The sequence below is a fragment of the Bombina bombina genome, chromosome 6 (assembly GCF_027579735.1).
Source record: "Bombina bombina isolate aBomBom1 chromosome 6, aBomBom1.pri, whole genome shotgun sequence".
Classification (NCBI taxonomy): domain Eukaryota; kingdom Metazoa; phylum Chordata; class Amphibia; order Anura; family Bombinatoridae; genus Bombina; species Bombina bombina.
Genome location: NC_069504.1, coordinates 87083469 through 87155557, shown reverse-complemented (window position 1 = coordinate 87155557; position 72089 = coordinate 87083469).

Genomic DNA, 72089 nt, shown 5'->3' with positions numbered 1-72089 from the left:
TTATATGATATTCCTTTAACTCGCTAGAATCACTTACTTCCAAATGGCTATTTAAGCCTCGCTATCAGGCTAATCATTGCTTGGTATTGTTTCCATTCAGTCTAAGCTTCTACTCTGCATTCCAGTTTATCGATTCTGTGATTTGATATTTGATCTTTTCATTATTATTTGATTCCCTCCTAACTTCTGCTCAAGTCAAGTGTGCTTAAGCTGTTATCCTAATTTCTGTGTACATCGAAGAGGGACTTACATCTTTACCCTGAGTTCCGTGGATCATCAGTATTCATCGCTCCATCCTGCAGAAGCCGGGTGTGACGTCACTTCCGCTCGGCTCGTGTTCAGCGTTTCATACAGTTTACCTTCAGTAAGAGAGACTTGACAGATGATAAAGTATAAAGTGCACATATTTTTATATTCACTAACTTGATATCAATACCCCCTGGGGGGAAGCAAGTACATTCTATAACTTATGTTACCTTCAATGAGGCAACTCGTAAAATAACCCAGGGAAAGCAAAAGGCTTATACATTTGTTTTGTTATTCTGAAGTAAGTGTTAATGAAACATTGTATCCACATCACAGTGTGTTCATTCATCACTGGTAAAGCAACAAATCTTATAGTTACCAAAGGTTACCCTTTATATAGGATTATATTATACTTTCATCTAAAATTCAAATCAGCACTTGTAATGCCTCCTTTTGTTTCACTAACAGATTTATGCAAAAAGTGATCAAGTTAGAACAGTTCCTGTGTATTACCTGACTGTCTGACGTCCCTCCTTGTTCCTGACTCAGCTCCTCTGACTACTCGCTTTGGCTCCTGACTTGGCTCATCTGACTACAAGCTCTGGCTTTGACTCCTAGCTTGTTATTTGACTTGTGGACTTTTAATTATTTTTTGTTATTATTAAAGGTGTGATTATTTTTGCACTTCTCGTCTCAGTCTGATTTCTGGCACCCTGACATTACGCAAGGGCCATGAATCCTGATGGTGCTAATAATCCATATTTAAGTACCATAATTTCCAGGATGGATGAACAGGATCACCGCTTGGATCAATTTGCACTGTCCCTGCAAACCCTGCTGAATCGCACTGCAGATTTGGACCAAAGTGTCCCACAAGTTATGGCTGCTCCTGTTTCCGCTGCTGCACCTAGTCCTACGAGGAGCATGTCTGGTTCTGCACCTCTACCTCAGCGATATGGAGGTGATCCTATTCAGTGCAGAGGGTTTTTGAACCAGGTTGGCATTTACTTTGAGATGTTTCCTCAGGTTTCCCTCTGACAGAGCTTAGGTGGGATTTCTCATCTTGCTACTCTCTGACACAGCTCTTGCCTGGGCTTATCCCTTGTGGGAGACTAATAAACCTGTGATTTCAAATTAACCTGAATTTGTGGCCTCCTTTGTGAAGGGTATTTGATGTTCTGGCTCACTCCTCCTCTGCTGCTAAACGACTCATGTCCATTCAGCAAGGTACGAGATCTGTTGCTCAGTATGCCATTATGTTCCGTACACTTGCCGCAGAGGTAGGTTGGAACAATGAAGCCCTTGTTGCCACCTTCTTTCAGGGGCTCTTTGATGTGATTAAAGACAAAGTTGCTGCCAGAGATTTACCAGAGGATCTCGAGGCATTGGTGTCTTTTTTTATCCTAATTGACATCAGACTCAGAGAGAGGCCCTCTTTCAAGGAGCGTTTGCGGAAGCCTCCTGTTCCGTTGTCTCCTACATGTTCGTTCCCAAAACAAAGGTATGGGCCAGCACTACTGCGGTGCTCGTGAAACTGGGGTAAACTGCCTGACCCCTCCAAAATGTAGATAATGATAGAATGTCCACAGCACCTTGTGAATTAAACTTTCTTTATTCAGACATAATAAAAAATAAGTGACATTTCGGGGATTATCCCCTTAGTCATGATACATGTTCATTCCCACCCATGCCTCCCTCTCCTCCCACCCATGTCTCCCTTTAGGAGGAGGGAGGGGCTCTGCCTCTATTGTGGGTTACAGGGTCACATTTTAAAGTCTTGTCCTACACAGCCGGAAAACGCTCGCACATAAGGTCCTTTCGGGGGCAGACCTTGGGTGGTTTATCCTTGTCCCGGGAACCACTAAAGGAGAAACCTTTGGTCACGGTTGTCCTTTCCTGGGTGGACTCCTCCATAGTCACCCAGGCTCTTGTTGACTCTGGCACTGCAGGCTATTTCATTGACACTCCATTCCTGTATTGCCTCTGTCCGTTCCGCTTGCTATTGAGGCCCCTTCAGCCCGCAAACCGCTCCATTATCCATAGCTGTTGGGGCTCTCCATTTTGAAACCCTCCAGTACCAGGTGATTAGCGCTCCACATTTTCTGTCTGTTCTGGGTTATCCCTGGCTCCAAAAGCACAATCCCAGTCTCGACTGGGCAGGTCCGAAATTTTGTCATGGTCTCCGCAATGTATCTCCACTTGTCTTTGGAAACCAGTCAAAGTCTTGTGCACTTCTTTGGTATCTCAATTGCCAGAGAAGAACCGAGAGTTCCTAGACATTTTTGACAATGTTCGTGCTTGCACGTTGCCTCATCACCGGTCTTACAATTGTGCCATATACCTGCAACCCGGAGACATTCCTCTTCAGGCCGGGTTTACCCTCTGTCTGTTGCAGAGAATTATGCTATGAAGAAGTATGTTGCCGATGCTCTGTCCCGGGGCTGGCTTCTTCTTTGTGAAGAAAAAGGGTGGCGAGTTAAGACCATGCATCGATTATAGGGGTCTTAATCGTCTTACCATTAAGAATGCTTACCCTATTCCGCTCATTACGGAACTCTTTGACCACCTCAACAGAGCTACAGTCTTTTCTAAACTTGATTTGAGAGGAGCGTATAATCTCATTAGGTTTAAGGAGGGCCATGAATGGAAAACAGCATTTAACACTAGGAGTTGGCATTATGAATATCTTGTAATGCCCTCTAGCCTATGTAATGCTCCTGCTGTTTTTCAGGAATTTATTAATGATGTCCTATGAGATATGTTGCAACAGTGTGTTGTGGTGTAATTAGACAACATCCTCATACACTCACCCACACGTGAGGCTCATCGTTCTGATGTAACATGGGAACTTCAGAGACTACGTGAGAATGGCCTATTTTGTAAACTCGAGAAATGTGAATTCCATCAGACTCAAGTAACCTTCCTAGGTTATGTGATCTCCTTTGCAGGGTTCTCCATGGATCCTGATAAGATGTCTGCAGTTCTTCAGTGGCCTCGCCCAGTTGGTCTTCTCTATTCAACGTTTTTTGGGCTTCGCCAATTATTATAGAAAGTTTATTAAAAACTTTTCTTCCTTGGTCAAACCTATCACAAACATGACCCGCAAAGAGAATGATCCACTCCATTGGTCACCTACTGCCATTAAGGCCTTTGATAGTCTTAAAGGGACACTGAACCCAAATTTTTTCTTTTGTGATTCAGATAGAGCAGGCAATTTTAAGCAACTAATTTACTCCTATTATCAATTTTTCTTCGTTCTCTTGCTATCTTTATCAACGTCTTCCTGTGGGTCTTCTTCAACCTATTGCTAATGGTGAGCGTCCTTGGACACACCTTTCCATGGACTTCATTTTCAAGCTCCCTGTTTCCAATGGCAATACTGTATAAAAAAGAACAAGGGTAACTCCTCTTGATCAAAATCCCAATTTTTATTTGAACAGGATCAGACACAGAAAACCACAATGTTTCGGGGTCAGTACCCCTTAGTCATGTGATGACAAACACACACACCACACCTGTTTAAATAGGCTGGGCCAGGTAATTGCTTCATTATATTAACTCTTTCAATACTTTGTAATGACATTGGCCCATTGATATCACTACTATATTGACCTCTACTGGTCAAGGGTGGCATGACGTGCAAAATAAAAACAAAAATTAAAATGTAAGGAGGCCTCAAGAGAATATTTCCATACTTACATCATCCAATCAGGATGATATTATATACAGACATAGAGAAAATTCAATCATATTCTAAAATACATATTCGCATTATAGTTCACTCTGCAAATGCTGGAAAATAATTCACAACAAACATCAACATCTTCCAACTATACTTTAAATCCATAGTTAGATGACTATAAGAGCCCCCCTTATTTTTTAGTAGCTCTTCTCTAAGTTGAAAAAAAGTATATATATATGGGGGGGGACAGAGAGTGATAACTCATTGTACCCCAAAAAAATACATATATATACACATAGATACACAGCATATATACATATACACACATATGTATACATATATACAGAGAGAGCTAGCAGGGCATCAATAGAAAATAGACCAGTCAATTTCTCGGTTCATCCCCTTCGGTTCCAAGGTATCCAACTTAAAAATCCAATAGGATTCATGTTGTTTCAGTAACAGAGTCCTGTTACCGCCCCGCCTAGGGGTCTTAACATGATCGATAACTTGAAAGCGAAGTTGGCTCACATGATGCCCTGCTTGCAAAAAATGATATGCTACTGGGGCAGTCAATACCTTGCACCTAATATTGCTTTTATGTTCTGTGATGCGGTCCCCTACCCGTCTGGTGGACTCGCCCACATAGGCACGCCCACACGGACACTTTATCAGGTAGATTACAAAGTTGGTATTACAGGTGTAATAATCCTTCAATTTGAATTTATACACAGTTTGAGGATGTACAAAGTGTGGGCTTCTAATGATGGAACCACAGTTTACACAACCCAAACAGGGAAAACAGCCCAAATTCTTTTTTGTAATGTATCCCTGTTGAGGTGGTCTGCCAGGGCCCACATCAGCCTTAACAAGTGAATCCTTCAGACTCCTATTACGTTTATATGCTGGCATTGGGTAATGGCAGAACTCCTCAACATTAGGCATACAGTTTTGTAGAATAGCCCAATGTTTACGAATAATTCGAGTGATTTGCTGACTTTGTCTGCAATAGCTAGAGACAAAAACCAACCTCTTTTCCTTATCATGAGAGGATTTGGTTTTAAATAGCGTGTCTCTATCAATAGCAGCCACTGTCTGTATGGTATCTTGTACCAGTTTCGCTGGATAGCCTCTTTGAATAAATTTTTCTCCCATCTCAGACAGTCTAGTCATAGATTTATCAGGATCATCCACAATCCTTTTAACCCGAAGCATTTGGCTTTGTGGGAGAGATTTTACAAGGGGTAGTGGATGAGCACTATCATAGTGAAGAAGGCTATTTCTATCAGTTGCCTTTCTGAACAGGTCCGTTTTAAAACCCATACCATGTTTGATCACAGTGACATCTAGAAAATCAATACTGAACTCACTCCACACAAGCTTAAACTGTATATTATTGGTAGAGTGATTTAAGTCAGCTACAAATGATTCCAGGGCCCCAACGTCGCCCAGCCAAACCCCAAAAATATCATCGATGTAGCGCCACCAAGTGGCACCACACCAACGATATTCCGAGTGTTCAAAAACAAATCTCTCCTCAAAGAGGTTCATAAAAATGTTGGCATAATTAGGGGCGACGTTGGAGCCCATGGCGGTTCCCTGTTGTTGCATGTAAAACTGATCCTCAAATAGGAAGTAATTGTTGTACAAGATAATTTCCAGCAATTGCAGAATGAAAGAAATCTCAAGGATAGAGTATAAACCACTTGAGTGTAAAGTACTACTTACAGCCCCGATACCACCAGCATGTGATATAGATGTGTAAAGGCTGGTGACGTCGAGGCTGAAGAGTATCACCTTGTCTGTGGGCAATATCAGATTATGAATTTTAGTCAAAAAATCGTTAGTATCCTTTATGAAAGTGCATGACTGCTCCACCATTGGTCTCAAAATTTTATCCAAGTAGATAGCTATATTAGAAAAAATTGAATTGGTACCTGCCACGATGGGGCGACCAGGTGGAGCAGTCATGGACTTATGGATCTTGTGGAGTACATACATCACAGGAGTGACAGGATCCTTCACCTGCAAGAATTGACTAGTTTTCTTATCAATGATATTCAACCTCAGTGCAGCATCAATTGTAACCTGTATCTCTTGTTTTAGTTTAAAAACTGGATTATATGAGATAGCGCTGTATACAGATTGATCACTGAGCTGACGGTAAATTTCCTGCTTATATTCAGACTTATTAAGAACAACAGTACTATCGCCCTTATCGGCCGGCTTCAAAATGATACTGTTGTTCTTCCTAAGGCTGCCCAAAGCTTGATAATCTGTTTTAGAAAAATTGCCCCCTTTGTGCATGTCCCTTTAATTTCTGTTTATGCATATGTTGCTGCAATTTGTTAAGATCTGATAAAACCAATTGCTCAAACGTTTCTATGCCATGGTGTGTGTGTTGTGGATAAAACACACTTTTATTTCTCAAGCATAAATCACCTATTTTCAGTGAGTGGTTAAAGACAGGATTAACAATCTTTTGAACTGCTACTGGACTTACAATACTATTGTTACCATTAGATGGCAATACTGTTATCCTAATGGTGGTTGACCATTTTTCTAAAATGTCACATTGCATTCCCTTGATGAAACTGCCTACCCCTCAGGAGCTTGCTTAAATTTTTGCCCGGGAGGTCTTCCATTTACATGGGTTACCCAAGGAGATAGTCTCGGACTGGGGTAGCCAGTTTATCTCCAGATTTTGGCATTCCTTTTGTGCTCAAATGGGGATCCAGCTTTCTTTCTCCTTTGCATATCACCCTCAATCCAATGGGGCTGCGGAACGGTCTAATCAAGCTCTGGAACAGATCGTCCATTGCTATGTCTTAGATCACCACAATAATTGGTCTGAACTGTTACCATGGGCAGAGTTCGCTCGTAATAGTGCTATTAATGCTTCCTCCCAGTTATCCCCGTTCATGGTGAATTATGGGTTTCAACCATCCTTGTTGCCCGATTCATTCATGACTCAGGGTATCCCGGCTTGGGAGGAGCTTCTCCGGCAACTCCGTTCAACGTGGATGCAAATTCAGGATTGCCTTCATCGTTCTATGCAGCGCCAAAAGTTCCAGGCTGATTGTAGGCATCTGCCCACACCTTCCTACCAGGTTGGTGAGAGGGTTTGGCTGTCCTCTCGAAACTGAAACCTTTATGTGCCTTCCAATAAACTGGCTCCTCATTATGTTGATCCTTTTCAAATACTCAGATGGGTCAATCCTGTGGCTTACGCTCTTGACCTTCCTCCTGCACATCTCCAATGTTTTTCATGTCTCCCTCTTGAAACCATTGATTTGTAATCGTTTTAACACTGTGTTGACTTGTCCCCGTCCTATCTCTGTTGATAACCATGAAGAATATGAGGTCAGCAACATTATTGACTCTTGAATATCCAGGGGCTGCGTACAGTATTTGGTACACTGGAGGGGCTACGGTCCAGAGAAGCGTTCATGGGTTCCCTCCTCTGATGTTCATGCTCCCGCCCTCCTCTGTGCCTTCCATTCCCATTTCCCCAATAAGCCTTTTGTCCTCCAGTGGGGAGGGGTCATTGAAGGGAGGGTACTGTCAGGGTTTTTTCCCTGCTTTGTTTGCCATGTGCTGCTGGCAGCAATTTTGCTTACCTTTTCTTGCTGAATCTGGTGCAGAGTGTGTGATGCTTCTCATTTCCTGCATGCCCTCTTATGGCCAGACTCTTGTACATCATCTGTGAGAGACAGGTTGCAGTCTCAGAATTGTGATGTCATCACTTATTATTTAAAGGACCTCTGTTCAGTTTGCTTTGCCCTTGCATTTTCTCAGACCTGTTTATGAGTTCCTGTGTATTACCTGGCTGTCTGACGTCCCTCCTGGTTCCTGACTTGGCTCGTCTGACAACTGGCTTTGGCTCCTGACTTGGCTCGTCTGACTACCAGTTCTGGCTTTGACTCCTGGCTTGTTATTTGACTTGTGGACTTTTTATTATTTTTTGTTATTAATAAAGGTATGATTATTTTTGCACTTCTCATCTCAGTCTGATTCCTGGCACCCTGACAAATTGTTTAAAACAACATGCCCTATCTGAATCATGAAAGTTTAATTTTGACCAGACTGTCCCTTTAAGAAAGAGAAAACAGAGAAAACACAGAAGTGAAGAGGATCAAAAAGAGATGGCGGAGAGAAGAAAGAGAAAAAAGAGAAAAAAGTAGGAGAGAGGACATAATAAAAGAGAAGAAAGGAGGAGAGGAAAGATAAGAGATTGAGGAGATGAGAATGAAGAACAGAGGAGAGAAACAGAATGAATAAAGAATAGAGATGGAAGAGTAAAAATTAGGGAAAGAGAACGAGTAGAGATGGGATGGGAGAAGGATAGAGAAGAGAGGATGAGAAAGACAAGAAAGGTAAAAGAGAAAATAAAGAGGGATTAGACTGGACAGGTAAGTGAATGACTGGAAGAGAACAGAAGATGAGAGATAGACAAGAAAGAGAATGAAAAAATAGATGGAATAGAGAAAATACAGAAGGAGAGAAGTACTGATAAAAGAAGGAGCAGAGAAAACACAGAGGGAAAGAGTTGGATAAATGAGATAGAGATAGAGTAGAGAGGAGGAGCAGAGACAAAAGAGAGGAGGAGAGAGAAAACAGGGTAAGGAAAGAGACAGAATAAAGGAAGCAGAGAGCAGAGAGAAAATGGAGATGGAGGAAATGAGAGAGAGAGAGAGAGTAGAGAAAGAAGAGAAGAGGACAGTGAGAGATAAAAAGAAATGAGAGAGAAGGAACAGAAAGGAAAGAGAGACAATGAAGAAAGAGATGATAGATGGTAGAGGTAGAGAGAAAAAGGAGAGAGGGGCTAGAGAGAGAGAGAGAGAGAGAGAGAGAGAGAGAGAGAGAGAGACAGAGAAAGAAAGAGTTTCTGGGTGCTAACATATTGGCTGAGCCACCAAAAAGGGACATATATGTGCAGCTACCAATCAGCAGCTAGCTCCCACTACTGCAATGCTGCTCCTGAGCCTAATTAGGTAGCTTCCATCAAAGGATATCAAAAGATCAAAGCAAATTTGATAATAGTAAATCGGAAATGTTTTTTTTTTTTTTAAATTATCAGAATCACGAGGGTTCCATACTTACTTTACTGTCTTTAAAGGGACAGTCTACACCAGAATATTTATTTTTTACAAAGATAGATAATCGCTTTATTACCCATTCCCTAGTTTTGCATAACCAACACAGTTATATTAATACACATTTTACCTCTGTGATTACCTTGTATCTAAGCCTCTGCAACTGCCCCTTTATTTCAGTTCTTTTGACAAACATCCATTTTAGCCAATCAGAGCCGGCTCACTGGAACTCCACATGCGTGAGCACAGTGTTATCTATATAACACACATGAAATATTGCCCTGAGAGAAGAGGCGGCCTTCAAGGGTTTTGAAATTAGCATATGAACCTCCTAGGTTTAGCTTTCAATTAAGAATACCAAGACCACAAAGCAAAATTGGTGATAAAAGTAAAATGGAAAATTGATTAAAATTACATTCTCTATCTTAATCATAAAAGTTTATTTTGGACTAGACTGTCCCTTTAAATATAAACATCAGGGGGGGGGGGGGGTATTTCAATATGCTATATGATGCAGCAAACAAATATACCAGAGACTAGGCACTTGTTTTCATTAATTTATAAAATTCTTATATTAACAAGATTTTAATAAATACATGCAGAAATAACTACTGTATATGCACTAACCTAGTAATGGTTTCTCAGCTTTAGTAACAGGGAAAGGATAAAACTTCTGTTTAGTAAATTCCTATATTGTCAATATTGCAGCTTTAGGGGCATATTTATTATGGTGCGATATCGGATCAGGTCCGCTGAACATCGATAAATGCCGACAGCATGCGCTCTCGGAATTTATCATTGCACCAGCAGTTCTTGCCGATTCGCAACTAATCCACCGCTAACAGGGGGTGTCAATCAACCCAATTGTATTTGATCTGGTGGATTTCTATTGATTTCTGTCTACTGGCTCAGAGCAGGCGAACAGGTTATGGAGCAGGCGGTCTTTAGACCACTGCTTCATAACTTCTGTTTCCGGTGAGCCTGAAGGCTCGCCGGAAACATGGGGCATTAAGCTCCATATGGAGTTTGATAAATATGCTCTTTAATGTGCACTAAATTCTGATCATCACTTCTCCCCAGCACATTTTCAGTAATTCTTACCAGGAGTTGTGCACAATGTAAGGCATCTTAAATGCAGTGGGAAAAGACCAGTGCCAGAGTGGGGAGGATGGGCAATCCTCTTCTACAAGTCAGTCTGCTATAATCAGACAGTGGAGTCCTATCATAATCTGTAACACAATCTCTGTTCCTCTTCCCACCTCTCCTCTACAGCAGCCTGAAATACAGAACTCCACCCTGAGCTGCCACTAGGTGGTATTTTTCAGTCCCCAGGTGTATAGATTATAGATTATAGATGTACTGGCAATGCTTGGGCCAGTCCCTGAGCTATACTGGCCCAAGCATTGCCGGTACGTCTTTAATTCCAGCACAAGCTGGGGACTGCAAAATACCACCCAGTTTTGGAATCCCAGTCACAGCTTACATTTTTGTATATAGCTAATGGAACAAAAGTACAACTGTGTACAGTGGACGTGCAAACTAAAAATTAAGTTGAGTAAATGTGTGTGGCGTGCCTTTGAGGAAAAAGTGGTACACACACTGGATTGCTGCAGTTAAGAAAAAAATAATCTAGTGGGTGGACGGCCTGGGCCTCCCTGATCCACTTGGCCCCTGACTCCAGTAACCCCTTGCACCCCCTGATGGTGGCCTGCTAACAAACAGCTTTAAAGCTGACAGCAACTAAGGCAGTTGACCGGGCCCTGACCAGCCTTCGTGCAAAGCCCATAGGGAAAATTACAGAAAAAAATAATAATCAACACAACACACAGAAGATCTGTTACTTTCTCAAACATACAGCAAATTCAAACCAAAAATGTACATGTATGCATACAGACACACATATACACACACACTTACACATTTAGGCCCCAAGTTATCAAGGTCTGTCGGACCTGATCCAACAGTGCGGATCAGGTCCGACAGACCTCGCTGAATACGGCGAGCAATACACTCGCCGTATTCAGCATTGCACCAGAAGCTCACAAGAGCTGCTAGTGCAATGCTGCCCCCTGCAGACTCGTGGCCAATAGGCCGCCAGCAGAGGGGTGTCAATCAACCCGATCGTACTCGATCGGGTTGATTTCCGGCGATGTCTGTCCGCCTGCTCATAGCAGGCGGACAGGTTATGGAGCAGTGGTCTTTGTGAACGCTGCTTCATAACTGCTGTTTCTGACGAGCCTGCAGGCTCGCCAGAAACACAGGGCATCAAGCTCCATTCGGAGCTTGATAAATATGCCCCTATATATTGTACATCCCTCACCCTTTTCTCACTACTGCCCCTTGTTATATACCTTATCCCCTTAACCCTTTCACAAAACCTTTTTTCTTTTATTTACCATTTATTTCACTTTTTTTCAGGTTTTATTCATTTCTATAACATTTTAATGTGTCTTTTAAGGCACATTAACAAGTATTAATAATTGTTTTTCCAAAAGGTTAAATGCCAAAGTGGTAATTCAGATTGCACAGCAGTGCAAGTAGAAGAGACTCCCTGGTTTTATATATAGGGAGTGCAGAATTATTAGGCAAGTTGTATTTTTGAGGATTAATTTTATTATTGAACAACAACCATGTTCTCAATGAACCCAAAAAACTCATTAATATCAAAGCTGAATAGTTTTGGAAGTAGTTTTTAGTTTGTTTTTAGTTATAGCTATTTTAGGGGGATATCTGTGTGTGCAGGTGACTATTACTGTGCATAATTATTAGGCAACTTAACAAAAAACAAATATATACCCATTTCAATTATTTATTTTTACCAGTGAAACCAATATAACATCTCAACATTCACAAATATACATTTCTGACTTTCAAAAACAAAACAAAAACAAATCAGTGAACAATATAGCCACCTTTCTTTGCAAGGACACTCAAAAGCCTGCCATCCATTGATTCTGTCAGTGTTTTGATCTGTTCACCATCAACATTGCGTACAGTAGCAACCACAGCCTCTCAGACACTGTTCAGAGAGGTGTACTGTTTTCCCTCCTTGTAAATCTCACATTTGATGATGGACCACAGGTTCTCAATGGGGTTCAGATCAGGTGAACAAGGAGGCCATGTCATTAGATTTTCTTCTTTTATACCCTTTCTTGCCAGCCACGCTGTGGAGTACTTGGACGCGTGTGATGGAGCATTGTCCTGCATGAAAATCATGTTTTTCTTGAAGGATGCAGACTTCTTCCTGTACCACTGCTTGAAGAAGGTGTCTTCCAGAAACTGGCAGTAGGACTGGGAGTTAAGCTTGACTCCATCCTCAACCCGAAAAGGCCCCAAAAGCTCATCTTTGATGATACCAGCCCAAACCAGTACTCCACCTCCACCTTGCTGGCGTCTGAGTCGGACTGGAGCTCTCTGCCCTTTACCAATCCAGCCACGGGCCCATCCATCTGGCCCATCAAGACTCACTCTCATTTCATCAGTCCATAAAACCTTAGAAAAATCAGTCTTGAGATATTTCTTGGCCCAGTCTTGACGTTTCAGCTTGTGTGTCTTGTTCAGTGGTGGTCATCTTTCAGCCTTTCTTACCTTGGCCATGTCTATGAGTATTGCACACCTTGTGCTTTTGGGCACTCCAGTGATGTTGCAGCTCTGAAATATGGCCAAACTGGTGGCAAGTGGCATCTTGGCAGCTGCACGCTTGACTTTTCTCAGTTCATGGGCAGTTATTTTGCGCCTTGTTTTTTCCACACGCTTCTTGCGACCCTGTTGACTATTTTGAATGAAACGCTTGATTGTTCGATGATCACGCTTCAGAAGCTTTGCAATTGTAAGAGTGCTGCATCCCTCTGCAAGATATCTCACTATTTTTGACTTTTCTGAGCCTGTCAAGTCCTTCTTTTGACCCATTTTGCCAAAGGAAAGGAAGTTGCCTAATAATTATGCACACCTGATATAGGGTGTTGATGTCATTAGACCACACCCCTTCTCATTACAGAGATGCATATCACCTAATATGCTTAATTGGTAGTAGGCTTTCGAGCCTATACAGCTTGGATTAAGACAACATGCATAAAGAGGATGATGTGGTCAAAATACTCATTTGCCTAATAATTCTGCACTCCCTGTATTGCACATGTGAACGACAAAATGTTCGGTTCAGCCAAATCTTTCATTCCAAATATTTAAAATACTTTATAGCAAACAAAGAAGGGCTCATGTTCGTATCAATCTGTCTTATGAGTTGTAACAAAAACTGGTAAAACAGGGTACTCACAGATCGCCGCACCACCCGAATGTGATTTTAGAAGTGTGCTGGAAATTTCAGGGTACCAGCTCACTGGCCCAAGGGTACTAGAATGTCCACAATTGCTTCAAAGCAAATTTACAATGAAAAGTAATAGGCTGGCTGCTGTATAAACTGTCATACACTTATGTTTAAAGTTAAAGGGACATTATACTCAAATGATGAAAATTGTGAAAGTGATGCAGCATAGCTGTAAAAAGCTGACTAGACAATATCACCTGGATTATCAGCCAATCAGTCAATTCTTATTAAGTGGTGATGATTATGAGGGGTCCATTTATCATTGTGCGGACGGACATGATCCGCTATAGCAAACCATGTCCGCTGCACATCGATAAATGCCAACAGCATACGCTTTCCATTCAGAGTTTGATAAATAGACCCCTGAGACTCAACCTATTGAGTTTTTCTTCAAGTTTAAGTTTAAGGATAGATAGTATCTACAGTTTATTGGCATGGCGAGAGCATCCAATATTGCCCCATCTTATGCCAATCTATTCACGGAATGGTTTGAATAAAGGTATGTGTTCTAAGAAATGTAAAGAATAAGGTAAACTTTTTAATTATTTTACAGTCATTCAAATCCGAATGCACAGCCTATATAAATATTCTGTATATGCTGTATATAATAGCAACTTTATCTATTTTTATACATTTGCAATAAAATATTTTCTAATATTATTTACAATATCAGTTTAGCAATCCAGTTAACTGTATAGTACTATGATTTTTCTATTTCGCTTATTCTAAACAATATATTTTAAAATAATTTCAAGGCAGCTAAAAGAAAGTCATGAACTTAGTATCTCATTACTTAAATCGTTTTATATTGATCTTATTATTACAGTCTTGTTATATATTTGAAATAGCTGTGAGTAAAAACAACATAAAACCTATGTGGTTAGAACAGACTATTTAATATTTACCAGATGGCAACTTTGAGCACTTAAAAAAAAAAGGGAACTTGAGCCTAAATTTAAAAAATATATATAATATACTGTATATAAATGAAGACAGCTCAAATAAATACTGAGTTAAATAGACAAATATAATGGACAATTTAATAATAAAATGCACATGTGCAAATGTATTTGTTTATTGAGCTACAAATTTAACATGTACAATGCTCCCAATAAAGAACTAGATTACAAGTGGAGTGAATTAGTATTGTTTATGAGCGCTAACTGTGCTCAAGGTAAATCAGTAATGCTCTCATGTTAGTGCTGGTGTTAAAAGTTGAAAGTAAAACATTAGCCCATAAAAGAAAGACTCAGATGTGCTAACGTATTGAATTTGTATTTCGCAATCACGCTAAATCCCTTTCCCCTTAGATTTCTATAGGGCATGCTAAAAAGTTTACAACTGTGTCCACTATTAGTTAAAGCAACAAGTCCTCCAGCAATTCCAATAATAAAAGCCATTCCACATGCATCATCCATGAGCTAGGCCCGAAACGTTGCAGATATTTGTTGACCCATGTTGTAATATTAATAAAGGTCTTTTATTGTTGGAAGTGCTGGAGGACTTGTTGCTTTACATAAGATTGGAGACTTGGTAAGTCTCCTCCGGGCACTCCGTTTAACAAGTGCTGTTCCCATTCCTGGATTGTTTCCACTATTAGCTATTAAAGGTATCACTTGTACATCACTTGTTTTATTTTCTTACACAGGGATTTTTACTTTCTTTGACTACACTGGCTAACACAGTACTGACCTTTTTCTATATATAAAAAAAAGATTACAATTGTTAAAAAAAACAGGTATTTGGCTTGGAATGGCACAAAATGAATATAATATATATATATATATATATATATATATATATATATATATATATATATATATATATACAGGGAGTGCAGAATTATTAGGCAAGTTGTATTTTTGAGGATTAATTTTATTATTGAACAACAACCATGTTCTCAATGAACCCAAAAAACTCATTAATATCAAAGCTGAATAGTTTTGGAAGTAGTTTTTAGTTTGTTTTTAGTTATAGCTATTTTAGGGGGATATCTGTGTGTGCAGGTGACTATTACTGTGCATAATTATTAGGCAACTTAACAAAAAACAAATATATACCCATTTCAATTATTTATTTTTACCAGTGAAACCAATATAACATCTCAACATTCACAAATATACATTTCTGACATTCAAAAACAAAACAAAAACAAATCAGTGACAATATAGCCACCTTTCTTTGCAAGGACACTCAAAAGCCTGCCATCCATGGATTCTGTCAGTGTTTTGATCTGTTCACCATCAACATTGCGTGCAGCAGCAACCACAGCCTCCCAGACACTGTTCAGAGAGGTGTACTGTTTTCCCTCCTTGTAAATCTCACATTTGATGATGGACCACAGGTTCTCAATGGGGTTCAGATCAGGTGAACAAGGAGGCCATGTCATTAGATTTTCTTCTTTTATACCCTTTCTTGCCAGTGGAGTACTTCTTCTGTGGAGTACTTGGACGCGTGTGATGGAGCATTGTCCTGCATGAAAATCATGTTTTTCTTGAAGGATGCAGACTTCTTCCTGTACCACTGCTTGAAGAAGGTGTCTTCCAGAAACTGGCAGTAGGACTGGGAGTTGAGCTTGACTCCATCCTCAACCCAAAAAGGCCCCACAAGCTCATCTTTGATTATACAAGCCCAAACCAGTACTCCACCTCCACCTTGCTGGCGTCTGAGTCGGACTGGAGCTCTCTGCCCTTTACCAATCCAGCCACGGGCCCATCCATCTGGCCCATCAAGACTCACTCTCATTTCATCAGTCTATAAAACCTTAGAAAAATCAGTCTTGAGATATTTCTTGGCCCAGTCTTGACGTTTCAGCTTGTGTGTCTTGTTCAGTGGTGGTCGTCTTTCAGCCTTTCTTACCTTGGCCATGTCTCTGAGTATTGCACACCTTGTGCTTTTGGGCACTCCAGTGATGTTGCAGCTCTGAAATATGGCCAAACTGGTGGCAAGTGGCATCTTGGCAGCTGCACGCTTGACTTTTCTCAGTTCATGGGCAGTTATTTTGCGCCTTGTTTTTTCCACACGCTTCTTGCGACCCTGTTGACTATTTTGAATGAAACGCTTGATTGTTCGATGATCACGCTTCAGAAGCTTTGTAATTTTAAGAGTTCTGCATCCCTCTGCAAGATATCTCACTATTTTTTACTTTTCTGAGCCTGTCAAGTCCTTCTTTTGACCCATTTTGCCAAAGGAAAGGAAGTTGCCTAATAATTATGCACACCTGATATAGGGTGTTGATGTCATTAGACCACACCCCTTCTCATTACAGAGATGCACATCACCTAATATGCTTAATTGGTAGCAGGCTTTCGAGCCTATACAGCTTGGAGTAAGACAACATGCATAAAGAGGATGATGTGGTAAAAATACTCATTTGCCTAATAATTCTGCACACAGTTTATATATATATATATACAGTTGCAAGAAAAAGTATGTGAACCCTTTGGAATGATATGGATTTCTGCACAAATTGGTCATAAAATTTGATCTGATCATCATCAAAGTCACAACAATAGACAATCACAGTCTGCTTAAACTAATAACACACAAAGAATGAAATGTTGCCATGTTTTTATTGAACACACCATGTAAACATTCACAGTGCAGGTGGAAAAAGTATGTGAACCCTTGGATTTAATAACTGATTGAACCTCCTTTGGCAGCAATAACTTCAACCAAACGTTTCCTGTAGTTGCAGATCAGACGTGCACAACGGTCAGGAGTAATTCTTGACCATTCCTCTTTACAGAACTGTTTCAGTTCAGCATTATTCTTGGGATGTCTGGTGTGAATCGCTTGATTGAAGTCATGCCACAGCATCTCAATCGGGTTGAGGTCAAGACTCTGACTGGGCCACTTCAGAAGGCGTATTTTCTTCTGTTTAAGCCATTCTGTTGTTGATTTACTTCTATGCTTTGGGTCATTGTCATGTTGCAACACCCATCTTCTGTTGAGCTTCAGCTGGTAGACAGATGGCCTTAAGTTCTCCTGCAAAATATCTTGATAAACTTGGGAATTCATTTTTCCTTTGATGATAGCAATCCGTCCAGGCCCTGACGCAGCAAAGCAGCCCCAAACCATGATGCCCCCACCACCATACTTCACAGTTGGGATGAGGTTTTGATGTTGGTGTGCTGTGCCTCTTTTTCGCCACACATAGTGTTGTGTGTTTCTTCCAAACAACTCAACTTTGGTTTCATCTGTCCACAGAATCTTTTGCCAGTACTGCTGTGGAACATCCAGGTGCTCTTGTGCAAACTGTAAACGTGCAGCAATGTTTTGTTTGGACAGCAGTGGCTTCCTCTGTGGTATCCTCCCATGAAATCCATTCTTGTTTAGTGTTTTACGTATTGTAGATTCTCTAACAGGGATGTTAGCATTTGCCAGTGACTTTTGTAAGTCTTTAGCTGACACTCTAGGATTCTTCATCACCTCATTGAGCAGTCTGCGCTGTGCTCTTGCAGTCATTTTTACAGGACGGCCACTTCTAGGGAGAGTAGCAGCAGTGCTGAACTTTCTCCATTTATAGACAATGTGTCTTACGTTGAATGATGAACAGCAAGGCTTTTGGAGATACTTTTATAATCCTTTCCAGCTTTATGCAAGTCAACAATTCTTAATCGTAGGTCTTCTGAGAGCTCTTTTGTGCAAGGCATCATTCACATCAGGCAATGCTTCTTGTGAACAGCAAACCCAGAACTGGTGTGTGTTTTTTATAGGGCAGGGCAGCTGTAACCAACACCTCCAATCTAATCTCATTGATTGGACACCAGTTGGCTGACATCTCACTCCAATTAGCTCTTGGAGATGTCATTAGTCTAGGGGTTCAAATACTTTTTCCACCTGCACTGTGAATGTTTACATGGTGTGTTCAATAAAAACATGGCAACATTTCATTCTTTGTGTGTTATTAGTTTAAGCAGATTGTCTATTGTTGTGACTTAGATGATGATCAGATCACATTTTATGACCAATTTGTGCAGAAATCCATATAATTCCAAAGGGTTCACATACTTTTTCTTGCAACTGTGTATATATATATATATATATATATATATATATATATATATATATATATATATATATATATATATATATATATACATATATATACTGTATGTGTGTGTGTAAATGTATGTACTGTATGTGTACATATTTATACATATAAATACATAAATTCACATATATACTCACACATACAAAGTTTTAGACTTACCTGTATATATATATATATATATATATATATATATATATATATATATATATATATACAGTTTGAGCCCTTCCCAGTCAAACACTTGGGGTAGATTTATTAATATGCGGGCAGACATGATCCGCTGTAGCAGATCATGTCCACCGCACATCAATAAATGCCAACAACATATGCTGTCATCATTTATCATTGCACAAGCATTTCTTGTGAAATGCTTGTGCAATGTGTGTTTGTGTGTGCAAATGTATGTACTGTATGTGTACATATTTACACATATAAAGACATACATACACATATATACACACACATCCAAAGTTTTAGACATATATATACAGTTTTGAGCCCTTCCGAGTCAAACACTTGGGGTCGATTTATCAATATGCAGGCGGACATCAATAAATGCCGACAGCATACACTGTCATCATTTATCATTGCACAAGCATTTCTTGTGAAATGCTTGTGCAATGCCGGCCGCTAGCAGGGAGTGTCAATAAACCCGATCGTATGTGATCGGGCAGATTGCTGTCTGCCGCCTCAGAGGTGGCGGACGAGTTAAGGAGCAGCGGTCTTAAGACTGCTGCTTCTTAACTCCTGTTTCTGGTGAGCCTGAAGTAACACATAACTCTGGCAATCTAGGTTAATCATATATCACTTATATTGCCTTTTGCAACTACTGATAACAATATGGGTTGACCACAACTATGTTGCCTGTGCAACTACTGATAGCAAAGTTTATTTGTTCTTAGCAGTCTATGTATACTATTCTTCTAGCTAGCTTAAGACAATAATTAATGCATCACAGTTCCACTGTAATTCATCATCTTGCTGTGGCGACTGTAGGAGACACATCTGGGCAATCGGGCAGGAGAGTTGGTCTCAGGAAACAACCCTGTTGATGCGTCCACCAGCAGGTGAGATCTCCTAACATATTGCTCAGAGTTGCGCCTATATAAACTGTTAGTTTATATAACAGTTCTGCCATTAATCCACAGACCACTGAGACACTCCCTGCCAGTTGGAATGAAGCCCACAATAGCTGGCCAGACCACTGTAGCTTCCCCCAAGTTATCAGGGGCATTCAGGCTCTATCCTTGACATCAATTGTAGGTTGATTGCCTACTCTGTCTAGAATGTTTCTGATCACTGCAACTGATCTGCGTTTACCACTTCTGCATGACTTACAGTTACTCCTATAATTAATTTTGCTAAAGGCAAAGTGCGGCATGAGCAATATATAGGGGGGTAGTTATCAAGCCGTCAACCTCAAATACTCTGGAATTCCGCAGCGTATTTGTGGCGAGGCTGATTCACCTTAGTTATCAAAGGCTAGAGACCGGCAAAAGTAGAATTTTGTGACGTAAGCTTCGATCCACCGGACTCAGTCCAACACAGATCGATGCTTACGTCACTACAGATGTTCTGCACACAAGTGCGGCACAATCTGACTACTTTTGCTAGTTATCAAAAAACTAACAGGTACGCTCGGCACTTTTCCGGCCCAGCGTACCTGGTTTTCAATCTGCCGCCCTGGAGGCGGCGGATCCCATAGGAATCAATGGGAGTCTGACCATAGCGAAAGTTCATGTTCGCTGCTGCCCGACATCCCATTGATTCCTATGGAAGATGTCTGCACTTAACACCCTAATATGTACCCCGAGTCTAAACACCCCTAATCTGCCCCCCCTACACAGCCGCAACTAAATAAAATTATTACCCCCTAAACCGCCGCTCCCTGACCCCGCCGCAACTATAATATATGTATTAACCCCTAAACCGCCGCTCCCTGACCCTGCTGCAACTATAATATATGTATTAACCCCTAAACCACCGCTCCCAGACCCAACCGCCACCTACATGATACCTATTAACCCCTATCCTGCCCCCCTATACCACCGCCCTCTATAATAAAGTTATTAACCCCTATCCTGCCCCCCCTACACCGCCGCCACTGTAATAAAATTATTAACCCCTAAACCTAAGTCTAACACTAACCCTAACACCCCCCAACTTAAATATTAATTAAATAAATCTAAATAATATTTCTATTATTAACTAAATTAATCCTATTTAAAACTAAATACTTACCTTTAAAATAAACACTAATATAGCTACAATATAAATAATAATTATATTGTAGCTATCTTAGCATTTATATTTATTTTACAGGCAAATTTCAATTTATTTTAACTAGGTACAATAGCTATTAAATAGTTATTAACTATTTAATAGCTACCTAGCTAAAATAAAGAGAAAATTACCTGTAAAATAAAAACTAACCTAAGTTACAATTACACCTAACACTACACTATACTTTAATAAATTATTTCTATTTAAAACTAAATACTTACCTGTAAAATAAACCCTAAGATAGCTACAATATAATTAATAATTACATTGTAGCTATTTTAGGATTTATATTTATTTTACAGGTAACTTTGTATTTATTTTAGCTAGTTAGAATAGTTATTAAATAGTTATGTAAAATAAATCCTAACCTAAGTTACAATTAAACCTAACACTACACTATCATTACATTAATAAAATAAATTAACTACAAATAACTACAATTAAATACAATTACATAAACTAACTAAAGTACAAAAAATAAAAAAAGCTAAGTTACAAAAAATAAAAAAAATAAGTTACAAACATTTAAAAAATATTACAACAATTTTAAGCTAATTACACCTAATCTAAGCCCCCTAATAAAATAACAAAGCCCCCCAAAATAAAAAAATTCCCTACCCTATTCTAAATTTAAAAAGTTCAAAGCTCTTTTACCTTACCAGCCCTTAAAAGGGCCTTTTGCGGGGCATGCCCCAAAGAATTCAGCTCCTTTGCCTGTAAAAGAAAAATATAACCCCCCCAACATTAAAACCCACCACCCACATACCCCTAATCTAACCCAAACCCCCTTAAATAAACCTAACACTACCCCCCTGAAGATCATCCTACCTTGAGTTGTCTTCAGCCAGCCGACCCACCGATGGAACCGAAGAGGAGATCTGGAGCGGCAGAAGTGATCCTCCAAGGGGCGCTGAAGAAGTCTTCCATCCGATGAAGTCATCATCCAGGCGGCGCTGAAGAAGTCTTCCATCCAGGCGATGTCATCTTCCAAGCGGCGCTGAAGAAGTCTTCCATCCGGGCGATGTCATCTTCCAAGCGGAGTCTTCAATCTTCTTTCTTCAGGATCCATCTTCATCCCGCCGACGCGGAACATCCTTCTTCCCCGACGGACTAACGACGAATGAAGGCTCCTTTAAGGGACGTCATCCAAGATGGCGTCCCTTCAATTCCGATTGGCTGATAGGATTCTAGAAGCCAATCGGAATTAAGGTAGGAAAAATCTGATTGGCTGATTGAATCAGCCAATCAGATTGAAGTTCAATCCGATTGTCTGATCCAATCAACCAATCAGATTGAGCTCACATTCTATAGAATAGCTCTTCTAGAGCTATTTTGGCTTTCTCTCGAGCGCAACCAAGAACTTTCAACTTGTAATGTGAGAGTTATTTAACACGGTTGTATTGATCTCCATTGAACATATAGAGCACATTAAAGGGATGTCAACTGCACAAAACCTTCTCTGGTAAAACTGTTTTACCATGGAGTTGTAATATCAATTTGTGCTCTAATTTTAGCGGGGTCCAGCAATATTAATATTGCAGTCTGCACTATCGTTAGTGCTCCACTTAAATATGGGCCAGAGATGTTAATGACAAATACTTTAAGGAAATATCTGTTATATGCATAAGCTAGCCTAAGAATTAAAGGGACAATCAAGTCCAAAAAATATTTCATGATTTAAATAGGGAATGTAATTATAAAAAAACTTTCCAATTTACTTTTATCACACATTTTGCTTTGTTCTATTGGTATTCTTAGTTGAAAGCTAAACCTAGGAGGTTCATATGCTAATTTCTTAGACCTTGAAGACTGCCTCTAATCTGAATGCATTTTGACCACTAGGGGGCAATAGTTCATGTGTTTCATATAGATAACATTGAGCTCATGCATGTGAAGTTACCCTGGAAAAAGTACTGATTGGCTGAAATGCAAGTCTGTTCAAAAGAACTGAAATAAGGGGGCAGTTTGCAGAGGGTTTGGATACAAGGTAATCACAGAGGTAAAAAGTGTATTTCTATAACATTGTTAGTTATGCAAAACTGGGGAATGGGTAATAAAGGGATTATCTTTCTTTTTAAACAACAAAAATTCTGGTGTTAACTGTCCCTTTAATTAATTAAACATACTGTAAAAATCTTGAGATCTTAATATAAATGCTTTAGTTATGCATAGTGAAACAACATTCCAGTATACTTTCATTATTTATTTGGCCCCTTTTATGTAATTTAGCTCTGAAAATTGTGTTTTTTCAAAGTTTCAGAATTGAAAAAGCAAATTGCTGGCTTATCCTGCTACGTATATTTAATTAGTTTGCTTTAAAAGGTAACAAACTGCAAAACAAGGCACTTTAGGCTACCAAATTGACCCTGTCTAGCCTTGTCAGCTGCAGACTCAAGCCCCGATTGGCTCCTCCGAATGAGGCAAGTGAACAATTGTAGCAATTAAGATGTTAATTTATTTTTAAAATGTTTAGACTTGGCTGATATGTTATTTTATTGCAAGACAATAGAGGTGCCTTGTAGTTACAATGCGTTAACTTTAAATATGGGCATCAAGTTTTTATGTTTCTCTGTTTTATTGTTTCCTATAAAACGTTCTTGCCTTAAACTTGAAAACCCATACATTTTTACAGCTATGGATGTCATATGACAAATATGTCGTTGGTATAATGATATTTTCAGGAACAACATCATTCTCTTCTGCAAAGAGTTGTGTTTTGCAGGTTGTGCCTAATAACTGGGAGTCTTCTGATATGTCTACCATTGCTGTAACTTAAATGTTTTTATAGTGCATAAAAATAAACACATTTTAATCATTTTTAGCTTGAAAAAATATTGAATTAAAATTGATTAAATTGTGTTAAAAAAAAAAAAAAAAAACCTATAAAGTATTTTAACCCCTTTGTGTCGGCATTAAAATGTTAACCATTGCAATGTAAACACATGCTGTAAAAATGAGATCACGCAATCGTCGATGCAATCACATATTTTTAAGGTTGGAATCAGATCATGGGGGAATACTAAGGATGCCAGGCATGCCCCCAGTTTGATTATTGCTTGTGTTAAAAGGGGAGGTTGCAGGACCCCATATAGGGAAAGATTACAAGTCGCGTGGCAAATCAGTTGAGAAAATACAGCATGCGTTATGGCTTTTTCGTATTTGGGGTTGCTCAGCTATTACAATTTGCAAAATGAGTTAAGCCGCATAATCTAAACAGCCAAATCGCTTCCGTGTTCATTTATTCCCCATAGAAGTCAATGGAGAAGACAATTAGAAAAAAAAACACACAAAAACCCTAATCTGTTGCACAAAGCCCATGACGTATTCTCCTTGAAAAGTGTACATGAAAATGCAAATATTTCATATTGCAAAAATGTTTTCTGAATGGAATATGTTCGATTTATTTCTAAATAAATATTTCTCTATATATGTGATGATTTGTGGACTGTTATATCTATTATAGTGACATATGTATAGGATTATATATATATGTCTAGATATCTCAAGATCTATGGAAGCCCTAAAAGCTGAAAAGGGTTATATAACCTCTTTTAGATAGAGCAAATAAAAAATTACTTTTACTGCAAAAACTCCCGTAACCTAATCAGTTGATTATTTCACCTGTGCTTTAGATCAGATGCCATGAAAATGAACCCAGTTGGTCTACCTTGAGGACCGGAGTTGAAAAACACAGTCCTCAATAATAAATGATGTCTTTTGTTTATATTATTATATATTATTTAACTTTTTTGTACAAATGATCATATAATTTTAGCATTTATTTATTTTAAGAAGTTGTAAGCTTTCATCAGGTCTAAATTAAATGATTATACATAATGCATCACATATTTGGCCATGATGAAATTATTATTATTTTTTTTTAACCAATAGAAATTTGGGTTCCTTAAAGGAAAGTCTACACAAGAATTGTAATTGTTTAAAAAGATAGATAATCCCTTTATTACCCACTAGTCCTAAAGCCCATTCACACTGGCTATTTTTTGCAGGGTACAGCGGTCCCACCCCTTGCGCTCTCTCCCTCACCCTCTCTTTTGCTCTCTCTCCCCCCTCTCTTTTGCGCTTTCTCTCCCCCTCTCTTTTGAGCTCTCTCTCCCCCCTCTTTTGCGCTCTCTCTCTCCCCCTCTTTTGTGCTCTCTCTCTCCCCCTCTCTTTTGCTCTCTCTCCCCCTCTCTTTTCTGCTTTCTTTCCCCATCTCTTTTGAGCTCTCTCTCTCCACCTCTCTTTTGAGCTCTCTCTCTCTCCCCCTCTCTTTTGAGCTCTCTATCTCCCCCCTCACTTTTGCGCTCTCTCTCCCCCCTCTTTTGCGCTCTCTCTCTACCCCCCTCTCTTTTGCTCTCTCTCTCCCCTCTTTTGCGCTCTCTCTCTCCCCCCTCTTTTGCGCTCTCTCTCTCCCCCCCTATTTTGTACTCTCTCTCTCCCCCCCTCTTTTGTGCACTCTCTCTCCCCCCTCTTTTGCGCTCTCTCTCTCCCCCCCTCTTTTGCGCTCTCTCTCTCTCCCCCCTCTTTTGCGCTCTCTCTCTCCCCCTCTCTTTTGCGCTCTCTCTCCCCCTCTCTTTTGTGCTCTCTCTCACCCCTCTCTTTTACGCTCTCTCTCCCCCTCTCTTCTGCGCTCTCTCTCTCACCCCTCTCTTTTATGCTCTCTCTCCCCCCTCTCTTTTGCGCTCTCTCTCTCTCTCATCCCCTCTCTTTTGCGCTCTCTCCCCCTCTCTCTCTCCCCCTCTCTCTCTCCCCCCTCTCTCCCCCCCATCTCTTTCCCCCTCCCCTCTCTCCCCCCCCCTCTCCTCTCTCTCTCTCCCCCACCTCCCCCTCTCTCTCCCCCTCCCCTCTCTCTCTCCCCCCTCCCCTCTCTCTCTCCCCCCCTCCCCTCTCTATCTCCCCCCTCCCCTCTCTCTCTCCCCCTCCCCTCTCTCTCCCCTATCTCTCTCCCTCCCCTCTCTCTCTCCCTCCCCTCTCTCTCTCCCCCCCTCTCTCTCCCCCCTCTCTCTCTCTCCCCCCCCCTCTTTCTCTCCCTCCCCCCTCTTTCTCTCCCTCTCCCCCCTCTCTCTCTCCCCCTCTCCCCGCTCTCTCTCTCCCCCCTCTCTCTCCCCTCTCTCTCTCCCCCCCCCTCTCTCTCTTCCCCCCTCTCTCTCTCCCCCTCTCTCTTTTTATCTCTCTCTCCCCTTTCTTTTGCTCTCCCTCCCCTTCTCTTTTGCTGTCTCTCTCCCTCTCTTTTGCTCCCTCTCTTGTGCTCTCTTTATCTCCCCTCTTGATCACTCTCTCCCCTCTTGATCTCTCTCTCACCTTTCTTATCTTTTCCCTACCCCCTCTCTCCCCTCTTTTGAGCTGCTTTGAGCTCTCAGAGTCTCAGTCTGCATGGCCTTTCACGGGCCTGCCTGGCCCCGCCCCCTTCACGCTCGGCCACACCCCCTTCACGCGCCTCCACGCTCGGCCCCACCCCCCACCCACGCTCGGCCACGCCCCGCCCACGCTCGGCCATGCTCACTTCTGCTCGCACTGCAAAGACTTAGGGACTGTAAGGCCAGGTGTGTTTGTCCTCCTGCTGTCTCTACTGCGCATGACAGCTTCGGACAAACACACTTGGCCTTTTATAGTATAGGATTCCCCAGTTTTTCACAACCAACACTGTTATATTATTATACTTTTTACCTCTGTGATTACCTTGAGTCTAAGCATCTGGAGACTGCCTCCTTATTCCAGTTCTTTTGACAGAGTTGCATTTGCATTAGACTGTCCCTTTCACAGTCAATAAGCTTCTGTTTCAAAAACCAGTTTGATATTTCCTATTAATGTTAATTTTTTTAAATACTTATTAACTCAACAGTTTTTTTTTCTGCTTAAATATTTAAACAAAAATAATTGGGCTTTTTCATATTTATGAATAATTCAAAGCTGTTACTTTAAGATTGAAGTTGCAATACACACCACTTCTTTGTCTCAAAATTATATTATATTTATAATCAAGTTAAAAATATGGAGAATATAACTTTGCCTTATTTTTTTTAAGAGACAGGTGTAAAAAGTAGCACCTGGGCTGATATGTCATACTTCTTCCTCATTAACACTCTTTTACTCCAGTTTTTCACATCTGTGCTATTTTTTTTTTATTAAAATCTGGTTCAAATTGTTCAATGTACAAACGTAATGAAAAACAGATCTCATTGCATTGTACCTATAATGCAGTATTACATTTTTTATTTTATTTTTTGTTATAACTGTTTCAATTAAAATACCAGAAATATATCAAATGAACATGTTCCTGTGGATACCTAAAGTAATTGAAAATAATTCTGGAAAATATATTACATTCACAATATAAAGAAAGAAACATGCATATGTTTGTTAAACGCTAGCGAAGTACAAACAAGTCGTACAGCAGATGGAAAGGGCAAAGAATTACAATGGAGGACAAAAATCCGATTTTGCAATTCAGCAATTTCAACTTCTATTAGTTTGGATATTGTACATTGAGTGGTACAAATCAGCAATTTCTTAAGCTTAATGAGGCATAGAAAATAGGATGACTGCTTAGAGCATTGGCTTAAACTTTCATTACTCTAGCTAGACAGATCATTACTTTTTTTGCATGGTCTGATGATCATATTGCTTATACAATGTGCTTCTTTCTTTGAACCATTTCCAAATGAGGACAATCAACCACATAGTCCTGTAGTTCTGTATCTTGCTAGTTAGTATAAACTTTTTTTTATCTGACTTTATTGTTTGTTGTTTTTTTTTTATCAGCAATACTTTAAGAAAAAGAGACCAAGTTATTATTAATCTTATTATTATTAGTAGTAGTATAATAATAATAATTATTATTATTAATAGTAGCAGTATTAGTATTATTATTCATAATATTAAAAAAAAAAAAAGTATAGTCCCTTAGAATAGCAGCTTTAAAAGACCTAATATAAATCATATTAAATTAATTAGGATGTGGTTTAATAACTTGTTATCTATAAATACAAACAAAAAGATTTCTGATATTATACTTTTTCTAATTTTAACTGTAAGTCACAGACATATTATTTTACATATGGTAAAAAGTAAGCTTTGTTCAACCACTTTTTTTCTGTCCTTTTGAATGCTCAGAAAAACTGACTGAAGTGGAAATATCATCAAATATCGTCATTTTATTCTATCCAATGACAGAAGACCTTTCTTGAGACATGAGAGAAGTGTTACCAACCATGCATGTATGCACATTTAAAGGGACACTAAACCTAAAAAAATCTTATCTTCAATTTAAAATTGTTAGAAAAGAATGTAAATCTTAATTCACTTGCCGCTTTTAAAGTGCACCGTTTCACTGCAAAATCACTCAATTTCCAAACCCCCATTGTGGGTCTTGTTACCCCAGTCCTATCAGTTTCGTCTATCCAGGTAGGAATATGGTGGACTTTGGATGCTATGCACATGCGTTAGGCTTGCAACTTACCCGATGACATCACCGACACTGGCTAACTAGAGCAGCAGACCCGCTCTTAGAGCTCGACCCATTGCGCATGCGCCAGAAGTCGATATCGGGAGATCATTTTATGTGTAAATAACTCATTCGATTGGATGATGACTATGTCAGTTGTACAGCCCATAATAGTGGGTGGTATGGGGTATTGTAGTTTGAAGAAATAAAATATAGATTTTTATATGTTAAGAAGCAGTTTTTGGGATTAAAAGTAAGGGGCGTTTGTTTATATACTTATGTGAAGTGTGGTATATTCGGATAGGGTTCAAAAAAGTAATATTTTGTGATCCTTTACATTTTTATTATGATGTATCTTTAAAGGACCGTTAAGTACAGGAAAATTGTATAACCAACAAGTGCATAATAAAAATGCAATGCAACAGAAATTACTCTGAATTTTCAATAAGCAGTATATTTTTTTGACATTTAAATATTTACTTTAATTTGCTGCCCACCCCCTCCCGTCTTAAAACTGCATAATCTATCTGAATCATGAAAGTTTAATTTTCACTTTATTGCCCCTTTAACATTTTTTTTTTGTTTCTGGCCAATGGAACCATGTATGTATCTATGAGTGAGAACTTAAAGGAACATAGAGGTTTAAATTAAGCTTTAAAAGGATTGGAAAGTAAAACTTAAACATGATTCAGATAGATCATGTGATTTTAAAACACTTTTAAATTCACAGTTATTTTCATTTTTGCTTTGTCCTCTCAGTATCCATTGTTGAAAAATAATATGTACAGTAAATTTCCTACACTACTGGGAACTAGCTGCTGATTGGTGGCTGCACCTAAATGTCTTGTTATTGGCTCATTGGATGTGGTCAGCCTTTTCTAAATAGTACATTGCTGCTCCTTTAGCAACAGATACCAAGAGAATTAAGCAAATTTGATAATATAAGTAAATTGTAAAGTTGTTCAACCCCTTTGTTGCTGGGAACTTGCCCAAAATGCTGGGGAGAATATTTAGCATTTTTACAATCACTCCATTTTAACAGTAATAGAGCTTTTTTTATGTATTCAAGCAAAAAACGAAGTGGGAAGTAGACATGTGCATGGCGAAAAAATTTGGTTCGGTTTGGATCGATTCAGATTTTTTCTAATTTCGGTTCGGAGCGATTTGAATTCGGAAAAATTTGAATCAATTCGGTTCGGATTTGTTTCGGATTCATTCGGATTAGAATCAATTCGGTTCGGATTTGTTTTGGATTAATTCGGATTCAAATAAATTCGTCTGGATTCGGTTCGATTCTGTTCAGTTCGGAAATTCGGAATTTCGGTAAGTGTTAGGTGGAATTAGACTAGTATTATGTACTGTATATTAGGTGTAACCCATAGCAGAGTGATATAACCTAATATACTGTACAATACTAGTGTAATCCATGGCCATCCGAATCTACCGAATAAATCCGAATAAATCCGAAGTAATTCGGATTTATTCGGTAGATTCCGCACTATTTTAATTCGGAAATTCGGTTCGATCCGAATCTCCGAATTTTCTGAATTTTCCGAATTTCCGAATCGAACCAAACCGAATCGCACATGTCTAGTGGGAAGCAATTGCTAGAAATATGAGCTGTACGGGTGAAGGAATTACATATGTACACACCCGAGACAAAGCCAATAAAGTTAATGGTGCAGACCCTTTTATAAATTATGTCAAGAAAGAAACAAGAAAATACTTGTAAACTGTAATTGAATAATTTCAGTGAGAAACCCAAAGTTTGTGAAATACTTAATGATTTTCTTTATATGATTTGACTGGGAAATTAAGTATACTAAAATGGGCCTAGATCATCACCTTCGGTTGTTTATAGTTTTGACAGATAAATAAAAAAAAAATATGTCAAGAATTACTTAAGAGAGAAAGAAACAAGAAAATACTTGTTTCAATAAAGACAGAGATTTCAGCACTCTTTTTAAAAAAAGATACACAGCTCTATCTTTCAAACCGCTCATTTTCAGTTTCCTTTAACAACATATCTTGTGATCCTATGCCTCTCTCAGTTGGAGTACCGCAAGGCTCTATCTTGGGTCCCTTGCTTTTCTCTCTTTATACATCCTGCCTTGGAAAACTTATAGCCTCCTTTGGATTCCAGTACCACCTATATGCTGATGATACTCAAATCTATCTTTCCTCTCCTGATATCTCTCCCTCTTTACTCAACCAGATTTCTGACTGCCTCTCTGCAATTTTCTCTTGGATGTCTTCACACTACCTCCAACTCAATCTGTCCAAAACTGAGCTGCTTCTTATTCCCCCCTCTTCGAGACATCCGACACCTGACATTTCTCTGATGGTTGGAGACTCTATTCTCAACACCTCACCCCAGGTCCGCTGCCTTGGGGTCACACTAGACTCAGAACTCACATTCAATTCACATATACAAACGCTTACCAAATCCTGCCGTTCCCACCTACGCAACATTTCCAGAATTCGTCCCTTCCTTACTCAAAATACTACAAAAATACTTAATTTAAAGTATTAGCCCTAACCTACAAAGCACTCAACAGTCTAACTCCCAACTATATTTCCTCTCTCATCATGAAATACTCCCCATCCCGTCCTCTTCGATCAACCTCTGACCTACGTCTCTACACTCCTGTTATTTCTACATCCCACTCCCGCCTCCAAGACTTCGCACGTGCTGCTCCTGTCCTCTGGAACTCTCTACCCCGCTCCATCAGACTGTCTCCAACCTTGTATAGCTTCAGAAGATCCTTGAAAACCCACCTATTCAAAGAGGCTTACCATCTCTCCTCCATCCCGCATCCGAACCAAGCTAATACATGTACATGAACTGCCTGACTCACTGCTGCAAATACAACCGATGTAACAAGCTACCCCAACCTTATGTCTCTGCACCCTAAACCTATAGACTGTGAGCTCTCCGGAGCAGGGCCCTCTTCCTCCTGTGCTAGATTTGTTTAGTCTTGTTATGTTTTGTATTGTATCACAAATCTTTGTCATTGTATACCCCTATCATTGTACCCAGCGCTACGGAATTTGGCGGCGCTATACAAATAAATGATAATAATAATAATAATAATAAAGTTAAAGTGAACAAAGTAACAATTTATTGGCATAGGCAATTGAATATTTTGACACACTGCATCCCTAACCAATATTTAGATTCAAAACAATTCGCTAAAATTAGCTAAATCAATAATGTGAACAATATACAATGTTCCTGACTGGCCAGGGTGAACCAAGGTACCTATTAAGACATATATATGCAAAACAATAATACGTTGCTGGAAAATATATTCTGGATAACTACACCCAACTGCACACAGAACCTTCACCCTCAATTGTGGAGGTATGACCTGGGCAGATTATCAACACGGGATCTAAGTTATCAGAAATATACTCTTATTAGAGCAAGATATAGACATCCAAAGTACATATGTAACATATGAGAAACATCATAGATGTATCAAGCAAATAGTAGATGCATTGCAATTAGCAGCAAGAATATGGTAGAGTGACGATTCAAACAACTACACCCTGCTGCACACAGAACCCCCCAAAAAAGTTAAGAGGTATACCCTGGGCAGGTAATATTGAAATGGGATCTAAGTTGTATGATCAGACACTCTAAGCAAAGCAGTAGTGTTATACATTTAGGGAACAACAAATTTGCACAGATGGTTAATAGGTTCAAGAATGGGAGAGCTGTCGTAATTAGTAGGAGAGTCCAATGGACATATAAAGCAGTTCCATACAGTTTTTCGTGCAAAAGAAAAAACCCTCTTAGGCAATCGATGTTCTCCTTAGAGCTGTGCTACAGAATGTATGTTGAAGATATTGCCTTGATAGGCGTCTCCAAAGGCAGTTTATTTACTGTGAGTATAGGCAGTTAAACATGGGCACGTGCTTAAAAAGGGCCAAATACATAGAAACTTCAAACAGTGTGTAATATCGACATACTACACCTTCCTTCCAGAGCTACGGTGGCTACAGGTTTCTATTGATGTAAGTCAGATGAGTACTTTTCCAATTTCATGCTGAAAAGAAAAACCTGCTGCATGTTCAAGCAATAATGTGGTCGGTACACAAGGTCACGTGGTAAGTCAGCTGATGCCAACGCGATTTTCACCCCCTTGTCTATTGGTAAGACGGGGCTTCATCAGAGCGTATACTGAAGATAGAAAGTCACGCTTTTTATAGCGTTGTGCATAATATGCCCCTACTGATGGGTGAAATTATATACATTTTTACAGAAATTATTACAAAGACAATGTACATTTAATATAGTTACTATGTAGCCGATAGGAATATTGTCGGGAACATAGTGCAATTAAAACAAGCATGTTTATCTCAAGGAATTTTCCTAGAGTGGTTAAAAACCAAAATTTAGATGATGTGCACAATAGAATACCTAAGTATGCTATTCATCTTTTGATGTTAGGTCTTGGTAGAAGGAAAGAAATTTGTCAGAGAGAAAAATACATGGATTCTTAAAGGAAGCAGGCCATATCGAGCTTGTCATTAAGTCCATTAGGAAATTGAATATCCAAAGTGGATATCCATCTGCATTCCTTTCTGAGGAGTATTTATCATTGTCACCTCCTCTGCCATTATTTATACCCCTGTCTATTCCAATTACCCTAAGAGAGTCAGGATTACAAATATGATTTTTTTTTAAATGTTTTGCCACATCACTCTTTTGATTTTGATTTTTTATGTCGTCACAGTGCTCCGTGATATGGTCTTTGATCGCTCTTTTAGTTTTACCCACATAGAAAGTGGGGCACGAAGAGGAGAGCAGGTACACAACCCCTTCAGTGTTACAATTGACAAAGTGCTTAAGTTTGAAGACCTTTCCAGTGTTGGTGCCAAATTCTTTAGTTTTTACCATGTATTTGCATACAACACATTTTCCACATGGTGGTTTCCTATTAGTTTATTTTGAGTAAGCCAGTTTTTCCCTTTTTGTTGGGAAACGAACTGGCTTCTTACCAGTTTGTCCCATAGACTGGGGGCCCTCCTTGCAGTTAAGCCTGGAGATTCTCCCACTGTCAGGGTTTTTTCCCTGCTTTGTTTACGATATGCTGCTGGCAGCCATTTTACTCACCTCTCTTGCTGAGTCTGGTGCAGAGTGTGTGATGCTGCTCATTTCCTGCACGCCCTCTTATGGTCAGACTGGTGTACATCATCCATGTGAGACAGGTTGTCATCACTTATTATTTAAAGGGCCTCTGTTCAGTATGCTTTGCCCTTGCATTGTCTCAGACCTGTTTGTGAGTTCCAGTTCCTGTGTATTATCTGGCTGTCTGACATCCCTCCTGGTTCCTGATTCTGGCTCGTCTGACTACTCGCTTTGGCTCCTGACTCGGCTCGTCTGACTATTTGCTTTGACTCCTGACTTGGCTCGTCTGACTACCAGCTCTGGCTTTGACTCCTGGCTTGTTATTTGACTTGTGGACTTTTTATTATTTTTTGTTATTAATAAAGGTGTGATTATTTTTGCACTTCTCGTCTCAGTCTGATTCCTGGCACCCTGACACCCACTTCACGAGCAACACTTTCATCACTTTTAGAACATTCCAGTTCCTAGTAAGTATTTATTGTAGACCACTCCAATGACAATTGAATTCAGTAATAAATCTGATTTTTGTATGTGTGGCCTTATCTTTTGGGAATAATAAACTGTCTCTGTTGATACGCCCTGCATATTTTTTCGCCCCTTTTACTACTCGTTTAGAGTATCCTCTTTCTACAAAATGTCTTTCCATTTCAGTAGCATGTTTGATGTATTTTTCTCTAGAGGAACAGTTGCTACCCAATCTTAGAAACTGTCCTCTAGATGCCTCTTTTTAAGTGGGCTGGATGATGACTTGAAGCTAGGAGGAGACTGTTGAGCCTATTAACCATCTGTGCAAATTTGTTGTTCCCTGAATGTATAACACTACTGCTTTGCTTAGAGTGCCTGATCATACAACTTAGATCCCCTTCAATATTACCTCTTAACTTTTTTTTTTTTTGGGGGGGGTGTTCTGTGTGCAGCAGGGTGTAGTTGTTTGGTTCGTCACTCTACTATATTCTTGCTACTAATTGCCATGCTTCTACTATTTGCTTGGTACATCTATGATGTTTCTCATATGTTACATATGTACTTTGGATGTGTATATCTTGCTCTAATAAGAGTATATTTCTGATAACTTAGATCCCGTGTTGATAATCTGCCCAGGTCATACCTCCACAATTGAGGGTGAAGGTTCTGTGTGTAGTTGGGTGTAGTTATCCAGAAAATATATTTTCCAGCAACGTATTATTGTTTTGCATATATATGTCTTAATAGGTACCTTGGATCACCCTGGCTGGTCAGGAACATTGTATATTGTTCACATTATTGATTTAGCTAATTTTTTGGCAAATTATTTTGTATCTACATATTGGTTAGCTTATACAGTGCGTTATATTATTTATTTGTACATCCTTTGCTCTGGAGGAAGCAGTGTGTCAAAATATTCAATTGCCTAGGCCAATAAATTGTTACTTTGTTCACTTTAACTTTAGAGCTGTGTATCTTTTTTTAAAAAGAGTGCTGAAATCCCTGTCTTTATTGAAACAAGTATTTTCTTGTTTCTTTCTCACTTAAGTAATTCTTGTCATATTTTTTTTTATTTATCTGTCAAAACTATAGACAACCGAAAGTGATGATCTAGAACCATTTTAGTATACTTAATTTCCCAGTCAAATCTGATCATATAAAGAAAATCATTAAGTATTTCACAAACTTTGGGTTTCTCACGGAAAGTATTCAATTACAGTTTGTGCAATCAGGACACAAATCATTGTAAATGCTTCTCTGAGATCCCCTTCGTTCAGAAATAGTAGATATGCATAACTTTGACATTGTCCACCACACTTCAGAAATCCATGGCAGTGAAGGGGTTAATTAGGAAAATAAAATAGTAATGTAGGTGTTACCCTCCTACCTGACACCTCCCACCTCCCTGATCCCTCACAAACAGCTTACCCACACTCCGTACAGTCTGCCAGAATGCAGTTTAGGGCTTTTTTTTTTTTTTTTTTTTTTAAATTGTATTATTATTATTATTTTATGTAGTGTAGTGATCTCTCCTCCACTCTCCCAAATCTTTGACCCCTCCCAAACAGCTCTCTAAAACTAGTCCTCCCCAATAGTGGTGGCAATCTTTGGTACTGGAAGTTTCCTGCCAATGTCTCATGTAAAGATATTTTTTAATTTTGTTTGTTGTTGTTATTATTTTGTTGTTATTTTTTTTCTGCAGTGTAGTGGTTCCCCCACCACCCCCCTCCCGGAAATCGTTATATAAGGCCCCCCATTACACTCCTTTTCTGTAGTGAAGTGCCCCATCTATGCCTTCATTTTTTTTTTCTTTAACATAGGGCCCCTCCACTACATATTGTAGAAAAATAATTTGATAACATGTTCTTAAGATTTCTGAGTGATCCCATAGTTATGTGCAAGCAATAAGCACATCAGAATCTGCTGGTACTCTACAAATAATAATAAAAATAATAATAGTAATAAAATATATTTTTATTAAATATTCAAAATGTTGGCAAAATATTTTGTATTAAATGATTGCACTGTACTGATGTTTAAAATGTTTCCTTTTACATTTAAAAATAATCTTTTTTTTTAGATGCTTTCATACAGAACATTGGTGCTCAAAAAATCTATTGTGCATATTATATTACCAAATTATTGTCACAATTTGTGACAACTAAATTATTATGCTATTGTTTTATTTAGGTTGATGAGCTAACCTCGTACTGAATTTGAGAACAACTCACAGATGCCAGGATAATTAAAAATAGACTATCCCCGGTCTAAAACAAAAAAGAACAGATTTATTGTGTGTGAACATCTGAGTAATTAAATGTATTTGTATATTTTTATAGAGCACAAATGGCATTTTATTTAGTCTAATTCAGCTGTTTTATATAAAGCAATTTCCTTTTGTTTTGATCATTTAATAAATGTATCTATAGAATTACACACATTTATGTATTAATCCAAAATAATCAAATTTGAGATCTTAATATGCACATTACAAGCAGCTGATGACATTTAAAACAATTGCTTACAGTTTTATCACATCAAATCGAGTTGCTAATTAAGCCTCATTTATATACCCCGCTAATTCACCAGCTTTATTTGGTATGAATAAAATAAAATGCTTTGTAAAGTGTTCTTGTGAAATGCAATGTTTTTAAAGTAAGATAGCAGATACATTATGTCCTAGGAATAAAAATATTTAGTGACTCTGAAATGAGGTAAGAGTGGATTGACCATCCTAAAATATTAAATCCATAATTCAACCCTTTCCTGTAGTTTGTATTTGGTCCTACACTCCTAATAATATGGATAATATTTGTATTTTTTTAATTCCTCACTGCTTTACTTTCTCCAAACATTCACAAGACTATGGATCTGATTCTCTAAATTTTTCTGATCAGATGAAATTATCTAAAATGATTCTCAAGAATTTAGAAAAGCAATTTTTGCTGCATCTCTCTAAGAGCCCAATGATCTATAATTCTCTGCTCAGAAGAGATGATCAGTATGACAAGGTACCTCTAAAAATTATTAAAATTGTACTTTAAGAGATCATTATCTTAAAATGCAGTGTCCTGTATGTGAAGGATAGACTCCATTATTAAAATATATCGTCTAAAAAAGTACCAATGATTTTGTGTGATTTCTCTCCACACCGGTGCGTTTTTGGTCATCATCATTTCTGGATATGAAGGAGATATAAGCTCAAGACAATATATCACTGTATGGCATGTGAGTTTTGCTGCATTAACACTTTGTGCTATGTATTTTATATTACATTAAACTTATTATTTAATGTGTCTGTTTAACTTAAATTAATTAGGATTCTACTCTGTATAACAATTTCTGTGTTTCATTTACAAATTGCATTGCACTTTGTATATTTACTGTGTGATGTAAGTCTGACAGTTCCAGAAAGTGGGAGGGACAGGGAATTCCCTGAGAGTGTCTAAAGCTCTCTGACAACAATTATATTCTCTAAACATGCTACACCTGCAAGTCTCACTTATTTATCTTATTGCTGTATGCATGTGAAGTTTGCTCAGTGTTCATGATACACTTTGTCACGGATACCAGACCACCCAGACTTCCCCCACACCCCTACTACCAGGCTAACTCCCTTTTACACCAGATTTTGCCATTTCAGGTCTTACAGGATCTCCTAGAATTGTGATATCTGTTTTTTCTACTATATGAACTTTGTCAGAGAAGAGCTGATCTCTGACCGGGAAAACCCTTCTAGGCTGGACAGGCTCCTGGAACTGCCAGCCGGCTGCACCACAACGGATACCCGCCTAACCCCTCTCAGGCTGGCTGGGCTACTGGAACTCCCGGTCAGCCCCATCATGCCACACAACCGCCAACTTCTGGTCGCTGCAGTGGTCCTTTGTCCTGGAGCTCCGCTCTTTTGGGGATTGGTAGCCCCTAGGGAAGACAAGAGGTGGGAAAATTGCCGGAGGGGAGCTCCTTTGGGAACCAGGAGTTTTGGACACCCCTACCCCCCAATCTTTACTGGGCTGTAACTCCGGTCCCCAGTAACGAATCACATCACTTTTTGGACTGTGGCATCTGGGGACCAAGAGAGGAAGTGCTGCTGCTCCCCTGGGATCACCCTGAAACCACCACCTCTATGTCCTAGGACTCTGTGTGACTGTGGCTGCTATGGCAGGAACCAGAATGTCTGGAGGGGTGGGAATGGTGGGAGATTTGGGAGTAAGATAAGACCCTTTGTTGGTGTATAAAAGCAGTGTGTGTTTCCTAATAAAATCAGTTCTTGTTTCACCTGAATGCTAGTCTGTCTAGTTATTTGGGTGGGGATTGCTATAATCACTTTCTCTGCTACATAGCGACCTGTTGTCAGGGATAGGAAGGACCCTCTGGTAGAGATACCCAGTCTGGGTAGCAGGAGTCTGTCACAGGGTGGAATCCTGAATATTGGTGCTTTCTAGTATCAGGGTGGGCTACTGGCTGTAATCACTTGGAGGCTACACAGCTGCAGTCAGCAGGGAGGAAGCAGGACCTTTTTGGTGGAGCTACCCAGCCTGGGTTGCAGGGGTATCTGTCACACACTTATTTAACAGAAAGGAAATTATTGTATTCTAAACTAGAAGTAAATACAAATTTAACCATAGTTATTACATTACATAATAAATGTTTCATGCACATATCAGCCAAACTTTGCTTCACATAGGAGATTTGTGTTCTGCATTCAACAGAGGGCAGCTTTTCTGTGTGGAGTGGAAAGTAAATACAATTTTTGACATAAATTGCAAGAAAACAGGCAAAATAAATAATCAAAGTTCATTGCAAAGTTTTTTTTATAACTATAAATAGTTTTAAAAACGCATTAAGAATTCAATTTTGGGTGTAATGCCCCTTTAATTAAATGCAGTTTTTCCACTTGAACCATGTGTCTCAATTAATGCATTGTATTGGCTTAGAAAATTAGGTAAAAAGTCCTGTGAGCTTCGTTGTGGTACTTTTCCATGACAGATGGATTGGAAGATGTGCTTCTTAGGCTCTATATCTCTAAACAGTGTTTAACAAAATAAAGATTCAAGTTATTGCTGTAAAATTGAACTAAGAACAAACTATTTATCTTGCTAAGTAGAAGGGATCTTAACCTACAATTACCCCTTATTTAAAAGAGTTAACTCCCTAATTTGAATAAGGGGCTGCATGTCCCCTTACATTATAATGGTGATCACCTACTCCACTAGGCATAACAATTTTTTTATCTAGGGGGTAGTGAGGCTTTTAGAGCCCCCACTTGCCCTTCATAAACTACACAAAGAGAAATGAGATTCATTACTGGAAAAATGATAGTCTCTAATGCCATTTCATTATTAGTAGGGTTGCACCAATACCATTTTTTTTAATACCGAGTACAAGTACCGATACTTTTTTTTCAAATGCTCACCAATACCAATTACCGATACTTTTTTTTTATGTCATGACAGTTTAACAAGCACAATACAGACTAATGATTTAAGATCGCTTCTTTATAATTATGAACTGTATCTCAAAAGACATATTGAAATAATAAAACAGTTTTATTTGCTTGTTGTCACAAAGTGCACAGAACATGTTTATAAATAAAAAATATTACAATAAAATATATTAATAATAACAACAATAAATAACAGCTGCAGCAGCTGGGGCATGATTACTAGATGCAATTGGGTTGTAGGGTGCCTATATAACTCATCAATCTGACCTTAATACAAAGTAATATAATTTAATTCTGAAAATAATATTGGGGAAGGAGTATCCCAGTAATCCCTATTGAGAAAAATGTGGCATTTGCATTTTACTGACTCAACAGAAAATAGGGCTGGTCTTCATATTTCTTTCAGGGCTGCTTTTTATTCCCAGTTGAGCCCTGGCTAAGGATGTTCCTCAGAGTACAGTATGTTTTGAGCATAATTGTGCAAGATGAGAACTAGCAGTATAACAGGCAATCTAGCAATTAGAATGATTTTTCAAAAGTTAGTGGCAAGTTCTTATAAAGGAACAGAAGTATCTCTGCATGTTCAGCTATAAGTCTATTTCTGCTATCAGTAAGGACGTTTGACGCTAAGCTGAACAGTCTTTCACTTTTCACACTGCTGCATGCGTCAGAAAGATATTTTTGGGCCATTAAATTTCAGTTTATTAACTGCCCAGTACTTCAGGGGTTTGTCTGAATGAGGTACAGTGATCTCTCCCAGGTAGGCTTCCAGATGTAAAGTAGCAGCTTTTGGAGCACTGCTCTGACGTACAATAATACAAATAACAGCAATTTGTATTGGCAGAACAGAAGTGAACAATTTTTTTTAAGTCTCCACTCCAGCTTAAAATGAAATGGGAACATGCAGATTGAAAAATGCCACAAGATGGAGTATGGGTAGAAATTGGAGGTATCGGTTTAAGTATCGGTGCATTTGCACGAGTACAAGTACTCATGCAAATACTTGGTATCGGCACCGATACCGATACTAGTATCGGTATCAGTGCAACCCTAATTATTAGTAACAAAAAGTGGCAGAAAGTACCCACAATTTATAAAAAATTATCTCTTTATTGATACATCATAGAAATCCGCCAAAAATATGTTTCAAGGGAAATCCGCTTAGCCATGTGACTATGACATCATATGCTTTCCTCTTTTATAGTCCATTATAGTAATATAATACACATGCTATTAAAGGTTCAAGCCACCTAATGGTCATAAATATAAAAGAAAAATAAGAATTCAAGCTAGAATACCAAATAACCACATATATGGTACTCTCCTACAATACAGTGAGTAGGTAGAAAATTGACCAATTTATTTCTATATTCATTCGTTAAGTGTATCTAATTTAAAGATCCATTAGAATCTGTGTTGTTTCAACATCATCTCTCTGTTACTCCCTCGTCATTGTGGTTATTTGGAGTCCTAGTTTGACTACTTGTTTTTGTTTTGTTTTACATTAATGGCAACTGGGTGGCTCTAACTTTCGATTTTATGTGTATATTGAGACCATTTTGATAGAATTTATAGGATTAAACATATGCTATAATGGACTATAAAAGAAGAAAGTTTATGATGTCATAGTCATATAATTAAGGGGGTTTCCCCTAAATATTGTGGGCTAGATTAAGAGAGGGGTACTATCTTAATGTGTGCCGGCAAAGCAACAAATTTTCACGTGCAGAGGTTAAATAACCAGCCAATACAAGTGGCTGGTTAACCCCTTAATGACCACAATGTACCCTGTATGTCACTGGTCGTTAAGGTTTTTTTTCAGGACATAATAGCACAAGTCTAGCAAGAACACACTATTAATACCCTCCCTCCAGCAGGCTTTGTGGAATAGAGCAGTCTCAACGCTGGTGGCAAGACCGCGCTATAAAACAATCAAGTCCCGAGGGGGGCGTGTCTAGCAGCCATCATGGTCGGTAGCATTATTGGAAACGGAGTAAATGGGGCTTATGGAATGGCTGTTTTTCTACCAACTACAGACATTTAGCTTGATTTCTCCAGCAAAAAAGATCTCTCTGTCAGATACGGAACCATTTGATATCCGTCTTAAGTGTGATATACCTGTGAGACATGCTACGGACCATTGGGCCTTATTGTGGCGCATTACCGCAAGTATTACAGACTCCCCTCCCCCCCTTGTGTCGGGGGTCATCGGCACAAAATCCCTCAATTAAGCCTTACAGCGGAGGCGCTCAGATGACTTCTACGGCAATGGAGGAAGAAGACTATGCATTAATAATGACCTTACTAGCTGGGTTTGAAACTAAAATGGCAAAATACTTCGACCACCTCATACTTCTAGCACGCATCCAACACGCGGAGGAGGATGACAGCGTGTATAAGCCAGAGGGGTCAGAAACCACAGAGTCTCGCTACGGTGAACAACCCGAGGATACTGATCCTTTTCTTGTGGACAGGGTAACTCAGGAACAAGCCAGGGTCTCTTACTGTATGGGCGCTGCGGAATGGAGCGACATACAGGATGTTCGGCAGCCTGAAAGTGGCTGCGACTCAGTTCTTCTCGCAGCCATTGAACACAGCGCACCAATCAATCTGCACTTGTTCTCGGTAACGGCCTGGAGAGATGCGGCCGGTCTGCCGGGTGGTATCTGGGACACAAGTAAATCTCTACAATCCAGCAGTGGAGTCCCTTTGCAGAGGTGGGTGGTAAGAGGTCACGATCTCCCCTCAGTCTGCGCAGCAGATATGCCGCCATTGACCCAGATAAGGAAGAACCCTTTTGACTTTAAGTCTGGAACACTGAGCCCATGCAAAGTGGGAATAGGATAGAGGCCTGCTACCCATCTAGGATACGCAGAATATTTTTTTTTTCAAGGCTGCATTTTTCCCCCTAATTCTGCTCATACACTTTGCATTCTAATGACTTTATCCACAGTTGAACTGTCTGTATGTTATGTTTTTGTGAGGAAGTCTTAAAGTCTGGTAGTTCAGGCACATGTTTATATATTTATTTCTTGACCATTATAGTTTAAATGTTAAGCTCTCCTATTTGGGGCTGATGTTGGTGTCAAGGACTTAGTGCTCATAATAGTTCATAAGTAGCTGCCAGCTCAAACTAGGCAATCCCCTGGAACCCCTTGTTAGTACATGCACCCTTCAACACCATGTCCCTTAGTATATACTAGCCAGAACAGTATGGTAGACCCTGTGCCTACAGTAATGCTGCACAACTAAACACCTGTTTTGTTAACGGATGCATGATGACTTTGTAATTGTTATCAATTTAAACGCTAGTTTGAGATATTACATCACTCCATCACTTTATTTTCATATGTTATAACCTGTTTTGCCTCCTCTAAATAATGCTCTATATGATTTTGCTCTGTGTTCTGAGAACTTTGGATAGTTAAGTTTGATCATCTCTGTGAATGCCATTAATAAGAGAGGAGCTTGCTGCTTTTTATAAATTTATAACAAGACAGTCTGTCTACCAGCTATGTTCACAAATATCTCTTGAATAATCCGAAATCCCAAGTCAGCTATCTGACAAATATTCCCCTCACCACAAGTGGATTTGTTGATTTTTCACTATATTATCATTCTGTATCTACTTCAGTTTGGGCCCGTGTCCACGTGGCGGGGTTATTTTGTATAAGAAGGTGGATATGTTTAAACTGGTTTGCAGCTTGTGTTATTTCACTTTGGTTGTGCTATATTACAGGAGGCCCTTGTACAGTACATGCATACAGCTCATTAGACATGATGTTTATTACTTCCCGTTCATGCTGCTTGACTGTGGAGGTGTCTCTAACGCTTCGATTAATGAAAAGGCTAGTAGCTTTCCTGATATGTGAGCTTATACTATTCAATTTCTGACTGAGATCTATACTCGTTCTGTTTCCACTCAATACTGACATTGCATTTGCATTCCTCATAAATAATATTATCGCTCTGTATTCACTTATTATGTCATCCTAATGCAAAGTAACTTATTTATATAGCTATCCATATGACACAAAGTGCATAATACTAGACAACCGCCCATCCATACTGTGCCCATTTTATCTGCGAGAGTAGGGGTATAAATAGTGTATATCACATGGGTTAATGAACATTATCCTCTCCATGGTTGTATAGAGACAGGCCGTATTGTTTCTTGATAGTCATGTTATTTCTATTTATCATCTACATCAGACCCCTCTCCTCCCTTTCCCGCCGGCATCTGTTACCGGCGGGTCATACCCCTACTCCTTTTACCTACATTGCCTATAGTTGGCATCTCCCCAGGAGAGGGGCTCATGTAACAGACCTCTATTCCTCATATAGACCACTCCCTCTCCCAAATAGAAACCACTACTCACCTAGCCGTACTAATGTCACAGCCATTCTGCAACTACTATCCACTTAGAAGCTAGTATGATGCTCACCTTATCCCATATTCTCTATATCAGCATAAGTTATGGATCTCCCTCAGTAGTATAATTCATGATCTCCCCAGCCATCAGCTAGCATGTATAGCAATAACCCCCTGACTGCATATTTTCTTTAATGTGCCCTTGTATTTCCGGACGCCCAATAACACTTGTGCTATGTTAACTCTTTGATCCACTCCTAATTCTTCAGTAACTATCTTAAGAGATACCATTGCATCTTCCCTGTCGTCCTCTCACATAGCTCCGTCCCTCCGCATCTCCCATATATTTAGCTACCGTCCACCCTTATTTTAGGTGGACAAACAAGCGGTATTTACCCGCTATTGATATTGTACTGTTATAAGTTGCTCTTATGCTTCTGTCTACAAAGAAAATGAGGCAACTTGCCCTCCAATAACGTGCATTTAGTAGGAGCAACTTGTTGTGACACCCTATAATTTGTCCATTTCCAGATAATTAATACATCCATTTTATAATTAATATACCATCCTATAAGAAGTATAAGATTTTCAGGCTGTTTAAATTCTATCACTTGGTTATGCGTTTATATAAGAAACAAAAAGAAAAAAGAGGTAATGCTTGATTATATGTATTTGATTTTGTATTCACATACAATGCCCTTCATTTTCATTACGTTCTTTTGGTGAGATACATGTATGTATGATATCTGAATTAAGATTTCTTTATTCTTTTATATGAAAAGGTTTCATTGTTCAATGGATAAACAATGTCTTGTATGCAAAATTTACCAAAGTAATGCAAAAAGTATATTCTGTATATGTTCTTTCTTTTTCTCGTATTGCCTCAATAAAAATCTTTGATTCTAAAAAAAAAAAACAATCAAGTCCCAAAAAAAGGCCAGTGACATACAGGGTACGTCACTGGTCCTTAAGGGGTTAATGCTCCCGCGAGTTCACGGTTTCACTTTGTACTTAACACCATTAACCAGAGGTCAAACCTCTGGTTAAAAGTTCAAATATGCCCAAATTGCCCCAAAAATACAGATTACTGTGCATTTATATGTAAATTAAAGATGAGCATTTTTAATAAAAAAAAATTAAAAAAATTAAAAAAATTAACGAAGTAGTTATGGATAAGGGTTGTTAGAAAAAAAAATGCACCTAATGGGCCTTTACATTTAAGTGAATGGGGGACTGTGTTTGCACTATGAATATATATGTATATGCTTATATACATACAGTATGTATTTATGTGTCAATATGTGTATATACACATATAAACAAATACAAATATATATGTGACAAAGTGTTAAAGGGATACAAGTAATAATCAAACTTTCATGATTCAGATAGAGCATGCAATTTTAAACAAGTAAATTAATTTACTTAAATTAACAAAATGTGTATAGTATTCTTATATTTACACTTTTTGAGTCATCAGCTCCTACTGAGCATGTGCAAGAATTCCCAGAATATACGTATATGCATTTGTGATTGGCTAATAGCTGTCACATGATACAGAAGGAGTGGAAAAAGAAATAACTGAAATTTGTCAGAAAAAAATCTACTATTCTACTAAATTCAGACTAAGTGCTATGGTATTGTCTTGCTATAATGCATTTGTTAGTTATGCAAATCTACTGTATTTACTGGTCCTTTAATGCAGCAAAACTTACATGCCCAACGCTCCACGATTTTCCCCCTGCAAGGTCGCGTTCGCATTGCACCTCACTTGTAATACCAGTGCACATTGCGCTCCACTCATAATCTAGCCCTGTATGTTTATTTTAATTCCCATGATGTATCAATAAAGGGATTATTGTTATAACTTGTGACTACTTTCTGCTACTTTTTTGTTACTTGTTGTGGGTTCTTGCAGTGCCCACAGTGCTGTGGTACTAAATACTATTTAGTTTTTCAGTTTTACTGCTCTCAGTCCTTGCATCAGATTCTTTAAATATAGATTAACAAAAAAATTGAAGATCTCAACTATTTACTTACTATGAATTTGAAGCGGCTAGAATGACCATTATGGTCTGTGGTCTATCTGCATATGCCTCCTGTTGCCTTCCCAAGTAAGCAATATGAAAAGCTTTCTAAAAAAACAACTATTCTATCATTTAAATTCAAGAATATCACGTTAAACGTATCTCCTGTGGTCTCTGTGTGAGTGTGTGACCAACACTATTGAGAGATAATCACAAGTATTGCAGTAAATTTGAACAGATTTTGAATAAATGCTATTTTGATTATTATGGTCCTAACTATGAAGTATCTACAACAGGATATTGATAATTTACTTGAAGCTATCACTGAAATGGAAGGGGTAATTCAATATCATCTGATGAACTAGATAAACTTTTGGCTGAAAATGCCTCTAAGATTGCAGAATAGTGCAAAAACATAGAGGAACATGAACATAATAAATTCCTCCAGGATGAGCAAACTTAGCAGTCTGGGAAAGTGTACGTGTGGCTGTATGAACTCTATGGAAAGGAGTGATGCATTACTTACCTCTTTACAAGATGGCAGAAACAGCATGCGGTTCACTCCAACAGCTGTTTGGACTCCTCATATTTTGTCATGGAGAAACTGATACAAGCCCACATGTGGCATTAGAAAAAACCACAACAGGCACAAAGAATATAGGGATTGCCAATACCATATGGAGTCCTACACACCAGCCCACCGTGGATACTGCTTCTTTTATAAATTGAGAATGAAATTTTGGTATGTGAGTAAGTCTATTTATCTAATAAAAACCAATCCAATAAGAAGCATAATCTCTTTAGTAACAATGTCAGTATTGATACTAAATGTGATAATTTAGCCATTATCACCTTGCAATTTGGGAAATAAATAATCCTTAAATAGATAGAAGAGGTAGGGGCTACAGTGGTCTTGAATAAATATGATTATAGAAAAGAGATGTATCAACTGTTAGGGATGTTTATATAACTATATCATATAATCCAGTATTGAACATTCTAAAGGAGTGAAAGCATAAAATAGATTTGGCACTTAAGAATGGGTTAAAGACTGGTGCTATATTTCAAATTATCGGGATGCTAGAATTCCTGTGTTCTATACTATAACAAAGATCCATAAATACGTCCTATAGTTGCTAGCGCTCACTCACTTGTCTCTAATATTCGGCTAGATTATGAGTTTTGTGTTACAGTGCAGTACACTTATTAACCCGTAAACCGCTGGCCGCCCACATTGCAAAACACTAAATTAAACTATTAATCCCTAAAACTAACATCCCCTAACTTTAAATTAAAATTTACAATACAACTATTTTAAAATAAATAAAAACTTACGTGTGAAATAAAAAAAACTAAGATTAAACTATAAATTAACCTAACATAACTATTCTAATAAAATAAAAATAAAAATTACCAATTAAAATACTAAATTACAATATTAAAAAAACCTAATACTACAAAAATTCTAACATTAGTAAAAATAATAAACACTAAAAATACGAAAAATAAAAAACTCTTAGATTACAAAAAAATAATAAATGAAATTATCAAAAATAAAAACAATTATACCTAATCGAATAGCCCTATAAAAATAAAAAGCCCCCCCAAAATAAAAACACCCCTAACCTAACAATAAACTACCAATAGCCCTTAAATGGGCCTTTTGTAGGGCATTGGCCTAAGTTAAACAGCTCTTTTACCTACAAAAAATTACAAAGTCCCTGCAACAGTAATACCCCCCACCCAACCAACCCCCTAAAATAAAAAAACTTAAGTCTAAATAAATCCTAAGCTACCCATTGCCCCTAAAGGGGCATTTGTATGGGCATTGCCTTTAAAAAGGTATTCAGCTCTTTTACTGCCCTTAAAAGGGCATACAGCTCTTTAACTGCCCAAAGCCCTAATCTAAAAAAAAAAAAACTAACACTAACCCTAGAATATCTACTCATGGTTCCTGAAGTCCGGTCATCCATCATTAGGTGGCTAGAAGTCTTCATCCAGGCGGTGACATCTTCCTCCATCACAGGACCATCTTCTATCTTCATCCCAGTGACGCGGAGCTGTGGAGGTGAGGAGCGTAGCTGTCCAGGACCGGCGATGACATCCAGCATGGAGCGTTCTCTTCATACAATCACCGCCGTACACTGAAGCTTGAATACAAGGTACCCGTTTAAAATGGGGTACCTTGCATTCCTATTGGCTGACATTTTCAAATCAGCCAATATGATTTGAACAGCCAATAGGATTTCAGTAGCTCTCATCCTATTGGCTGTACACTGTGATCACATGACAGTGTGCTGGATGATGTGAGTCTAACACTTTACACTGTGAAAGTTTATAGTATGGGTCAAATTGATTTTATTATGCAATTATTAGAAATTATTTTGTATAACAACTATTTTATTTTTATTTAGAGTTACAAGGTACAGCCATGGGTTCCAATGTTTCCCCAATTATGCAAAAATATTTTATGAATATATTTTGTGGGAAATTTATTTTTGAACAACCTCTTTTTTTTACATTATAGCACCAGTTGGTGGCAGTATATTGATGATGTGTTTGGATTGGAGATGTTGGGGTCCTTGGACAGTTTGTTTCTGAACTTAATTTAGTAACTATAAATATTGAGTTTAAATTGACTTGGAGAGAAAATGGTTTGTATTTTTTGGTCACTACAGGGCAATGGGTAGTTTAGGTTTTTTAGTGTTAGGTTTTTTATTTTGGGGGGGTTTGGTGGGTGCGGGGGTACTGTTTGGGGGGGGACTTTGTTTATTTTTAATGTAAACGAGCTGTTTATCTTGGGGCAGTGCCCTGCAAAAAGACCTTTTAAGGGCTACTGGCAGTTTATTCTTAGATTTGGGGGTGTTTTTATTTTGGGGGGACTTTTTTATTTTCATAGGGATTAGGTTTAATTTTGTAAACTTTGGTAATTTGTTTTTTATTTTCTGTAATGTTAGCCTTTTTTATTTTTTGTAACTTTAGTATTTTTTAGTTTAGGTAATTTGTGTTAATTTAGAGGGTGTTAGGTTAGGGGGCTTAGTAATTTAATTAGCTATTTGTGTTGTGGGTGTTGGCGGTTTAAGGGGTTAATAGGTTAATTAGGTTTATTGTGATGTGGGGTTTTTGCGGTTTAGGGGTTAATAGGTTAATTATGTTTATTTCGATGTGGCAAATTTGGGGTTTAGGGGTTAATAGGGTATTTAGGTTTATTTCGATGTGGGGTTTTTGCGGTTTACGGGTTAATAGGGTAAATAGGTTTATTGTGATGTGGGAGGTTCATTTTTTTTTTGTTATAGTTTGTGCGGGAGGAGTAATTTTTTTGTTTGTAATTCTTCTGTTTACCTTCGCTGCATCCTGGTGGATTCCGAAAATTGCAGGGTGGCGCCACCCTGATATTTTTGGAATCCACCGGGATGAGAATCCGAAAATGACAGGGTGGTGAAAAATCCACCTTCGGTGGATTCTTTCACCACCCTGCCATTTTCGCTGCATCCAGGTGAATTCTTTTGGCTGCCTCGCACTGCCAACATTCCATTGAGGATGCATGCACAACTGCCGACGGCGACGAACATTACAAACATAATTATAGTATAGATTAGCATTCAAAGGGAAAATAATTATGTTTGGGTATTAATTCAGCACTAAAAATAAAACCCATATGTGCTTTGGAAATATCCCACTGTGGGCTAGATTGCTAGTGGTGTGCTAAATGTTGCACACAAGCGATATCAGGTTTTTTTTTCCGGCTTTTTGCATGCAATAGAAATAGCGTGCATATTACGAGTTGAAAGTAAACATGTTTATTTGAGCACATTCGAATGTAACTGCGTTGGGTTAGCTTGACTTCAGAGTTCAGGTGTCGGGGAAGAAAAAAAGGTATTTGAAAAAAAAAGGGCTGCAAAGGGCTTTATCATATAAATACATACATACACATGCCTTATATATGTGTATGTATGTGTATATATATATATATACTGTATATATATATAAAATAACTCATTGTGTAGTTCATTAACAAATCTAGACAGGCCAGAGGCTTGTTTTCCCACAGTAAACCTCTGAATTACATTGTTTCCAATGCAGCAAAGGATTCTGGGTAAGATAAGCAAATTAAGTACACAATGACACACCTTTTTACTTCAGTCTGCTTTTCAGCAGGTTCCCTTTATGCCAAAGTATCACTGTTCACACAGCTTATGAACTTAGCTAGGGTTAGTGCAGTGATTCATAACCCTCCCAGGACAGACTGTATCTAAGTTCATAAGCTGTGTGAACAGCGACACTTTGGCATAAAGGGAACCTGCTGAAAAGCAGACTGAAGTAAAAAGGGGTGTCATTGTGTACTTAATTTGCATATCTTACCCAGAATCCTTTGCTACATTGGAAACATTGTAATTCAGAGGTTTTCTGTTTGAAAACAAGCCTCTGGCCTGTCTAGATTTGTTAATGAACTACACAATGAGTTATTTTTTCTATATTTTGTACGTAGTGGAGGATTTTAAACTCACCTTTTATCTCCCCCTAATTTAAAATGTTGTTATATATATATATATATATATATATATATATATATATACATACATTCATACATGCGTGTACATATGTATTTAAGTATTTGGGATAGATTTAACAAAGGTTGAATCATGTCCGCTCGACCTCGCTAAATGCCGACAGCATACCCTGTCGGCATTTAACATTGCACAAGGTGAAATGCTTGTGCAATGCCACCCCCTGCTCACTTGCAACCAATCGGCCACTAGAAGGGGCCGTCAATCATCCCAATCATATCAGATCAGGATGATTTCAGTCCGCCACCTAAAAGGTGGTGAAGAAGTTAAGGAGCTGCGGTCTTACGACCGCTGCTTCTTAACTTCCGTTTCAGGTGGACCTGAAACGATGGGGCACCAAAGCAGCATCCACTGCTTAATAAATGGAACCCTTTGTGTTTTTTATTTATATGTACTGTACATATTTAACATTCCTATTTTCTTTACTTACAGGATAATGTACTCTTTTATTGTAAATACATGTTTCTAATTACAGTGCCCTCTACTAACATTGGCACCCTTGGTAAATAGTAGCAAAGAAGACTTTGACAAAGTTTCTTTATTATTTAACCTCTTGATCTTTTGTTAAAAAAATACACAAACATATTTTTCTTTCATGGATATCAAACAATTGCAAACACAACACAGGTTTATAAAAAAAGAAAATACATAAAAATCAAAACAAAAATAGTTTACTGACCACAAAATCAAGGTCCTGCCATGGCCATTACAGTCCCCTGACTTGAAGCCCATAGAAAACCTGGGGGTGAACTGAAGAAGAGGATCCACCAGCACCGACCTCGAAATTTGAAAGATCTGGAGAGATTCTGTATGGAGGAATCATCTCAGATCTCTTGCTCAGCATTCTCCAAACTTTATCATGAATTATTGGAGAAGACTCAGAGCTGTTATCGTGACAAAGGGAGGTAGCATAAAGTACTAAAAGGGTGCAAATAATTGCGCAACACATATATTTAGCAAAGATTTTTAATAATTTATTTTTTTAGATAAACCTGTGTTGTGGTTACAATTGTTTGATATCTATGAGAGCAGAGTATTTTTTGAACAAAAGATAAAAAGCTTTAATAATATAGACAATTCTAAAATCTATTTAATAATAAAAATTACATTATTTTCTATGTGGAGAAAATTAGATATGTGCAGCGTCGAAAAATTCGGTTCGGTTTGGTTTGGACCGATTCGAATTTCGGTTCGGATTGATTCGAATTCGGAAGAAATCAAATGAATTCGTTTCGGATTCTTTCGGATTCGTAAAAAATTTGGTTCGATTCGGAATTTTGGGATTTCAGTAAGTGTTAAGGGGATATGCTGTGTATTACACTAGCATACTGTACAATACTAGTGTAATACACAGCCATCCGAATCCATCCGAATCTACAGAATAAATTCGAAACGATTTGGATTTATTCGGTAGATTCGGCACTACCGCAATTCGGAAATTCGAATCGATCCGAATCTCCGAATTCGACAAATTTGTCCGACTTTTGATTCGGACCGAATCGAATCGCACATGTCTAGAGAAAATAGGGGTGTAAAATATATGCAACACACATCGGGGTTCGCAACGATTAACATGGTCGGGTTAGCGCACATGAAGAATTGCTATCTTCAATGCGAGTTCTTGAAATATTAAATATAAACTATTAAAAAATATTAGTAAAAATGATTTAAAAGTATTATATATATATACTGTAAAATATTCTAAATAATCCATAGAATATATCTATATTTTTTACAGTATGTATATTCATTTTTAATAATTTTTTAAAATATTTTTTAATAATTTATATTTAATATTTCAAGCATGCGCATTGAAGATTGCAATTCTTCATGTGCGCTAAGCCAACCATGTTAGTCCTAAATTGTGAACCCCAATACGAGTTGCCCATATTTTACATTCCTATGTTCCTCAGATAAAAATAATGTAATTTTGTATTATTAAATATAAATATATATATATATATATATATATATATATATATATATATATAATACTGTTAATGTAAACTAGATCTCTATACCTATATATCTATAGGAATAGAAATACAGGTAAAGGTGTATATATATATATATATATATATTCAGTCATATGCAAAAGTTTAGGCACCCCTGACAATTTCCATGATTTTCATTTTTAAATAATTGGGTGTTTGAATCAGCAATTTTATTTTGATCTATCAAATAACTGAAGGAAACAGTAATATTTCAGTAGTGAAATGAGGTTTATTGGATTAACAGAAAATGTGCAATATGCATCAAAACGAAATTAGACAGGTGCAAAAAAATTGGGCACCCCAACAGAAATATTGCATCAATATTTAGTAGAGCCTTCTTTAGCAGAAATAACAGCCTCTAGACGCTTCCTATAGCCTGTAATGTGTGTCTGGATACTGTATGAAGGTATTTTGGACCATTCCTCCTTGCAAAACATCTCCAGTTCAGTTAGGTTTTATGGTTGCCAAGCATGGACAGCCTGCTTCAAATCAACCCACAGATTTTCAATGATATTCAGGTCTGGGGACTGGGATGGCCATTCCAGAACAATGTACTTGTGCCAGAGTAGATTTTGAGCAGTGTTTTGGGTTGTTGTCTTTTTTAAATATCCAGCTCCGGCGTAACTTCAACTTTGTGACTGATTTCTCAACATTATTCTCAAGTATCTGCTGATATTGAGTGGAATCCATGTGACCCTCAACTTTAACAAGATTCCCAGTACCGGCACTGGCCACACAGCCCCACAGCATGATGGAACATCCACCAAATTTTACTGTGGCTAGCAAGTGTTTGTCTTGTAACGCTGTGTTCTTTTGCCGCCATGCATATTTTTATGACCAAATAACTCAATCTTTGTTTCATCAGTCCACAGAACCGTCTTCCAAAATTAAGCTGGCTTGTCCAAATTTGCATTTGCATACCTCAAGCGACTCTGTGGTGTGTGTGCAGAAAAGGCTTCTTCCACATCACTCTCCCATATGCTGAATTGTTGAACGATGCACAGTGACATCATCTGCAGCAAGATGATGTTGTAGGTCTTTGGAGGTGGTCTGTTGGCTGTTTTTGACTGTTCTTACCATCCTTTGCCTCTCCGATATTTTACTTCTGGCCTTAACAAGAACTGTGCTTGTGGTCTTACATTTCCTCACTATGTTCCTCACAGTGGACACTGACAGCTTAAATCTCTGCTATAGCTTTTTGGAGCCTTCCCCTAAACCATAATGTTGAACAATCATTGTGTTTAGGTCATTTGAGAGTTGTTTTGAGGCCCCCATGTTGCCACTCTTCAGAGGAGAGTCAAAGAGAACAACTTGCAATTGGCCACCTTAAATACCTTTTCTCATGATTGGATGCACCTGTCTATGAAGTTCATGTGTTCCAATTAATCAGTGCTAGGTAGTTACAGGTATTCAAATCAATAAAATGACAAGGGTGCCCAAATTTATGCACCTGTCTAATTTTGTTTGGATGCATATTGCACATTTTCTGTTAATCCAATAAACCTCATTTCACTACTGAAATATTACTGTGTCCTTCAGTTATTTGATAGGTCAAAATGAAATTGCTGATCCAAACACCCAATTATTTCTAAATGAAAATCATGGAAATTGTCAGGGGTGCCTAAACTTTTGCATACGACTGTATATATATTTGTATATAAATATATATGTATTTACAATAAAAAGTGCATTGTTCTGTATGTGAGGGACATTGGAATGTGAAGCATTCATAATTCATGTTGGATTTAGCGCTCTTAATTAAACGCAACCGCGTTAGCGTGCGAGTATGGGTGTTAGTTTTTTTTTTCAGTTTGCATGCTCCATTGAAGTCTATGGGGAACACGTTAGTGTGATTGCAACTTTGCAAAGTCTATATTTTTGCGTGAGTTGAGTTTCGCACGCACACAAGCTTTTTACTTGTAATACGAGTGCAACATGACATGCTAGAGAAGTTAATGCGCAACCAGGGGTGCAAAATAGTGCTCCAATCATAAAATCTACACCTTTGTTTCATCTGTTGCTATAGTTTAATCCATTTATCATGAGAAACATTTCTGTATAGAGCAGTTACATCTCATCTAATCCATAAACAATCCTTAACTTACAGATCCTCCAATTTAGTAATAGACTGTAGAATCCAAGTCCTGACCATAGGTTGTAAAAAATGATCCACATACTGTATCTATACAAAATAGAGCACAGGGAACTAATCCCTAAAATAAATGTCTTACCTGGTGGGCACTGGGCATACTGGATTCTTGTGGATTTAAAGGGACATAAAACCTCATATTTTTCTGTCATGATTCAGGTAGAATATACTATTTTAAACAACATTCCATTTTACTTATATTAGCAAATTTGCTTTATTCTATTACGGCTAGATTTAGAGTTGGGCAGTAGCCGTCAAAACCAGCGTTAGAGGCTCCTAACGCTGGTTTTGGCCGCCCGCTGGTATTTGGAGTCAGTCAGGAAAGGGTCTAACGCTCACTTTCCAGCCGCGACTTTTCCATACCGCAGATCCCCCTACGCCATTTGCGCATCCTATCTTTTCAATGGGATCTTTCTAACGCCGGTATTTAGAGTCTTGGCTGAAGTGAGCATTAGAATTCTAACGACAAAACTCCAGCCGCAGAAAAAAGTCAGTAGTTAAGAGCTTTCTGGGCTAACGCCTGTTCATAAAGCTCTTAACTACTGTGCTCTAAAGTACACTAACACCCATAAACTACCTATGTACCCCTAAACCGAGGCCCCCCCACATCGCCGCCACTCTATTCAAATTTTTAACCTCTAATCTGCTGACCGCACACCGCCGCAACCTACATTATCCCTATGTACCCCTAAGCTGCTGCCCCTAACACCGCCGACACCTACGTAATATTTATTAACCCCTAATCTGCCACCCCCAACGTCGCCGCTACCTACCTACACTTATTAACCCCTAATCTGCCGACCGGACCGCACCGCTACTATAATAAATGTATTAACCCCTAATCCGCCTCACTCCCGCCTCAATAACCCTATAATAAATAGTATTAACCCCTAATCTGCCCTCCCTAACATCGCCGACACCTAACTTCAAGCAATAACCCCTAATCTGCCGACCGGAGCTCACCGCTACTCTAATAAATTTTTTAACCCCTAAAGCTAATTCTAACACTAACCCTAACAACCCCCTAAATTAAATATAATTTTTATCTAACGAAATAAATTAAGTCTTATTAAATAAATTATTCCTATTTAAAGCTAAATACTTGCCTGTAAAATAAACCCTAATATAGCTACAATATAAATAATAATTATATTGTAGCTATTTTAGGATTAATATTTATTTTACAGGCAACTTTGTAATTATTTTAACCAGGTACAATAGCTATTAAATAGTTAATAACTATTTAATAGCTACCTAGTTAAAATAATTACAAAATTACCTGTAAAATAAATCCTAACCTAAGTTACAATTAAACCTAACACTACACTATCAATAAATAAATTAAATAAACTACCTACAATTATCTACAATTAAACCTAACACTACACTATCAATAAATTAATTAAATACAATACCTACAAATAAATACAATGAAATAAACTAACTAAAGTACAAAAAATAAAAAAGAACTAAGTTACAAAAATTAAAAAATATTTACAAACATTAGAAAAATATTACAACAATTTTAAACTAATTACACCTACTCTAAGCCCCCTAATAAAATAACAAAGACCCCCAAAGTAAAAAAATGCCCTACCCTATTCTAAAATAAAAAAGTACAAAGCTCTTTTACCTTACCAGCCCTGAAAAGGGCCCTTTGCGGGGCATGCCCCAAAGAATTCAGCTCTTTTGCCTGTAAAAAAAAAACATACAATACCCCCCCCAACATTACAACCCACCACCCACATACCCCTAATCTAACCCAAACCCCCCTTAAATAAACCTAACACTAAGCCCCTGAAGATCTTCCTACCTTATCTTCACCTCGCCGGGTATCAGCGATCCGTCCAGGCTCCGATGTCTTGATCCAAGCGGGCAGAAGAGGACATCCGGACCGGCAAACATCTTCATCCAGGAGGCATCTTCTATGTTCTTCCATCCTATGCCGACCGGCTCCATCTTGAAGACCTCCACCGCGGATCCATCCTCTTCTTCCGATGACTAGACGACGAATGAAGGTTCCTTTAAGGGACGTCATCCAAGATGGCGTCCCTCGAATTCCGATTGGCTGATAGGATTCTATCAGCCAATCGGAATTAAGGTAGGAAAATTCTGATTGGCTGATGGAATCAGCCAATCAGAATCAAGTTCAATCCGATTGGCTGATCCGATCAGCCAATCAGATTGAGCTCGCATTCTATTGGCTGATCAGAACAGCCAATAGAATGCGAGCTCAATCTTGAAGACCTACACCGCGGATCCATCCTCTTCTTCCGACGACTAGACGACGAATGAAGGTTCCTTTAAGGGACGTCATCCAAGATGGCGTCCCTCAAATTCCGATTGGCTGATAGGATTCTATCAGCCAATCGGAATTAAGGTAGGAAAATTCTGATTGGCTGATGGAATCAGCCAATCAGAATCAAGTTCAATCCGATTGGCTGATCGGATCAGCCAATCAGATTGAGCTCGCATTCTATTGGCTGATCGAAACAGCCAATAGAATGCGAGCTCAATCTGATTGGCTGATTGGATCAGCCAATCGGATTGAAGTTGAATCTGATTGGCTAATTCCATCAGCCAATCAGAATTTTCCTACCTTAATTCCAATTGGCTGATAGAATCCTATCAGCCAATCGGAATTCGAGGGACGCCATCTTGGATGATGTCCCTTAAAGGAACCTTCATTCGTCGTCTAGTCGTCGGAAGAAGAGGATGGATCCGCGTTGGAGGTCTTCAAGATGGAGCCGGTCGTCATCGGATGGAAGAACATAGAAGATGCCTCCTGGATGAAGATGTTTGCCGGTCCGGATGTCCTCTTCTGCCCGCTTGGATCAAGACTTCAGCCGCAGGATGGATGTCTTCAGCCCCCCGCTTAGGCTTGGATCAATACATCGGAGCCTGGACGGATCGCTGATACCCGGCGAGGTGAAGATAAGGTAGGAAGATCTTCAGGGGCTTAGTGTTAGGTTTATTTAAGGGGGGTTTGGGTTAGATAAGGGGTATGTGGGTGGTGGGTTGTAATGTTGGGGGGGGTATTGTATAATTTTTTTACAGGCAAAAGAGCTGAATTCTTTGGGGCATGCCCCGCAAAGGGCCCTTTTCAGGGCTGGTAAGGTAAAAGAGCTTTGTACTTTTTTATTTTAGAATAGGGTAGGGCATTTTTTATTTTGGGGTTATTTGTTATTTTATTAGGGGGCTTAGAGTAGGTGTAATTAGTTTAAAATTGTTGTAATATTTTTCTAATGTTTGTAAATATTTTTTTATTTTTTGTAACTTAGTTCTTTTTTATTTTTTGTACTTTAGTTAGTTTATTTAATTGTATTTATTTGTAGGTATTGTATTTAATTAATTTATTGATAGTGTAGTGTTAGGTTTAATTGTAGATAATTGTAGGTAGTTTATTTATTTTATTTATTGATAGTGTAGTGTTAGGTTTAATTGTAACTTAGGTTAGGATTTATTTTACAGGTAATTTTGTAATTATTTTAACTAGGTAGCTATTAAATAGTTATTAACTATTTAATAGCTATTGTACCTGGTTAAAATAATTACAAAGTTGCCTGTCAAATAAATATTAATCCTAAAATAGCTACAATATAATTATTATTTATATTGTAGCTATATTAGGGTTTATTTTACAGGTAAGTATTTAGATTTAAATAGGAATAATTTATTTAATAAGACTTAATTTATTTCGTTAGATAAAAATTATATTTAATTTAGGGGGGTGTTAGGGTTAGAATTAGCTTTAGGGGTTAAAAAAATTATTAGAGTAGCGGTGAGCTCCGGTCAGCATATTAGGGGTTAATGCTTGAATTTAGGTGTCGGTGATGTTAGGGAGGGCAGATTAGGGGTTAATACTATTTATTATAGGGTTATTGAGGCGGGAGTGAGGCGGATTAGGGGTTAATACATTTATTAGAGTAGCGGTGAGATCCGGTCTGCAGATTAGGGGTTAATAATTGTAGGTAGGTGGAGGCGACGTTGGGGGCGGCAGATTAGGGGTTAATAAATATAATATAGGGGTCGGCGGTGTTAGGGGCAGCAGATTAGGGGTACATAGGGATAACGTAGGTTGCGGCGGTGTACGGAGCGGCAGATTAGGGGTTAATAATAATATGCAGGGGTCAGCGATAGCGGGGGCGGCAGATTAGGGGTTAATAAGTGTAAGGCTAGGGGTGTTTAGACTCGGGGTACATGTTAGGGTGTTAGGTGCAGACATAGGAAGTGTTTCCCCATAGGTAACAATGGGGCTGCGTTAGGAGCTGAACGCTGCTTTTTTGCAGGTGTTTGTTTTTTTTTCAGCCCAAACAGCCCCATTGTTTCCTATGGGGAAATCGTGCAGAGCACGTTTTTGAAGCTGGCCGCGTCCGTAAGCACCGCTGGAATTTCGAGTTGCAGTGGCGGTAAATATGCTATATGCTCCCTTTTTAGAGCCTAACGCAGCCCTTCTGTGAACTCTAAATACCAGCGGTATTTAAAAGGTGTGGGAGAAAAAAAGCCAGCGTAGCTAACGCACCCCTTTGGACGCAGAACTCTAAATCTAGCGTTAGTATCCTTTGTTGAAGGTATGACAATGCTACGCTAACCCATTTAGTGACCCAATGACATGAAAAACATGTCTAGCCACAAAGTACCAGCTAGCTCCTGGCAGATCATTGCTGTATCTGAGCCTACCTAGGAATGATTTTCAACAAAGGATACCAAGAGAATGGAGCAAATTATATAATAGATGTAAATTGAAAAGTTGTTTAAAATTGTATGCTCTATGTGAATCATGAAATATTTTTTGGGAGGGTTTATGTCCCTTTAAAAGAGAGAGATTAAATGAATGCGGACATTCTTTAATACTAAACATGTAAGAAAATTTACAATAGATTACAATGTCTTTGAGTTGAATATATCCAATAATTATAAATATATACAGGATAAACAGCATTTATTTAGAGTGCAAATATATAATCAGCAATACTCTATATTGAAAACACATTATTAACACATTATTTCATGCTTTACTTTGCGAATTTAATGTATTTTTGAAAATATACATTTCATATACAGATTTCAAACCTGATGGCTGCAACACATTTCAAAAAAGTTGGGACAGTTGACTGTTTACCACAGTAGAACATTACCTTTTCTTTTATTAACACTTATTAAGCATTTGGGCACTGAAGATATCAGTTGGTTAAGTTTATGAAGCTGAATTTTCCACCATTATGCTTCACAACTGTACAGGGCCTTCATTGCCTTATTTTACCCTTCATAATGCACCTCACATTTTTAAAACAAAGACAGGTCAGGACTGCAGGCAGACCATGCTAGCACCTGCACTCTGCTTACGCAACCATGTGCTTTTAAACCGGGCTGACCGTGGTTTGGCATGTCCTACTGGAAAATGCAGGGACGTCCCTGGAAAGACGACATCTGGATGGCAGCATATCTTGCTCCAAAATGTATACATATCTTTCTGCATTAATGGGGCCCTCACAGATGTGCAAGTTACCCATGCCATGAGCACTGATACACCCCATACCATGACAGACGCTGGCTTTTGGACTTGACGCTGATAACAGCTTGGATGGTCCTTTTCCTCTTTGGCCTGGATAAAAAGACAGCAGTTTTTTTCCAAAAAACTGAAATATTGACTCGTCGAACCACAAAACACGATTCCACTGTGCTACTCTCCATCTAAGATGAGAGGTTGATGGCGTTTCTGGACAGTGTTGATGTATGGCTTCTGTTTTGCATAGTAAAGGCTTAACTTGCATCTGTGGATGCAGCGGCTAATGGTGTTGACTGACAAATGTTTACCAAAGTATTCCCGAGCCCATGTCAATCTATCCATTACAGACTCATGATGGTTTTTGAGACAGTGACGTCTGAAGGATCAGAGATCACACGCATTCAGAACTGGTTTTCGGCCTTGCCTTTTACACACCGAGATTTGACCAAATTCCTTGAATCTTTTAATTATATTGTAAAATGTAGAAGGTAAAATGCCCAAAATCCTACCGATTTGTCTTTGGGGAATGCTGTTCTCAAAGTGTTGGATTATTCACTGACGCATCTGTTGGCAGATTGGCGAGCCTTGACCCATGCTTGCTCTTGAAGGACTAGGCCTTTTTTGGAGGCTTCTTATATACTACGATTACACGATTTCCGCACCTGTTTCACATCACCTTCTTATTTCTACTTGTCACATCACTATGAGTCCTAAATTGCCATGTCCCAGATTTTTTGAAACGCATTGCAATAATCAGATTTGAAATGAGTTTATATCTTCAAAATGCATGGAACTCACAAAGTAAAACATCAAATAATGTGTTAATAATGTGCTTTTTAAAAAATACAGGGTGAATTGAATTTTCAAATGACTCATTGTTGTTTTTTTTGCATTTTCCATAATGTCCCAACTTTTTTGGGAATTGGGGTTGTATATTGTACCAAAATACCATCAGATATGTGTAGAAATATGTAATTATGAAAAAATAAAACATATTTTGCTATGTGAAGAACATTGGACTGTGAAATATTCATATTTTCATGTCGGGTTAGCGTACTTGAGAATATGCAATCAGGATTGCCCGCGAGTGGGGTTTTCTTCCACTTCTTTCTCCATTAACTTCTATGGAGGAATAACATATTGTGTGCACAATATTGGAAGTTCAGTTTTTTGTGCACATTGGTTTAGCACGTGAGCGATAACATTTTACTTTCAACTTGTAATACGGGCACAACCCGACAGGCGCAAAAAAATTACTTCTAGCGCAATTAGCGAGCGAGCGAGCGAAAGCATTAAATAGTGCTCCACTCATAATTTGGCCTATATTCAGTAATACCACTTACATAGAGTAAATATGAGCTCAGGGATCTTTCATTTTTTTAACCTTTGAGGGGTAGTGGTTTTCCAATAACATTTGGGTGTTGGTTGCACTATAAGACATGAATTTGAAGTGCTACTTCTTTAAACACTTAAAGACACATTCATATATACTAATAATATAGTAACAATATAATTTTAGGTTATAAAAATGCATTTTAAATTAATTACATTTCATTTTTTTCTATAATGCCTTGATATCCTAATTGCTGTGAAATTACTCATGAAATTAATGTGGAAACTGTGATTTTAAAAACTGTGTTCCATAGTTTGTGCTGTTCTAATTAAACTTGACATGACTTCTTTCTTAGATCAGTTGCATTTAGCATTCTACTTATGTAGATTAAGCCAATGATGTCATTAGTCCACATATTTAGTAGTAGCAAATACCAGACAAATTAAGTTTATTCCAGTTACCTATTAATGTATGCAAATATAAGAGGAGAGTCAAAATGAATGCCACTGTTGTAAGCTATATTTCATAATCTCCTCTTAAGAGGAAGTGGTGCAGACCCATATAAAAATGTATTTCTAAAAAATTAGAAAGAAAATGATAGTGTTGTCCACTTATCATATAAAAGAAAGGGAATCAATCACTCTTTTAATTTTTATTGTATAGCTATAAGATCTTTGCAATGCCAAGTATCAATTTGCAAAAATCCATAATAGAGACACTCTCTCACAAGAGAAACTATACACCAACTACCATACATGAAGCAATTTCAAAATTGATATCAACAAGAGATTAAATATACAGTGAATTGCTAATACAAAAAAGTGAAAAACAAAACAAAATTTGATGTCACAGGGAGAACGTAACTGAAGGGAAAATCAGAAACCTGAAACACATTACCAGAGGGCAGCCCCAACTCTGTGGAAGGGATATGCTGTTATGGAATACAATAGGATCTATGCGGTTTCTTATTTGCCCTTAAATATGAAATGCACCTACTTAAGACACTTAAAGACCAAGTACACAATACAGGGTTAATGAGTCACCGATCATGGATATGCACACAAATGGCTGAAAATAGCTGAACTATGCTATATGGTAATCATTTAGAAAAATGGGTGTTAATGTGTCAACAATAATACTTTATACATAATTAAATAGTGGATTTAAACATGGTTCCTGTCCGTGAACCAATGACTGAAGTACATGTCCCAGATTAAGCTCAAGGAAACAAAGATAGCGGTTATATATGCAGGCAAAAATTTCCTTTTTATATCAATCAATCACGTCTTAGAAAGCATGAATGTTCATGGTTATTTATATTGCAAAAGCTTCCAATATTAGTATTTGCACTAACAATGTTAAAGCTGTAGCAAGCATGAAATCCAGCATACAAATGTCCGTTAATAAACACTGATTTAAAGCAGAGGCTGTAGGTGTGCTGCAAATAGCAGTGTGTGCAGTTAGTAATGATGTATCAGAAGAGTTGCAATTTCAAAGGAAACAACCAACGGCTTTAATGTTGACAATCCTTCCCCATATTAGCTGCACACAATGGTAAGGAATAACTCCGCTCACATACCTAGGTGCTGGGGTTGTATCAAGGAATGTTTGTAATCCGGAATCCTCATAGAGCAACTGGAATTATGTGTAAACTGTGCAAACAGGATCGGCCTCTCCAACAAGCCGCACACAGCATGCGCAATGTCACGTGATTAAGCCTACACGTGTTTCATCCCCTGTATCACTCGGAGCTTCCTCAGGGCTATCTATTAATGTATACTGTAGAAATTAGAAAAGTTCAATGTGATAATGTAATTGTTTCTATTTATTCTCAGACTTGATATCTGTTTGATTATTTTCAAGATGTGCTGAAAGATTCCCCCCCCCCCCAAACCTCTTGCATAATTAAGCTCAGGAGGATAGGTCTGCACACCATAATGTGTATGTATTTATTTAACTACTTCAATCAGCTTAGTTTTTGTATACATAAACTGTTTTTTTTTGCCTTTCCACCACCTTACAGATGGAGAGATAAATCATTCCATACTATCTTGTTCAGGTTAATTGACATACCCTGCTCTCATGCAATGAAGAGTGTTCCTCATCTTGATCTGATATAGTCCATTATCTGGTGCTGGAGGAGTCCTCATCCAGCTGTCCCTTACCATGGTTTAAATCTTTTCCAGTCTTCTCCTTTTATAAAACTTTACTGCCTGTACATTTAATACACTATACTGCAGTCTATTAAAGGGATACTAAACAAAAAAAAATTATTTCATGATTCAGAGAGAGCATACAATTTTAAGCAAATTTGTAATTTACTCCTATTATCAATTTTTCTTCGTTCTCTTGGTATCTTTATTTAAAAAAGCAGGAATGAAAGTTTAGGAGCCGGCCTATTTTAGGTTTAGACCCTGGGTGCTGATTGGTGGCTAAATCTAATCTTCAATCAGCAAGCTCTATCCAGGGTTCTGAACCAAAAATGAAGTGACTACTAAACTTTCATTCTTGCTTTTTCAAATAAAGATACCAAGAGAATTAATAAAATTGATAATAGGAGTAAATTAGAAAGTTGTTTAAAATTGCACATTAATAAATTGACCCCTCTATCTGAATCATGAAAGAAACAAATTGGGTTTAGTATCCCTTTAAGTGTGCAATAGCATTAAGTATAAAAAACAATGTAATACATTACTTAAAAAATACTTTATTTTTTAAAAATGCTAACCATCTTTCCAGTCATAATCTTTTTGCTGCTGCTGCGTGTATATAATATATGTATTTATATGTTTATATGTATATTATATATACAGTTGTGTTCATAGGTTTACATACCCTGGCAGAATTTATCATTTCTTGGCCATTTTTCAGAGAATATGAATGATAACACAAAAACTTTTCTTTCACTCATGGTTAGTGTTTGGCTGAAGCCATTTATTATCAGTCAACTGTGTTTACTCTTTTTAAATCATAATGACATCAGAAACTACCCAAATGACCCTGATCAAAAGTTTACTTACCCTGGTGATTTTGGCCTGATAACATGCACACAAGTTGACACAAAGGGGTTTGAATGGTTATTAAAGGTAACCATCCTCACCTGTGATCTGTTTGCTTGTAATTAGTGTGTGTGTGTGTGTGTATAAAAGGTCAATGAGTTTCTGGACTCCTGACAGACCCTTGCATCTTTCATCCACTGCTGCACTGACGTTTCTGGATTCTGAGTCATGGGGAAAGAAAAATAATTTTCAAAGGATCTGTGGGAAAAAGGTAGTTGAACTGTATAAAACAGGAAAGGGGTATAAAAAGATATCCAAGGAATTGAGAATGCAAATCAGCAGTGTTCAAACTCTAATCAAGAAGTGGAAAATGAGGCATTATAGTTCAGTCGAAGAGCCAGGTCTTGAGGTCCTTTCTGAACTTAGTTAGGGCGGTAGCTTGTCTGAGGTGCAGCGGGAGGGTGTTCCAAGTCTTGGCTGCCAGGTGAGAGAAGGATCTGACCTCCTGCTGTGGTTTTCCTGATGAGGGGGATGTCTGCGAGGGCTTGGTTGACCAATCGAAGTTGTCTGGCTGGGGTGTAGAAGGTAAGGCGGTGTTCATGTATTCAGGACCGATGTTGTGAAGGGCCATGAATGCATGGGTGAGAAGCTTGAAGGTTATTCTTTTGTTGATGGGGAGTCAGTGTAGATCCCGCAGGTGTTTGGTGATGTGGCATTGGCGAGGGATGTCGAGGATGAGTCTGGCCGAGGAGTTCTGGATGCGCTGGAGTCTCTTTTGGAGCTTGATGGTGGAGCCGGCATAGAGTGCGTTTCCATAATCCAGTCAGCTGCTGACAAGGGCATGGGTGACAGTCTTTCTGGTCTCAGTTGGGATCCATTTGAAGATCTTTTGAAGCAGGTGGAGTGTGTGGAAGCATGCAGAGGAGATGGCGTTGATTTGTCGGTCCATGGAGAGCGATGAGTCGAGGATGATGCCTAGATTTCATGCATGGTCGGTGGGGGTTGGAGGGTGTCCAAGGGCTGTGGGCCACCAGGAGTTATTCCAAGTGGATGTGGTGGGACCAAGGAGGAGGACTTCGGTCTTGTCTGCATTCAGCTTTAGGCAGTTGTAGCTCATCCAGGTGGTGATTGCTGTCAGCCCTTCATGGATGTTTCTCTTGGCAGTGGTGGGGGTGGGGTATTCTGCAGCAGCCTTAAGGGCAGTACATACCTGTAGTGGTTTCCTGTAACATGCATATATGTTAGCCTAAAGAAAGAGTTATTTTTATCATAGTACAAATGGGCAGGGTTCACAATGTAGGAACCTGTCCATCCATGATCATGGCTAGCGGGCAGCTCACATTTATCATTGCATGATCAGCTGCTTGTACAATGCTTCTTCCTACTCTTGTGTGATTATTTGCTATCAGTAAATACTGCCAACTCAGTGCTTGCATAGAGTTTAAAATACAGCTGCATCTTAATTATTGGCTGCAGGCTCGCTCATGTGAGTCTGCACTGCAGGATCTCAAAAACTGCAAACTACACTTTAGATAAACTAGTGAAACACACGCTGCAAAAACAATACAAATATGCACAAATACTACACACACAAACAATACATACTCTACACATGCAATAAATTAACAAGAAAATTAAGTCTTCAATCAAAGTTTAAAAATCATGGAGATTCTGAAATTAAACTCCCCCATCCCATAGAATAATAATAAAATTTAAAATATTATATATATATATAAGGTGTGTCCAGTGATGCCTACCTTCTATACTATCCCGAAAATCCACAAAAACAAGTCTCACCCACCAGGGAGACCAATAGTGTCGGGGATAGGTGGCATTAGTGAACACATCGGACAATATGTAGATTTTTTCTTAAGACCATTCCTACTCTCCCTGCCCTCATACGTAAAGGATACCCCAGATCTCCTTCGAAAATTAGATGACATAACTGTCTCTACCCACACTATTCTTGTATCACTAGACGTTGAAAGTCTGTACTCCTCTATACCTCATGAGGTTGGGATTGGAGCTAGTGAACACTTCCTGAGATCTAGAGGCTCAGAAAGTAACAATCATACTAAGTTTGTCATTGAACTTTTAAGGTTTATCCTTGAGAACAATGTGTTTGAATTTGATGGCTCGATTTACAGACAGGTCAGGGGGACGGCGATGGGAGCGGTATGTGCACCCACTTATGCCTGTCTACACTTGGGGGCATGGGAGCTGGACATCTTTGAAAAGTTTGGTGAGGTGTTCGGCACCCATGTGTCCCTTTGGATTAGGTATGTGGACGACATCCTAATGTTTTGGTATGGCCCCCTGACCTGTCTGTATGAATTTATTGACTCATTAAATAAGAATGATCGGAACATTCTGTTCACACATGCATGCAGTTAGAAAGAATTACCCTTCTTAGACATCTGTATTAAAAAGGAGGGTAATAAGATATCTACTGAAAACCATCGAAAAAATACAGCAACAAATAGTCTATTGGAAGCTTCTAGTAGCCACCCTGAACCGCTAAAAAGAGGCATTCCTTTTGGACAACTACTCAGATTAAAGAGAAATTGTTCTTCGAAAACAAAATTTGAGCATCATGCTCAAATCATGTGTGAAAAATTTATTGAAAGGGGATATTCAAATAAACTAATAAAATGCACCCTTAACAAAGTTAGGAAACTAAATAGAAATGATCTTCTTTACTCAAATAAAGTCAGAGCTACAGCAGATAGCAACATAAGATTCATCACTACATTTAACTGCCAATGGCAAAATTTGAGAGACATTTTGTCTCGCAACTGGCACTTGCTGTCATATGATGAAAGAATTGTTGGAAAAGTGGGCAAAAGACCCCTACTGACCGCAAAAAAATCTCCTAACTTAAAAGATAAGTTAGTTAAAAGTAGATTTGTGAGGTCAGAGCCGACATCTAACTGGTTGAACAAATACCAACAAGTTAAAGGTAGTTTTCCATGCGGACACTGTGTATATTGCCCGTACATGCTTAAGTGTAAATCGTTTTCGGCAAATACGGGCAAAAACTTTGAAATAAGATGTTTTTCTAATTGCAACACAGTAGGAGTTGTGTATCTCTTACAATGCTCCTGTCCCCTGTTCTATGTTGGAAAAACAAAACGTATGTTCAAGGACAGGGTACAGGAGCATAGAGATGACATAATCTATGAAAGAGATACAAGTGTTGCTAGACATTTTAAGGATAGACATAATAGCAGTACTACCTCTTTAAAATTTGTTGGTATTGATCAGGGACTGACAAGTGGCAGAGGAGGAGACAATAATAAATGTCTTCTTAATAAAGAAGCTAGATGGACATATGTGTTAAAAACAGTGTCCCCATTTGGCTTAAATGAAAGAATTGAATTTAGGTCTTTCCTGGGTTAAATAATGGAACAAATGACTAATCAACCTAGGTAGTCCTAAAACATATACACAACATCTTGATAAGTATTTCTTTTTAAGATGGTCCTTTTCGTGTCATCTCTGTCATTCCTCATAAAGCTAATTAACACATGAAGATATAAATGTGCATTCGATCATAATCTGTATTCATCAACAATCTGTAACTTGTTATATAACAAAATTAAAATAGGGTTGTTTAAAATAAATCTAATATAGACTCAGCACTTTTGGTCCTTTTGATATGGTTAAACACATTTTTGTATTAATTCATTTTTGATCTGTTATCTTTGTTTAAACTATGTAAATAGTAACATTTTGCTTTAAACAAGATATGCATGAGAATCTAGGTAATAGAGATGCCTTATGGCCATTCCCATTGGCTAATATGAACACGCCTTAAACCACTCCTGCAACATTGGAAACAGATTTAAAGGAATGAATGTATCACCTGTGACTGACAGTCCTGACGAGGCCCTGACGCAAAGCATTGTGGGGCGAAACGCGCGTCGACACAGTCATTTGAAATTCAAGCGGCAGTAAGAAGTACCTGGTATGGTGTTGATTGATAACACCAAATTTTTCGGAAGGAAGTTTGGCAGAGGCGAATGAAAGTGGATCTACCCAGCAATGAATCTCAAAGTTCAACTTGCACAATTACGGTGTTAAGGAATCAGATGAGAAATTTGGGTGAGACAGAGGCCGGATGTTAAGTCCCGGCTCACTTCATCATTTTTTGCTTCAAGTCTGTGCCTAAAGATACCTGGTCTTTGCTGCTTGCAAATCTATCTTCGCCTGGAAGAGGTTGTATGTGTTTTCCTTTATCCCTCATTGCCGTCTTTGGAATAAGCCTGTTGTTTCTATCAAGCACTCATGGTTAACGCTTGCTGACATAGGAGGACGCTTTCACCTCGAATCTGTCAGCTGTTTCTTTAATCAGGGTACCATTTTGTCTGAGCTCATATGTTGTAATTGCAGGATAAAATATCCACATCATAACAACTAACTTTTGTGGACTTTTGATACATTGGGACGTTTTGTTTCATCTAAACTTTCCATGCATTTTCATATTTTGATATATTTTGTGCAACATTGATATTGTCATTATACTGTACCCAGTTATCATGAGTCTAGTGATTTTACTTTAGGCTTTCCACTGCAGTGGCATACTTAGGTTTAGGATAACTTGCATAAAAAATGTGTTACATATTAATTGGACCATCTGTGTGTGAGCCTCTTTTTGGATACAATGTTTCAGCTTTCTTTCTACGTATTAGAATAAGAGAAGTTTTTCTGAGTGCTGCAATCCCCTACTTTTAACATAGCATCTCGTATAGCTCTGCTGTGTGTAACATATATTTACTTATATAAATATATTTGAACTAATATATATATATATATATATATATATATATATATATATATATATATATATATACAGTATACAGTGGGGAAAAAAAGTATTTAGTCAGCCACCAATTGTGCAAGTTCTCCCACTTAAGAAGATGAGAGAGGCCTGTAATTTTCATCATAGGTATAACTCAACTATGAGAGACAAAATGTGGAAACAAATCCAGACAATCACATTGTCTGATTTGGAAATAATTTATTTGCATATTATGGTGGAAAATAAGTATTTGGTCACCTACAAACAAGCAAGATTTCTGGCTCTCACAGACCTATATCTTCTTCTTTAAGAGGCTCCTCTGTCCTCCACTCATTACCTGTATTAATGGCACCTGTTTGAACTTGTTATCAGTATAAAATACACCTGTCCACAACCTCAAACAGTCACACTCCAAACTCCACTATGGTGAAGACCAAAGAGCTGTCGAAGGGCACCAGAAACAAAATTGTAGACCTGCACCAGGCTGGGAAGACTGAATCTGCAATAGGCAAGCAGCTTGGTGTGAAGAAATCAACTGTGGGAGCAATAATTAGAAAATGGAAGACATACAAGACCACTGATAATCCCCCTCGATCTGGGGCTCCACGTAAGATCTCACCCTGTGGGGTCAAAATGATCACAAGAATGGTGAGCAAACATCCCAGAACCACACTGGGGGACCTAGTGAATGACCTGCAGAGAGCTGGACCAACGTAACAAAGGCTACCATCAGTAACACACTACGCTGCCAGGGACTCAGATCCTGCAGTGCCAGACGTGTCCCCCTGCTTAAGCCAGTACATGTCCGGGCCCATCTGAAGTATGCTAGAGAGCATTTGGATGATCCAGAAGCGGATTGGGAGAATGTGATATGGTCAGATGAAACCAAAGTAGAACTGTTTGGTAGAAACACAACTTGTTGTGTTTGGAGGAGAGAGAACACCATACTTACTGTGAAGCATGGGGGTGGCAACATCCTGCTTTGGGGCTGTTTCTCTGCAAAGGGAACAGGATGACTGATCCGTGTACATGAAAGAATGAATGGGGCCATGTATCGTGAGATTTTGAGTGCAAACCTCCTTCCATCAGCAAGGGCAATGAAGATGAAATGTGGCTGGGTCTTTCATGACAATGATCCCAAACATACCGCCCGGGCAATGAAGGAGTGGCTTCGTAAGAATAATTTCAAGGTCCTGGAGTGGCCTAGCCAGTCTCCAGATCTCAACCCCATAGAAAATCTTTGGAGGGAGTTGAAAGTCCGTGTTGCCCAGCGACAGCCCCAAAACATCACTGTTTTAGAGGAGATCTGCATGCAGGAATGGACCAAATACCAGCAACAGTGTGTGACAACCTTGTGAAGACTTACAGAAAACGTTTGACCTCTGTCATTGCCAACAAAGGATATATAACAAAGTATTGAGATGCACTTTTGATATTGACCAAATACTTATTTTCCACCATAATTTGCAAATAAATTCTTTCCAAATCAGACAATGTGATTGTCTGGATTTGTTTCCACATTTTGTCTCTAATAGTTGAGGTATACCTATGATGAAAATTACAGGCCTCTCTCATCTTCTTAAGTGGGTGAACTTGCATAATTGGTGGCTGACTAAATACTTTTTTTCCCCACTGTATATGTATATAAAACATAAATTATGACTTACCAGATCATTTCCGTTTCTTCGATACAGGGAGAGTCCACAGCTGCATTCATTACTTGTGGGAATACAGAACCTGGCCACCAGGAGGAGACAAAGACACCCCAGCCAAAGTCTTAAATACCTCCCCACTTCCCTTATCCCCCAGTCATTCTGCTGAAGGAACAAGGAACAGTAGGAGAAATATCAGGGTGAAAAATGTGCCAGAAGAAAACAACTTAAATTTAGGGCCGCCCATCGGAGAGCATGGGCGGGAGCTGTGGACACTCCCTGTATCGAAGGAAATAAAATTATTTGGTAAGTCATAATTTATGTTTTCCTTCTAAATACAGGGAGAGTCCACAACTGCATTCATTACTTGTGGGAAAGTATAACCAAGCTAAAGAGGACACTGAATGCTAACGGGAGAGTACAAATAAGAGGCGGCCCAACCTGAGGGGACCACAGCCTAAAAGAAAACCAAACTCCCAAAGGCTTCCTTGTGTTAGGAGGATCAAGCAGCCGTCCAACAATCAGAACCATAGAATCTCATGTCAGAGACCCAAAAATATGTCACTGCACTCGAACTGAGCCATAAACCTCTGAGGAGGCTCGTGTCCCGCAGTATCCTAGGACCAGCGAAAAACACTCCTCCGCCAACAAGGGGAAGTCAATCAGCTTCCAAAAAGCCTTGCACTCCTCAGATATAATAACACAAAGAAAAAAACTGACTATTTTGATGAAGACTGACAGAAACCTCAGGGTAAATCTGCCAAAAAAGGGAAAATCTCTTCCCATTTGGACAAGGAGAAAAAATATCTGAAGAAAAAAAACTTTATCAGAAAGGAGACCGCAATAAGGAAAAACTTATTGCAAATTGCAACACAGAAACTATGATATGTAGAAAAAACAATCTACAAATGAAATAGGTTTTTGAATAAGAATTCAAAGACCACCAACTGCACAGGTACAAAGGTAACCCAATGCAACCCCATAAGGATAAATCTAGCCCCAAAAAAGAGTAGGAATTGACTTGCTGGCCCTGCCACAGGCAGTGCCTAGCAAAGCAACTGAATACTTGAAAAACCAATGAACCTCTGGAACCGGAGCACAAACAGAGAGCAAAGACTGCTTGCGCAACCACATACCAGAGGAGAAACTACAGCTGGTAACGAACTGTAACCTTCCACTTGCCAGGCAGCTAACTTAACCAACAGGCTATATTTACTGGCTGCCCTTTCGAACAATTACTAGCTAAAAAAGCCCTTCTCCAGCTCAATCTAGAGGGGAAGAAGAACACTCCAGGATCCAGAAGAGAGTCAGGACAAGCTGGCTCATCCCGACAAAAAAAGAGGTAGCCCTCCACACCTAAAATAGGTAACAAGGAAACATTAACGAGCTGAAGGAATGCCTATTCGAGATAGGATCGAGCCATCCTCGAAAGAGAGAGAAATGGCCGAGAAAAGAAGGTTAAAATAAACCTCCTCAGATTCTGAAGAAAACTGCCACAGCACAATT